Below are 72,089 nucleotides of genomic sequence, written 5' to 3'. Positions count from 1 at the left end.
ACCCCCCCGGGGGACTTAGGTTTAGGCAGCGGGGAAGGGGGTGGTTAGGGTTAGTCACTTAGAGGGGGGATTAGGGTTAGGCACTTGTGGGGGAAGTTAGGGTTAGGCACCCCTAAGGAGGGTTAGGGTTAGGGGGGTTAGGTTAGGTTAGTGGATACTTACCTATCCATGATCTGGATTTCCAGCGCTGTCGGGCTTCCGCTGTGTGGCACTCTGCTTCTGTCGTGCTGCCGCTGACGGGAATCGAACCGCCGGCTATGCGGCTGACGGTATTTCATACCAATTCCATTTCGGGACTGTGCCATTGAGGATTCAGCAGAATTCAATGTAACATCGATAACTGGTTTAATTGTTTACATGTTTAATATTGAAACATTGGATTAAGGACGATTTTGAGCCTGTAGGCCTGATTCTGAGATTTAAGCTAACGTAATCGCAGCTGCAATTTCTTACAAAGTGCTATTGCAAATAATATGCTAATGTCCTCCAAAGGTTACCCCAGCATAGGGACACCCACCGCTGCCTGCTTTCCTCACATCCGTCCAACAACGTGCACCATCGAAAACATCGGGAACATCGATGCAGATCGGTGCAGCCACGCAGCTTGTCAGTCTGACCTGTCTCAAACACTGCGGGCTAGCTTCATTAAAGCTTCTAAAACAGACAAGTGGAGGTGTTGCCCATAGAAACCAATCAGATTCCAGCGAACATTTCTCTATTGCATTCTAGAAAATGATAGACAGATTCCAGAAAATATATCCATATTCAATTTTGGATACTGGAAAAGGATATAAGGACTTGTAATTTGATGTGCTAAAGTGAAACTAGCATTTTTGGAGGTTCGAACGCTTTCTCCATATGTACAGAGCTCCGGAATAGGCAATACTATATATAAATGGCATTGCCTAATGGAAGCCTATGGGCTTCTTTCTGCATTCTTCCCAAGGGGTCGCCTGTCGCAGGACTCCTGGGTCTTAAACGCAGAAGTCCCCTCTTCACAAAGGACAGCTCTTTTCAGAAGCGCTGTCCTTTGCGATTGCATTCACATTTGTACAGTATGTGCATACTGGCGTTATTACAGCCGGTATTCTTGCGCTAAGTGGAGCAATGTATTGCATCAATCATGCGATGCTTAATCCATCCCGCCCTGTGTCTAAGTGAGCTCTGCATGGACTGTTTTCTGAGATTGATTTAAAGGTGGGTACTCCTTTGTACGCAGGCAGCCACTGAGGACTTCATGTCGTTACTTGTGCGCTGATCATATGGTTTATTAAATATAGTGAGTCATTAGCATGTTCTTGCCATATTTGATCCGTGACAGGAGAGATCGCAGGGGTGGTGGCATTTGCGTCCATTTCTAACTGAGGGCCTGATTCAGACCCGCTTGCGAGCGCTATGCGCTCACAAGTGGGTTGATGGTGGCCCAGTGCGCATGCGCACAACGGAGCCGGCTCCGTCGTGTGCATGCGATAGACCGGATAGCGACGGGCAAACCGTCGCTCCGGGTCTTTTACCAAATGGGGCGTGCTGTCGATGTTGAGCGGGCCGGTGGAGCGGCTGCCCAGACAGAGGCGTTCCCATGTGAACGCCTCCGTTTGGGGCCGGCCCCACTGACATCACAAGTGATGTCAGTGGGAGAGATTTTGGCTCTGTTAGAGCCAAAATCTCTCTGGGGCTTGCAGCAACGAGACCCTACCACAAGGGTCTCGTCGCAAGCCCGATGGTCCGATGGTCTTGACCATCGCGACCATCTTCCTGGCCGCTCGCTATAGCTGTGGGTGGTCTACCCACAGCTATGCGAGCGGCTAGGAGGCCGCTCTAGAAAACAAGAAGGCCGGCCCTGATTCAGAGCGAGCGCTCTGTCAGAGCGTCCGGCTCTGAATCAGGCCCTCAGTCCCTCAGTTTGGTTTTCAGCCAAAAATTTTCTAAAAATGAGCTTGCCATTCCAGTCAGAGTTCAGGCCCGGCCTAAGGGCCTGATTCAGAGCCGCTCGCTGTTTGCGAGCACTTGCTCTAAATTAGGGCGGAGATTTTTTTCTTTTCGGCCTCCAGGGCGCTCGCTAAGCTGTGGGTGAACACCCACAGCTTTTGCGAGCGGCCTGGCGATGGTCATGATTAGCGCGACCATCGGGCTTGCGAGGAGACCCTGTGGTAGGGTCTCAGCTCTCGCAAGCCCGAGTGGACTTCCTGCTCTAATAGAGAAGGAAGTCCACTACCGACATCATGAGTGATGTCAGTAGGGCCACCCACAAACGCCAGGCGCTCCTAAGGGGACGCCTGCGTTTGTGCAGCCACCCCCCCTCCCCGCCGACAAAACGGGGCGAGCTGTCAATCAACATCGAACAGTCGCCCCGTCTTTTAGCGAGACCCGCTGCGACGGAGCTGTACGGGTCTCGCGCATGCCCACACCGGAGGTGGCGCATGCGCGGTCGGGGACCATCGACCCGCTCGCGAGCGCTGTGCGGGTCTAAATCAGGCCCAAAGGCAACAGTTTAACAAAGCTTTATCAATCTGACACTTTTATAACTGTCTTTAGGAGAAAGTGAGCAGGTGGTTTGGGCCCAACTTAAAGAGGAAAAAATTCTAAGATCATGAAATGTTTCTGATTGCAGATAGAGCACATTTGTTTCATACAGAGGGGACGTACTGAGGGTTGGTGGCAGTGGCGACTCCAGAGGTAGGGCCGCAGTGGCGTCATGAGGGGGGCTGCACCCGGGTGACACCAAAACGCTGGGTCCTCTGCAGTGACAGGAGCTGGGCGCTGTCGTGTGACATTCTCCTGCAGCACTCAGCCAGGGCCGCCAAGAGCCAAGGCGGGCCCCGGTAATAGGGGGCGTGGCCTAATCTCGGGAGACGTGGCCATGCCCCCTTGCCGAAAAATAAATAAATAAAAAAGATTTGCAGCGCCGCGAAGCGGCGAGGGTGGCGCTCTGAGCCCCCTCAGCCCGGCGCAAAGCCCCGCGCAGTGTGATCGCTCCCCCGCACAGGCATAGGAGACTGCTGACGCTGTGTGCTGGGCTGCTGTGAGGGGGGGGTGGGGTCGGACCCGTGCCCCCGCCGGTCCCTCAGGAAGCGGGTAATCTGTACCCGGTCCCCCCCCCCCCTCTCGGCGCCCCTGCTCTCAGCTCCTGTCATAGAAGAGAAACCAACAGTGCTGACAGCCCAATCTCTGGGGGCAGCCCCGATGTGAAGTCATCGGGATCCCTTACAAGACCGAGACCCTTTATTTTTGGGATAGTCAGAGTGCGCACCAAGCATCATCAAACCCTCTATGGGGCTGCAGCACAAACCAAAATTCAAATAGGGGAGCCACAACAACTGCCACTCCAAACGCCGCCAGACATCACCGACCGGGACTCACTGTCAGTTGGAGAGGCTCCCCTATTTGTATTTTGAACTGCAGCCCCTCTCTGGAGCCACCACTATCATGAATGAAGAACTCAGGGCCTAATTCAGACCCGCTGAGCGCTCGCAAGTGGGTCGATGGTGCCCTAGTGCGCATGCGCACGACGGAGGGAGCTCCGTCGTGCGCATGCGCGAGACCAGCATAGTCACCCACAGCTATGCGAGCGGCCAGGAGGCCGCTCCAATTTTAGGCAGGAGGGCCCTGATTCAGAGCGAGCTCTCTGGTCAGAGCGTCCGGCTCTGAATCAGGCCCTCGGTGCGCATGAACCCTTTGTAGAAATAACTTTTTATTGTAATTCATACAGAGATTTGTTTCATGAATATAGTAGGATGTTGAATTATTGGGCTTCTCATTATGAAAATCACAGTTTTCTTGCAGTTCTGACTCTTCTCTGTACATACTGTAGATCTTGCTGTCTGTGCTGGATTGCGATGTTGCATTATTTTGGGATTATTTACTCCCTATGGTGTGTTACATTGTTCTGTTTCTTTCCTGTGCAAGTATTTTGCAGTTCACCAAGAGATGTTAAGTGAGCGTAATGTAATGTAATTAATAAATAAATATTTCTGCCACTAATTGAGCTGTTTTTTTAATTACAGCATGCTGTATACTAGCCACCCAATGAAAGCACTTCAAAAAAGGTGTAGAGGTCCCATTTTATTCTAGGGATTATTTAACCCTCCCCTGCTCCTAGTATTCCTACACCACACTCACACACAGTTTCCTATCACACACTACATAACCAACAGATGAAAAGGCCCCTACACATTAGCGCCGGATCATCGCGTTCCTGCGATCATGCAACCCGGCACTGCAGGAACGGTGAAATCCAGCTTGTGGATTTCACCGATCCTGCGATGGATCGCGGAACATCATTTACGACCGGCGGATCAGTGTCTCCAATCCAATCGTAGGATCGCACAATCCACTGGCAGGTGTATGGGGGACATGCCAGTATGTAGCTCTATTTCCGCAGAAGACAAGACCTCAGCTGCTGGCTCCTGCTAGTTAGTGGCTAATTAGAGGCTCTGAACGTCAGGTACTGTTTCAGGTGAGGGCTCTCATCAACTGGCTCTAGCTCAGTAACTGGTACAACCCCCACTCCTTTAGCCAGCAGCTTCTAGGAATGGCCATCAGTGGGCTGCCCATTGATGTTCACCACCAATGGTTCCATCTATGATTACCATTGATGGCACAAAACCATCTATGGTGAACCAACAATGATTTGCACCCCTCGATGTCCACTGCTGTTGGGGGGTTTGGCACACCATGGTCCAATCAGTATAAGCGGTGGGGTTTAGCAGCCACCTGGCCTGGAGCTAAACCTTGTGATGTCGGGATCAAAAAATAAAAACATTGAGTCCCAGTCTTGGATATCACCATCGATGGCAAAACCATCTGCCATTAGTAGCTAACCATCAATGGTTCTTAACTATCGATGGACAATGACCATCCCTAATCACTCCTTGTCAGCTCTGGCAATCACTGCAGGCTCTCAGCTGCTCCCAGAAAACGATGACCCCTTGCCACTGGACACCCTCCTGACAGATAAGCCTGTTCTGACTGACTCCTCCTCTTATGTACTCCCTACAGGTGGGAAAATCCCATAGTACAGCTCAGGGCTGGGGCAGGGCACACTAGCGCCCTGTGACAACCCTGCCCCTAAACATGTGATGTCACACGAGGTGGCAGTAGCTCTGGGTGGCTCTACACACTGCAGGGTGCGTACCCGGGGAGACTAAAGGACTCTCTGGGCAGAACTGAAGCACTGCTACTGGCCACACTAGCCAGATCCAAGGGTTGTGGGGCAACAAGAATGCCCCCCCTTCCCCGGCCCTGCTTTGTGGGAGACGGCACCACTTGCACACCCCACCCTACAGCCCTGTTTCAGCTAGTTGGGGGATAAATTATATTTTAGCTGGAGTTATCGTTTCACAGTGCAAGGGTGAGTCTTCTATGTTCATCATCTTTACACACCTTGCACAGATCACCATGTACTGCAGGACCGCTGCTTAGTCCTGAAGATGTGCTCTACAGATATTTATTTAATGACCAGTTTACGGGTAAACAGATACTGCGTGATGTTCTGGGTCATAAATCGGTATTATACTGCCGTACGGTGACAAGTCCAATAACATCCGACAGATCTTTATCACGTGCACTAAGCAGACAGAGGCCTTGCCCAGCAGTACGCCTGTAAAATTTCCCCGTCAGTCTGTTAACACGTATTGCTCTAATCCTCCTCTACTATTGCGCTGGATGACTATTGCCTTTATGGGCATCTGCCAGCAACATCTGTGCGCGATGGGGAAGGCAGCGTAGACCTTGGTGCGGACAGCAGCGTTTTATAATCAATAAAATGACCTGTCTGAGAACGTATCCCCAGAAAGCATGCGGCGGTTCTTCTACGGAAAATGATCTAATGAAAATAGAAAAAATTCTCATACAAATTAACTCGATCCAACCTTTAGCTCGTGTATTAATAAGGGGATCATATTTATCAAGCTCTGAAGCAGTCTTACCTTATTATTGAGTTTTCCATGGGAAGTCCTTATCTTTCATGTATATATTTTAAAGCAGACTGATAACAAAATTGATATAAAACTGATATAAGAGTAACAAAAAATTTGAAATGAATTCAGAATCAAAGCAAAATCAAAATGTAACAGAAAAGAAACTAATAGATTACATTAAATTTTATGTTTATTCATCAACTGATAATCGACTCATCCGTGGCAGAGCTGCACCTTTGTACGCAGTTGCTAAGAATTGCTTAGCCGGCGGTGGGCGTCTAAGTACAACTCCAAGTGGCTGCAACATCGAATATGTTCACACAGCTATTGCGTACAAACTCGCAACTGCGGCGACATTGGCGTCTCAGCCCATTTACCTAATTTCTTATCTTGTGAAGTCAGGCGGGTCTCTCCTCTTTGCTGCTGCGCCAAGTTCGTCCTCTTCTCACCCCAGGCACTCCGAGAATGCAATGGGTGATGATGTCATGTGGCTCGATGTTGTCACACCTTGTACCAGCATTCTGGAAGGGAACAACGAACACCAGTGAACCACACAGTTTGGCAAGATTAGACAGTGCCGCGTGGGTAAGGATTCTGGATTCTAACCTCTATACACTCCTGCCTATACCTTCTAATATCCTGCCTATAAACCTCTAAGGATGACGCTATTTTGCGTACCCAGTCATATAGTAAATAAAGACTCCAGACCTTGAACCTGTGGTTCCAAAGCACAAAGTGATATTTCAAGAAAAAGTACAGTCAGTTACACGCTATGATCTAAGTACAATTTAGCGCAAAGAATTATACAGACCCAAGTACAGTTATACATACGCAGCACTCCGGACAAGATGTAGGCATCAGCAAGAAACCCCCGTCAATCAGCATTCAGCAGGAAGACTAGCAACCCAGGGTCACAGCACACATATTTATACCCCCCCAGAAATAGACAACACAATAGAAAGGCTTGTTGCTGATGCCATTGGTTCTCAAGGAGGACGCATCTGTTACAGAGCATTTAACAGGTTGGTTAAAATGGACACAGAACAGCCTCTAACAGCTTGTTGCCTCCTCTATTTCCCCTGCATGCACAAAAATACATTTTTGTTCTTTATGTCTTTACGGTCCATAAGTTGCGAACGCATGTTCCGATCTTCACACCGTTGATACCGGGAAGCTGTGGATAAAGTGCGGATCAGTATAATATCAAACACGGCTTACTTATCATGTATTAAACCTTAGATAACAAAATAGTCTTTATTTCACAGCATTTGTAATAAATGAATTAAACTTGAATCTTTTACTTTATAGCTATGGAACCTTTTGTGTGAGTGTGCATTCTGTAAGTATTAGGGATATGGGAAAAGATGCTAGTTAGGTTTATCTGATTTGGGGCAGATGTCCACGCATGCAGCTAATAAATAGCGTTCGCATGCAGGATATTGTGCCTTCGCTACTGAGCGTCATATTAGCAGCTCAACTGTGTGCGGTGTCTATGCATGAGATTCTATACACACATATATATATATATATATGTGTACACATACATATATACATAAATGTATATATATATATATACATATATAAACACACACACACACACATATCTCATTCCTTATTTACAGTTTCAAACTGTAATGCAAATGTGTTACCCCCAGCTGTGAAGCCGGGGCCATTCTGTCTGGGTGTGGGACTAAAACCTGTTTAGGATTCAGACAAATTCAATTGTGTAGATCAATGCCTGGGTTATATTACAATTGCCACAACTATACTTGTCTATATACAGGGATTCCCAATTTGTATGTAAAACACTCACAGTATTCTGGTGTATTGTCTATTCTATTTACTTTTCTCAGGGGCTGTTCTTCCAGTTGCCCTTGGTAGATTATCAAAAACATTGCCATCTGTACTTAGCACGTGAGTTGTAACTTAAAATGGCGCTGGTCTCAAAATGGCGTCTTGAAAATCTTGTTTCTAAAATGGAGTCTAGCTGCCATTTGCAAGATGGCGTCGTGCACGCTAATTTTTACGCTGATTCCGTCTCAGCCACTTATCCAGCATCGACAGTCCACCCTTTGATAGCGAACAACATGCTATCACATCCTGATGTTAAAATTAATTTTAGGCATACATACGTATATTACTTAATGTCATTAGGGGATGGCACAATGTGGTTCTTAATCCATCAATAATGTGTCTCTCGGAGGGGACATAAAACTACCATTTTACGCACACGCGGACCTTGGGAGATCATGTGAAAGATGTGGGAATGCACCAATCCTATAAAGGCAGTCTTCAAGAGAAATTGAGACTTTACATTATCTGAGGTGTTTCAAAAGTAACATTTCAATAATACATTCTATGCACGTCTAAATATAATACATTAGATGATGGTATTTCCTAGTTCAGGGTTGTAATGCAGTTCTATATTTACCTCAGTATTCATATTGCCATTACTGACCACCGTCATAATTTCGTTCTTTTGTCTTACTCTATTTTTACATTTTCCACACTTCAACACAATAGGAACATACCAGACACATATGCCAATTATTATGATGACAATCAGTATAAGGATTAAGAATTTGCCTATGCTGGCGATCACTTCCTGGACCCATTCCCCTAGGCCTGAGAACCACTTTGCTGGGTTCAACCATGAGACCCATCCTTCTATTTTCTCCCCTACTTCAGCCACTGAAGCATTATGGTTCTTACGAAACTCCCATTTTAGTTGCAGAATTTCATCCATCTTCCGATCTATCACCTCTTTGGGGTCGCTGGTATCATTGGTGACATAGGTGCAACACTTCACTCCAAATTGGGTGGCCAAAGTTATGCAATACCCTCCAGTAACAGCAGTTAAATAATTTAACACGTCTGTGTTTCACGAGTTCTTTCTTGTATGCTTGCAATTCTCTCCCTGTATTCCTGAATGTGTCATCATACATCTCGGTGATATTATCTATTCATTTAGGAAGTTCCTGAATATATCTAAAATTTTATGTACCCCGAGTGATTCTGGTGGGATCTGGTGCGACTAAAACTTGGAAGCCAGTTGTCTCACTAATTAACTGAGTGGCTTTATGCACGTCACCAGGTATCATATTTCGTTTGCCTCTGTGTTCATACTGCGTGTGAAAATATGGTGATGGTGTGTTTTTATGGATACCAAGCATTTCAACATGTCTGAGGGTCATACCTTCTGGGACTACTCTTCCCAGGTAACACAAACCTTCGGAACTCGGGGAGAGCCACTTATACGCCTTTCTTCCACATACAAAATACACATTATCGGGGAGAACATAAGGAATAGTATGCATCATTATCATTAAGCACATTTCCCTTGCAAACAATCATATCTCAGGGTCTTCCATCTGGTACATGCAAGTCTCTGGTTGTATTATTTTTGCACAATAACCATCTGGTACCTTACCAATAATTTCTTTGGTGGAACTCAATGTATACCGGTATCTAAAATGTTTCCCACTAGATTTAAGTGAACGTAACAGATCATGATTTACAAACTCATTATCAGCCCTCTGTGAAAAGGTCATCGTCTGATTATTCCCTGTCACTTCCCAACTCCCGGGTTTATTGGGGTTGGTTATGTTCAAACACAAAAGTGATCTATCTACTTGGAATTGATAGAGTTTAAAATGAGGTGGTTTGGATGAGAGGAATTTTCCATCCAATGTTTTCCCTTTTTGCAATTCTAAAATTTCCATGATATTCAGTGGAAATGGCACCAACCCTACATTATGCTGTCCCTGTGGCACATGTGAACACACCCAGCAATCAGTTTGATTTAATACTTTGCCTACCATGCTACGATAATCCTCTAAAGGATACCTACCTCAATACAGGTTATATTTAGGCTGGCACCATTGAATACAGTTCTCATCATCTAGGGACCTACAAAGCTCACAAGTACAGGAATCTTCAGATGATAAACCTCCACACCGTCCCCGAGTATCCGGAATTATTGCTCTCTTAACAATAACAGTACTAAGATTGGTCAGACACTCCCCTGATTGGCATTGCACTCCTCCTGGCTCCACTCCATCAGCACTGCCATCAGCTCCCATCTCCTCTATTCGTCCTCCATCACAGAAACTGGGTATCCCCAAACAAACCAAGATGACGGAAACTCTGGAAGAAGAATACAAAAAATGAACACAGCAGCACAATCCCTTGCTGCGACACTGATCTACAGTTTTCTTTTAGCTCATATTTCTCACTGTCACCTTTTTAATCCTCCCGGCACAAGCTCGCAATCGACAGTTCCACGTTATCGGCCTCGTCTCCGCCTTGTATCTCCACCGGTTGGTTAACCTCCCTATAGTGAGTGGAATGGATCCACGTATCTTCACCGGCCACCCTTTTAGGATGTGGTACTTTGTCAACAACGTCAGATACGGACCTTTCCACCGATCAAACAACCTGAGCTAAAAAAAAATCGAATCATAAAAAATTCCCCAAGTTTGACATCATGCCAGTTTGCATCAGATATGTTGGAAAATAACATTTTCAATTTCAGTTGTTCTTACTCATCTTCGTGAGACACTGCACAGTAACCTCATTATCATATTTTCACATGAGACTGCCTGTTAAACAGTATCTCAAAGGGGGACAGGTAGAAAGATGGTCTGGGATGATCTTGATATTAACACCCATCACCTTACACAGGTTATAGAAGACATTACTTGTGAAATGAGTATCCCTCCTATATTCAATTATTCTAGGGATACTGTATTTGTACACAAATTCCTGCAATTTAAATTCTGTTATCAATATCTACTGCTCTAAATATTGCCTGGGCCCCTGGGTTGGACAGTATTCCGAGTAATTGACCTTAGCCTGGCATGGCTGCTGTTTGTCCTTAGCGACCTTGTGTCCTGTGTGTGAGAGATAAAGCACAACAGTTTAATATCATTTAAACAAGAATAAATACAACAATAAATCATCTACATTTTACATTAGAACAGATCCATTGGCAGGTTGAAAAGATTGTAAACAGTCATATAAGGCCTGGGAGAAGATACTGGGGTTGTCTATGAACCCATGGGACACTCGTGTCCATGTGTGGTGTACACCTCCCCCTAGGAGGGAAAAGAAAAATACTGACAGTCAGGGTGTTAGGGCACAGGGAAGAAAGCAGAACAGAGATTGGGTATGAGTTACATCAATTACCATTACCAGTTTTTCCCTAGTACTTCCCGTCAACCTGTCTATCTGCAGACCACAAGTATGACCCGACTCCTAGCGTTGGCTCCCACTCTCCAATAAAGCATTAACGCCCACAATTGGAGCTGGTGCCTGATGGACATTTGCTGGTCTCTGTGCATATCCCTTATGGGGATATCCAGGCACTCCCTGGTTTGGGGGTCCAACCCTCTTTGCCGTGCAGCTTTTACTTATGTGTCCTTGCTGGTTGCAATTAAAACACTTTTGTGGGAAGGATTGTTGTGTGGGTTGAGCAGGAGAGAAAGGTGGTGGGTATGGGTAAGGATATTGAGGAAAAGGATATTGTTGGCGGTATGGAGCTTGTGGGTAGTATGGGACTTGTGGTTGTGTAGGATAAGTGGGATAAGGCTGTGTTTGCTGTGGTGTAGGATTAGTGAGGGCGTATAACTGTTCAGGTGAAAGGATGTGTGTGGGTGCAAGTGTGTCTGCTGACTGTGATATTACCGTCATTCCTTCCAGAGCTTGGATACTGACAGTCATTAGCTTTTTGCTCTGGGTCTCTCTCTTCTTTGACATGTTTTTATCATGTTCTATGGCAGATTCTATGAGGGTATCTAATGTGACTCCCCTCCAGCCAGGCTGTGAGGTCTGAACCCGGGTCTTTAGGTTCTCTTTAAGACCGTCCATGAGTATGGTGACTATCATTCCCCTGTGGTGAATGCTATCTTTAATATCCTCTAACCCAGTGTACTGGGTGATAGCCTGCAGAGCCCGGTCGCAATAATCTTCTGCAGATTCACTCTCCTTTTGCTTTATGATGAAAATTTTGTTCCAGTTAACTACTACTGGAAAATATATACCCAATCGAGTTACAATGCGGGAAATGTTTACTTGGTCTGTTAAGGGAACGTCACCATCCAATACACAATCTGTGATAAATTTTGTCATGTCGATATTGCGTGGTAGACAGGCCCTTAACACCACACGCCAATCCTTATTAGTTGGCTCATGAGAACTACCCAAATTCTTCAAAAATCTTTGACATTTGGCTAGTTCCTTTTTGGGATTGGGGAAATCATTTATAATGGAATTTAGTTCTGCCCTTGTCCAAGGACAATGCATTACTACTTCCCTCGTGGGCACTACACCGTTTGCATCTGCATTCCCATTCGGAACAGTTATTGTCCGAATGGGATGCAGACCGGCAGCGCTGCTACCATTGACCTTGTTACCTGGCTGGGGGTTTAATCTGTTGCTGCTATGTATGGTATTAACAACTTCCTCTACGGGTGCAGAGGGTGTTTGGAGATGGCGGCACCACTCGTGATTGTCGTGATACAGCATCTATCATTTGTACAGCATGGGAAATGGCAGACATTACAATAGGCTCATCATCCACATCATGAACATTTTCTTTATGGTTGCTTAAGAGAGGGTACAAATTGCTTGTTACATTTTTATGGGTTTTTTCGATAACTGTACTTGCACCCCCATCCACATAAGGTGGCGGTGGTGCACGTGAACTGCTGGCAATACCTTCCGCAATGCTACCTTGCCGCACGTGCACACCATTTTACGGCTCGCACGCATTGCAATCCAGCGCCGCGGGTGTATTTTCTGGCAATGCATTCGCGACACTAGTTTGTGTCGCTTGCACATTTTTTAAGCCATGCACCCCTTCATGCTGCCACAATTTTAAACATTCAGAATATTTTACCTTCTTACCTCGAGACCGCATCAGACTGATGTGATCCCAGACATTATTCAATACATCTTTATCAAAGCTACCAATTCTGGGAAACGGTCTAACACTTTTCATCGTTATTTTAAACCATACGTCACAATACCTTATTGCATAAGTACCGTACTTAGTATGCATAATACGACTGGCCGATCCAAGCGGCGCTTCCATTAGCAGCACATCATTGTCTAACATTTCTATTGTTTGCATGGCTCCCATTCTGAGACAACTTCTATGTTTTTCAATAAAAATTTCAACTGGTGAAAGACAATCAAGATACTTTCACTTACCTGTGGACGATTTAAACGGCAGCGCCCACACACCTGTGAAGATTTGAAGAAGGCTACTCCACACACCCGGATAAGATTTAAGAAGGCAACTTCCACACCTATGGAAGTTTAAGTCGGTTACTTCCATGCACCTCTCTACAACAAAGACAACATGTACACCTGCTACTGTGTATAGAATGGTAAGCTGCTTACCGAGCGACTAGCACTTAGCCCTTAAAGGTCATATGGTACCTCTAACTTTAGGGAACAAGTTACCCCTAACAACAAATACTCACTGTTACACACTTTTTTCCTGCGCAGTAAAATACACGTTAACCCAGATATTGATAACAATTGAAAAATGTAAACCTCAACGGCATTGTTTAAACACGTGGCAGCACAACCGGAAGTACGTATATTGTGCGACCAGTCGCATACACAATAATGCGACTACTACACAACCGTATGACAACTTTTAGCTGCGTACACAAAAGTGCGTCTTGACTGTGTGCAAAACTGCGACTCAGCCACGTGCTCAATACTGTGGCACCCCTCTAAACATAAGGTTCTATCAACAAAGGAAAACAAACTTTTTCCTCTCTTGTCCCTGGATTCCAGTCAGCATCCCTGGCTCACACGAAAACGGGTAGCGATTTCTCAGCACAGAGCGGTTGCAGGTAAACCCTGCATGTGGCCACTCCACCCTTTGGTGATATATCGATAACCGTATGTATCGTGTGAGTAGGTAAGTGACTTCACTATGAGCCCCCAACTAAGGATTCTGGATTCTAACCTCTATACACTCCTGCCTATACCTTCTAATATCCTGCCTATACCTTCTAATAATGACGCTATATTGCGTACGTAGTCTTATAGTAAATAAAGACTCCAGACCTTGAACCTGTGGTTCCAAAGTTACACGCTAGGCATCAGCAAGAAACCCCCGTCAATCAGCATTCAGCAAGAAGACTAGCAACCCAGGGTCACAGCACACATATTTATACCCCCCCAGAAATAGACAACACAATAGAAAGGCTTGTTGCTGAAGCCATTGGTTCCCAAGGGGGACGCATCTGTTACAGAGCATTTAACAGGTTGGTTCAAATGGACACAGAACAGCCTCTAACAGCTTGTTGCCTCCTCTATTTCCCCTGCATGCACAAAAATAAATTTTGGTTCTTTATGTCTTTACGGTCCATAAGTTGCGAACGCATGTTCCGATCTTCACACCGTTGATACAGGGAAGCTGTGGATAAAGTGCGGATCAGTATAATATCAAACACGGCTTACTTATCATGTATTAAACCTTAGATACCAAAATAGTCTTTATTTCACAGCATTTGTAATAAATGAATAAAACTTGAATCATTTACTTTATAGCTATGGAACCTTTTGTGTGAGTGTGCATTCTGTAAGTATTAGGGATATGGGAAAAGATGCTAGTTAGGTTTATCTGATTTGGGGCAGATGTGCACGCATGCAGCTAATAAACAGCGTTCGCATGCAGGATATTGTGCATTCGCTACTGAGCGTCATATTAGCAGCTCAACTGCGTAATGTGCGTTGTTCATGCATGAGATTCTATACACACACACACATATATATATATATATATATATATGTGTGCACACATACATATATACATAAATATATATATATATTAGGGATGAGCGGGTTCGGTTCCCTGAGAACCGAACCCACCCGAACTTCGGGGATCCGGGGCGATCCGAGCCCAAGCTCGGATCTCCCTGTCTGCCCCGGATCCCTCTCCCGAGGCAAAACCTCGAGATCTGCTGTCGGATCTCGAGGTTTTGCCTCGAGCGGCCATTTTAAAAAAAATGCCTTTGCCTTTAATGGGCAAAGTGCTGATTGGCTGACAGAGCCGTCTGTCACGGCTCTCAGCCAATCAGCATTATGGTGCTCATTTGCATGTAGCACGGACTCGTGAGATCCGTGCTACATGCATCTGTGTGATTGACAGTGACACAGAGCACAGATGGGTCAGTGAGACCCGTCTGTGCTGCTGTGTATTTCAATGACACAGATGCACGCACGGACCAGGAGATCCGTGCTACTTGCATCTGTGTCATTGACACAGAGCACTAACGGGTCCGTGAGACCCGTCTGTGCTGCTGTGGTAAATAAAAAAAAAAAAAACCTGTGTAAAAAGAGAAAAAAATGGCGTGCCCCCCCCCAAAAAAAAGAGCAACCAGCCCCGGGCATTAGTGACCCAGTGCTGGGTGTGCTTAAATACAGGGGACAAACGACATAGGGGTCCCCTGTACTTAAACACAACCAGCACCGGGCTAGTCAGAACCAGAGCTGGTTGCCAAAATACGGGGGACAAACGACGTAGGGGTCCCCCGTATTCTGCGCAACCAGCTCTGGGCTCTGATCCGGTCCTGGTTCTGGAAATACAGGGGAAAAAAATGAGTAGGGTTCCCCTGTATGTTCCAGAACCAGCACTGGACTTTTTCTAGCGGGGGGCTGATGCCACAGCCAGGGGAGCCCTTTCACCGGGCCCCCCAGCCGCAGCATCAGCCCTGACCGCTAGTCAGCCCAGGCCGGGGATCCCTGGAGAGCTGGGGACCCCCCCAATAAAGGGGTCACCCTCTCCAGGGCACCCCAGGCCCAGGCTGATAGCCCGGGGCTATCCCCGCCACCCCTGGTGGCGGTGGGTGGCGGGTTGATTGTGTGGTGTGGTGTAAATAAAGAATATCAAACATTGTCTTTACAAGTAGAACTGCAAGTCCCAGCAAGCCTGCCCCGCATGCTGGTACTTGGAGAACCACAAGTACCAGCATGCAGGGCATTAAGGGCCCACTAGTACCTGTAGTTCACCTGTAAAAAAATGTTTAAAAAAAACACAGGACACACACACCGTGACAGTATAAGTTTATTAAACATACATACACACACACACACACACACACACATGTACACATACTCACCTATGTAACCCTGTAGCATCGGTCCACTTGTCCGGTAAAGTATCCATAGGGGACCTGTGAAAAAAAACATACTCACCATCTCCTATGCGAGGTTCTGTCCTCTTCGTTCCAAAGTAGGCATCCCCGGACTTGGCAAAAAAAAACAAACGAAAACGCGATCCACGAACTTAGTACCGTTCTATAGAACGGTACTTCCCGAATGAGAGCTTAGCGGCGGGGTATCACCATGGAAACCCCGCTGCTAAGCGTTCATTGGCTGAGAGAGGTCATTTCCCGTCTCTCAGCCAATGAACGGCTCCCTCCATTGTAGTCAATGCTGGGAGCCGCAAGGTTATTAAAGTTTACCCTGCGGTTCCCACCATTGACTACAATGGAGGGAGCCGTTCATTGGCTGAGAGACGGGAGATGACCTCTCTCAGCCAATGAACGCTTAGCAGCGGGGTTTCCATGGTGATACCCCGCCGCTAAGCTCTCATTCGGGAAGTACCGTTCTATAGAACGGTACTAAGTTCGTGGATCGCGTTTTCGTTTTTTTTTTTTTGCCAAGTCCGGGGATGCCTACTTTGGAACGAAGAGGACAGAACCTCGCATAGGAGATGGTGAGTATGTTTTTTTTCACAGGTCCCCTAGGGATACTTTACCGGACAAGTGGACCGATGCTACAGGTTACATAGGTGAGTATGTGTACATGTGTGTGTGTGTATGTATGTTTAATAAACTTATACTGTCACGGTGTGTGTGTCCTGTGTTTTTTTAAACATTTTTTTTACAGGTGAACTACAGGTACTAGTGGGCCCTTAATGCCCTGCATGCTGGTACTTGTGGTTCTCCAAGTACCAGCATGCGGGGCAGGCTAGCTGGGACTTGCAGTTCTACTTGTAAAGACAATGTTTGATATTCTTTATTTACACCACACCACACAATCAACCCGCCACCCACCGCCACCAGGGGTGGCGGGGATAGCCCCGGGCTATCAGCCTGGGCCTGGGGTGCCCTGGAGAGGGTGACCCCTTTATTGGGGGGGTCCCCAGCTCTCCAGGGATCCCCGGCCTGGGCTGACTAGCGGTCAGGGTTGATGCTGCGGCTGGGGGGCCCGGTGAAAGGGCTCCCCTGGCTGTGGCATCAGCCCCCCGCTAGAAAAAGTCCAGTGCTGGTTCTGGAACATACAGGGGAACCCTACTCATTTTTTGTCCCCTATATTTCCAGAACCAGGACCGGATCAGAGCCCAGAGCTGGTTGCGCAGAATACAGGGGACCCCTACGTCGTTTGTCCCCCGTATTTTGGCAACCAGCGCTGGTTCTGACTAGCCCGGTGCTGGTTGTGCTTAAGTACAGGGGACCCCTACGTCATTTGTCCCCTGTATTTAAGCACACCCAGCACTGGGTTACTAATGCCCGGGGCTGGTTGCTCTTTTTTGGGGGGGTGCACGCCATTTTTTTCTTTTTTTACACAGGTTTTTTTTTTTTTTTTTTACCACAGCAGCACAGACGGGTCTCACGGACCTGTCATTGCTCTGTGCCAATCACACAGATGCATGTAGCACAGATCTCCCGGGTTCGTGCTACATGCAAATGGGCACCATAACGCTGATTGGCTTCCTGTCTGCCACTGCAGTGCCACTCCTAGATGGGCCACGTGTTTGTGCCGCCCCCTTGTGTCGCTTAGCATAGTCATCCAGCTTCCTCGGTACAACCTTTTGGCCTAAAAACAATATTGTGAGGTGTGAGGTGTTCAGAATAGAGTGGAAATGAGTGGAAATTAATGTTATTGGGGTTATTAATAGCGTAGGAACAAAAAAAGGCCCATTTATGTGATTTTAGCGTTTTTTTTTTATTTTTTAAGAAAAAATCCAGATCCAAAACACAAAACCCAGAACCCAAAACACGGAAGGGTGGTTTTGGCAAAACCAATCCAGATCCAAAACACGAAGAAAGATCCAGATCCAAAACCAAAACACAAAACACGAAAAGTGTCCGGTGCACACCCCTAATATATATATATATACATATATATATACACACACACACAAACACACATATCTCATTCCTTATTTACAGTTTCAAACTGTAATACAAATGTGTTACCCCCAGCTGTGAAGCCGGGGGCCATTCTGTCTGGGTGTGGGACTAAAACCTGTTTAGGATTCAGACAAATTCAATTGTGTAGATCAATGCCTGGGTTATATTACAATTGCCACAACTATACTTGTCTATATACGGTACAGGGATTCCCAATTTGTATGTAAAACTAAAATGGAGTCTAGCTGCCTTTTGCAAGATGGCATCGCACACGCTAATTTTTACGCTGATTCCGTCTCAGCCACTAATCCAGCTTCGACATGGGTGACTGCGGCCACGCTCTCAGGTTGCAGCGCCCCAGGCGATAGCCCTGCTTGGCCAACCCAAGACCCGCCGCTGGCACTCACAGTGCAGAATATTGTATAACATAGGATGCCAGCTAAATAATCATTGCTGCTTATGCAGGAATAGTACCCATAGAAGTAGCACAGGCAGGACACAAAGGTTCGGTGCCCCCGTGGGCTGTATGTGTGTGTGGGGGGATGCGACAATGACACAATGGTATAAGTGAGGTAGGACACAGCACATGATGAAAGAGGGTCCTGCTCATGAGAGCTTACAATCTAACGTTATTCAGAGGTGGGCGCTATATCGATTATTTCACAAATTGACATTTTATTTTTTCACTGGGCATGCGCCAGAGCCGCAGTTCATGTCCAGCGATGGTGCTGAGCCTCTGCTCTCAGTGCCCTGGATGTCGTTTGGGGTTGGGACGGTGGCCATGACGGGAAGCGTTTGACAAAACAGGAGCATCTCAGCCCCATTGTGTAGGCGTGCCGTGGCCAGTGCTTGTGTCTTCCAATGGCATCGACAGCGGAGTCCTGGCGGTCATTCTGAGAACCGTAGGGTTACTCATATGGCTGATGCCTGCCCGATGGTCACCCAATACTTCATTATCGGATGCATCAGTGGATCAGTCTATTTAGAAAAGACGCCTCATGTGGCATTTACATAATATCGTACAGCCGCTGCGTGCATAGATGCAGCGACTGTGTGATTACGGCCCCTCTCTGAATCCGCCCCTTATATAATGCACACATATTGCCTAATTCAAAGATTTGCACTTATGTAATCGCAGCTGCAAAAATATGCTAATGCCTTCCAAAGATTAGGGACGCCCACTGCGCACAACGGGCAGTCACGCAGCATGTAAGTAAGGTCTGACCAGCCGTAAACACTGCAGCTCTCCTGACACGCAGAGCGGTCGCAATGGGTAATTTATGCAAGCCCATGAAATAGCATTTTAATGATCAGACACGCCTGTATTTTTTTTAACCACTCCCCTGTCACCTCCCCCAAATTCTGACCACCTGTCACTCACTTTGCTCGTGGTCCTTGTGTACGAGTAATCACAATGCAATCGTTGTACATGTGCAGTTCGGCATTCGCACATGTGGAATAGCGAACAATCGCTCGTTCTGCGAAAATATCAGCATTGCGTACATTCCTCAATCAGGTCCATCTTACACAATGCTTTACAGAGAATATCTCACTCATTACCAATTATCCTAACAGTATGTACACCCGGGATACGTTGACTATGGCGGTGGACGGGATCCCGGGTGTCTACATACCGACGCCTGGCATAATGCCGCCAATGATATCCCAAAAGGATCAGGATACCGATATTGGCATCCTGACCCCCACCATCCCGTAGGTAAGAAGATGGATAAGTATGATACTTAGCCTGGGGATGGGGGGTTAGGTTTAGGCACCCCTGGGGGGAGATTAGGGATAGGCACCCCCCGGGGAGGGTTAGGTGGGGCTACGGGGGGGGTAAGGTACCATAGAGGGTAGATTAGGGTTCAGCACCCCTCTGGGGAGGGTTAGGTCTAGGGTGTGGGAAGGGGGGGGTTAGGCACCTCCGGGGGGAGGTTAGGGTTAGGCACCACCAAGGGAGGGTTAGGGGGGAGGGGTGAGAGGGGGAGAGATTTCACTCCTTCGGGGTTCCGGCATTGGGATTTGAATACCCAACCCTGTACACCCATAGGATACCTACACAAATAAAGGGAGAGTATACAAATTCCACACCTATTGTGCTTTGGCCAGGAACTGAATTCATGACCTCAGGGCTGTGAGACAGTATTGCTAACCACTACACCAACCGAGCTGCCCTGTTGATAATAACATGCTTCAGAAACAGTCATTATCTGCCTAATCTTTCCTCTCATTTCATTGATCTGCTCCCCCTGATGTGAAAACTCTTCCGCTGAAATTATTTATGGGTTTCAGACGTGTAGACCCCCGAAGATAGCGAGACAAGAAGGCAGTCACCTCCATCATGGACATATGGTCTGAATTCCTGAGACATCTAGAAGCTGGCTCTGTCAGCCTGGATTATGGAATGGAGAAAATGTAGCCTTTTAACACTCAATAAAGCTTGAATAATTGACAGAAGATGGTGGTTTTAGATGTGTGTGTATTTCTTTATAGGCGTGCGACACTTTCAGTATGCAATAAAAAAAAAAAGAATTTTGATTATTTGGAAACTCAATGCCCAACATTGCTTCACCGAAATGCAGATTTATTCTGACTGACCTAACCTCTTCTGTGCAATCGTAAAGTCCCACACACGCTATACTCCGTGTTGTGCTAGGAGCCTGTGAACTCAAAAAGTTACATTTTCCAAAAATAAAGCATAGAGATAACACTTAGGGGTATAATTACTAAAGTGCAGGTTTTTAGAAGTGGAGTCGTTGCCCATAGCAACCAATCAGATTCTACTTTTACATTTATCTAGCTTCTTCTAGAAGATAATAGCTAGAATCTGATTGGTTGCAGGATAAATTGTTCACCTTTCAAGGACAAGCTATGCACCGCCAGTACATTTACCGTGACATCACTGACAATGCTCCAATGTGCCAATCCGTTGGCAGTTCTATGTTACATAGGATCCCGCAGACCAATCACGCAGACTCTCTATTCCGGAGCTATGCAAAATAGAGGCGCTACTCTCTCAGCAAATGGGTGGGACAGATTTTATTAACTAAGAAGCTGCATGCACACACAGCGATTTTGTTACCAACGATTTTATGAACGATTTTATGAACGATTATCTGTCAGAATTTTTAAAGTGTAATGAACAATTTTTTTGAACTACAAACGATTTTTGCATATTCCCTTAATGAAAATCGTTGAGTTGGTCAGTCTGACTGAACTACAAACTTCAGACTGCAAACTACAAACGTGACCGCGCATGAACGATAATCGTTCATCGTTTTAACTTAGAAAGTGAACGATTTTTTCAATGATTGACCGATAAACGATATCGTTAACGATAATCGTTTAAATAATCGTTGTGTGTGTATGCACCTAATGGAGCATACACACGGTCAGATTTGTTAGATTTGAACGATTGAACGATTTTTGACTGCATTAAAATGAATGGAATCGTCCAAGTCTGACTGCAAACACATCAGATGTCAGATATCGTTATCTGACCATCGGGAACGCGCATCGTTCAAATCGTTCATCTGACAGATCTGACAGATCTGTCAGATATGTCACATTTTCCTTCAGATATGAACAACTGAATGATTTTTAAATTGTTATCGTTCAGATCTGAAGGAAAAATCTGACCGTGTGTATGCACCATTAAGGATAAAACAAGTAAAATCATTACATTATATTAGGGGCCTGTTTACTAATCAAGGCCCTCATTCAGAGCCGTACGCTCTGAGCAGAGCGCACGCTCTGAATGAGGGCCGGGCTCCATTTTCATGGAGCGTCCTCCTGGACGCTCGTATAGCTGTGGGTCACCACCCACAGGCTATACGAGCGTGCTTTGTGATGGCCGCGAAATTGCGAGCCGGAGCCTGCGGTTGAGGTTTTCAACCGCAAGCTCCGCAGTGATTTTGGCTCTATCAGAGCCAAAATCACTCCCAATGACATCACTAGTGATGTCAGTGGGCCGGCTTCTGACGGGAGTCGTTCCCATGGGAACGCCCCCGTCAGGGAGGCACGCCCCCGGCACGCCCACCAAAGGGGGCGTGCTGTCAATCAACATTGACAGCACGTCCCCTTTGATCAGACACAACGAGCGAAGGACTTTCCTTCGCTCGTCGCGTCTGGCGCATGCGCACGACGGAGCTCCCACCGTCATGCGCATGCTCAGTCCATAACATCGACCCACTTGCGAGCGGACAGCCGCTCGCGAGTGGGTCTGAATCAGGCCCCAAGTCAGCAGTTGAAACATGCGGAAAACTGCTATTTCTGCAAGTTTAAGGGCAGAATTTAGGACCTCATTCAGAGTCGGTCGTTGCGCCCGCACGGTCGTACGCCACCGATGTTCGCTATACTGCACATGCGTTAAGTTCGCTATGCGCGTGCGCAAACTAGCCGCTACGATCAGAAATTTCTCTCTCCTTGAACACAGCCAGGTCGGTAGTTTGAGTGACAGATGGAGGCGTTTGTGGGTGGTAACAGGGGAAGGTGCTTGAAAACGGGGGAGTGGAGATCCGAACGCAGGCGTGCCTCATTATGCGAACTGCGTTTTATGGGAGTGCATACGGATTATGGGAGTGCATAATTAACAAAGTAGCTTCATGGCACATGTGACCTGGGAGGTTTTTACACTGACATGAACGTAGAGCTTAAGAGAGGGTATGGTCAACCTTAAACTCTACGACCAGTTCCGATGGTTCCCGATGGTCTCGATTAATCCTTATATGCCCGGAGATGACATGTAATGCGTACGAGAAGGGGGCGTATTTTTTTGTCTTCCGACCGCTTCCTCCCCTTGGTCGGCCAGCTACCAATCCAAACTTAGGGACGCAACTTGCGAGGGAATCATTTGCATATCCGGACCCTTTTTCCGTACGACCGTGCGGCCGCTTCGACCGACTCTGAATGAGGTCCTTAGTGTCGCTGAAGTGCAAAATTACAGAACGCCATGCTGAACAAGATCCGTAAAGCAATAACGTTTGCTCATAAATAAAATGATGGTCCCGATGAGCAAAGTGGCCATTTCCAGTGCTTATTAGATCCATTGCACACACTAGCGGGGCAGTAACAAAGCAACACACTTGTGACATTTCTGTTTTGTGTCAGGCTTAATGTAAGTACTGCAGCTCAGGCTGAAATGACATTCAATTGCAGCACAAGAAAATGTCAAAGCCAGTGGCGGATTTCTCACTAGACACATGAAAGTTGTGCCTAGAGACGCCATCTGCTTATACTATCATGATGTCTATGCTGAGCTGCCCATCATTGCTGCTGGGTGGCGCTGCAGCTCTGCTTAACTGCCCATGACCGCAGAGGCTGAGGGCAGTTGTGAAGGAGAGTGGTGGTGGTGGGGAAAGGGGGGGGGGGGGCAGCCAATAATATTGTTCCTAAGGGTTACCTGGCCCCAACATCCACCTCTGGCCAAAGTTATATTAAGAGCATCGTCTGATAACTGGCAGTAATGTTGTAAAGATGATCAGCTGATGCATATGTGATGTCATAACCATGGCGACAAAGACTAAAAGGGAGCCTAAAACACCCAAAGGGCTGATACACAGCTCCCAACTTTTCAACAGCTGAAGGAGGGACAGCGCACGTGTCCGAAAAAGGGGCGTGGCTTCTAAAAATGGGGTGGAGCCAACTGAAAACTGGGCAGAGCCTCGCGACTTCCCCCCGTTTTCGTCACTATAGGGGGCGTGCCCAGCACTCTCCGAGATGCTGGGCAGCCCCCAAGGCTCTCCCTACGCTAGTGAACAGATGCCGTGCGATGCGCACGGCATCTGTTCACCTTCTGTACACCCGCTGGTTGCTAGGCAGAGCAGCGGGTGTGCTCTCCCCAACTTCCCCCCCACCGCGGGACACTGCGGCCCGCGGGCGGGACAGCGGGACAGTCCCAGAAAAGCTGGAAGCGGGACAGTTGGGAGGTATGCTGATACAGAGATGAACATATGCAAATTTGCAGAGCTTTTGGGGTCTAGTTACTAAGCAGTGTTAGGAGACAGAGTGAAAAGTGATAAGGTGCCAGCCAATCAGCTCCCAACTGTCATTTTTCAAACACAGCCTGTGGGATGACAGTTAGGAGCTGATTGGCTGGTACCTTATCACTTTTCACTCTGTCTCCTTCACTGCTTAGTGAATAGACCCCTATCATTGCTATGCCAACTTAAGTGAGTACCACGTCAGTTGGCATAGCATGTCTGACATAAATTTCCAGTGCAGGTACCCAGAACCCGCAGAGGGCACATGCAGATTTGCGCAGTTGTACCACTCACGCCTGCCTGCTTCTGGATGCATGGAACAGGGTCAGACAGGGGCGTAATAATATAAAGTAGCCCATGTACAGTAAGGACATATCTGCGCACAAATACATGGACACTGGGAAATATATGCAGACAGCGCACACCTGAAAGAGCAGATTTATGTATGAGTGGTCGGTGGGGAGAGCAGGGGGTGTATAAGGACGACGGTCGCAGCATCAGACAACTACTTGTGATTGTTGTCTTTTCAGACGTGCCGCTGAAGGTGATTGATGCTTTCTTTGGGCAAAATTTACTAAGCGGCGGGTTCTAAACAACACCAAAACCGCTGCCTAGTAATTTTAGCCCTAGCCTTGTTCTATTCTATTCTAAAATGTGTTTTGACAGTGGTTTTGCGGAGGTTTTGCAGCAGTTTTGGCCTTAGTGAATCTGCAGATAGCAGAACCGCCGCCAGACCGTCACCAAACCGCCGGGGTTTAGAGCCTTAGTAAATTTTGCCCTTTATCTCTTATATTGTGCCTGTTTCAGGGGAGCCCTCAATTGCAGCCACAACTGCACTGTTATGGCGTGACTGGGATGGGTGACTGAGGGCCAGATGTACTAAGCACTGGAGAGTGATAAACCACCAGCCAATCAGCTCCCAACTGCCATTTTTCAAACACAGGGCCGAATTCAATTTTGCCCCAGCCTACCTGACTTTTTGCCTACATCGTGTGTTTTGGATGCGAAAACTTATCGTACGCGTCCCCACTTTTCACCATATTCAATTACTAACCAGGCGAAAACGGCTAGCGGCGACGTAAAACAGGAGGAAAGTACTATCAGAATAGGGGAAATCAGTCTGAACCCCCCAGAGAGATGCACTAACATTGGGGATCAATGTAGAAGTGTCCCAATAGCCCTAATAAAGCTAGTTGGGGTACTAAAGTTGTTTAAAATCCATGTTATTAGCGTCCTTGTAAATGTGGTGCAGAATGGCATTAAGCAGGATTTTATGGTGAAAATAAGAAGTCCTGGCAAATTTGGGGTACATGAAAATTGGTGCTAGCATGTTTTTGTGTCTCTAAAGTGAAGTTTAAAAAAAACAAAACGTGAAAAACGCACCTGTTCCACCTGCAATCCTAAAAACACCTGACCCATCCTTGCAGACTCCCTAAGAAGGCTATTTCGCTAGTTTTTATGCTTGTCCCCCCACTTTGTACTTTTTCGCCCCCCAAAATGAAAGTACTTTTTTAGGTTGTGTTCTTATGTATTTTTCTGGATTTTTTGACACAGTTGTCCTTTGGGGGGCTGTCCCAAGGGTTCCGAGTGGTTTCCCCAAAATAAAAATGTAGCACTTTTTTTCTCCTGATACAGTATTCTTAGGCGAATCTTTTTTGCCTATTACATTGGATTGACTTTCCGCGTAGGCGAAAACCGTCTGGAATTGAATTTGGAGATAAATTCTGACCACGCAAAAAGGCGCGTTCGTCGATACTTTTCCGAGGAACGTGGCTTTTCGCTTCTAATTGAATACGGCCCACACCCTGTAACATGACAGTTAGGAGCTGATTGGCTGGTGGTTTATCACTCTCCGGTTTATCACTTTTCAGAGCTTAGTACACCTCCCCCCAGTGGCGTAACTATAAATTTTGCTCCCCCATGCCAAAAAAGTTTCAGGCGCCCCCCCCCACCCAAAGATCAAACACACCCAAAGACTACGTTTAAGGTGTGTGGTTACATGATACAGCAACGTGCCTTACACATTATGACACACTAAGTAATGCCACTTATAACAGTGTGCCACCCCGGAATGCCCCATACAACACATTATGCCACACCGGAGTGCCCCTTACAACACATTATGCCACACAGCAATGCCCCTTACACATGCCACACAATAATGCCACTTATAACACATAATGACATACAGTAAAGCGCTTATAACAAATTTATGCCATGCTGTAATGCCCCTATTTCACATTATGCCACACTGTAATGCCACATACAATGCATTATGCCACACAGTAATTCCCCTTACACATTATGCCACACAGTAATGCCCCTAATAGCACATTGTGCACACAGTAATGCCAAATACACATTATGCCAAACAGTAATGCCCATTACATCCCACCCTGACAGATCTACTTCACCAACCCTCCTTTCTGCTCCTGCCAGTCCGTTACCTCAGCTCAAGACAGGTTGCACAGTTTTAATGTCCATGTAGAACCAGATTATTGGGAACATAGTTTATAACCTGTAAACTGTGTGTATCAAGTTAGTGTCCCTTATACAGTGCCCCCTGTAGTTGTGCCCCAAAATGCAATGCCCCCTATACTAGTGCACCTTATGCAATGCCCCCTGTAGTAGTGCCCCTTATGCAATGCCCCCTGTAGTAGTGCCCCTTATGCAATGTCCCCTGTAGTAGTGCCCCTTATGCAATGCCCCCTGTCGTAGTGCCCCTTTTGCAATGCCCCCTGTAGTAGTGCCCCTTATGCAATGCCCCCTGTAGTAGTGCCCATTAAAGTAGTGCCCCCTGTAGTAGTGCCCATCATGCAGGGCCCCCTGTAGTGCCCCTTCTAGTAGTTAGCTGCCTGTAGTTAGCACCCTGTAGTTAGCCGCCTGTAGTTAGCCCCCTGTAGTTAGCCCCCTGTAGTTAGCCCCCTGTAGATATCCACCTGTTGTTAGCCCCCTGTAGTTAGCCGCCTGTAGTTAGCCCCTGTAGTTAGCCGCCTGTTGTTAGCCGCCTGTAGTTGCTCCCCCCCTCCGCGCGCACACACACACACACAAAAGAAAAAAACACAAACACTTACCTTTATCCCCACTCCAGTGCTGCTGCCGTCCATACACCGGCGTCCACTCCTCGGCACTATGGGAGTGACGTCATTATGTCACTCCCATAGTGCTCTGCAGGACCCGGAAGACGGAGCTCACTCCTGAGCTCCGTCCCCGGCGTCCGCTCCTCGGCACTATGGGAGTGACGTCATTACGTCACTCCCATAGTGCCCTGTGGGACCCGGAAAACGGAGGGAGCTCCGTCCTCCGGCTGCCGCCGGGGGTTTGCATAGGAGCCGGGCGCCCGCTGGTAACACACTCAGTGGGTGCCCGGCAGATGGAGAGTGCAGGGGCTGCGATCGCACCCCCTGCACCCTCCGTAGTTACTACTACTACTGCCGTCGCCCCCAAGCTACCCAGCACCTCCAAGCCACCGCGGGGGACTGCGGGGGCAGTAGTTACGCCACTGCCTCCCCCCCTGAGAGCTGCAGGCTGCCCCCAGAGACTTTTTCTGCACAGCCTGCTCCTCCTTAGGGACCGGGAGCCGGGCGCTGCACAGTAACATCACAGGAGGAGCTGGCAATTTGGTGTCACCCCCTCGGAGGGTGACATCCAGTGCGATCCGCACCCCCCCTCAGTGGTGTCACAAGGGGGGTGCGAAGGGTGCGGCCCGCACCCAGGTATCACCCGACGAGGGGTGACACCAAGGTGCAGACTCCCTTTGTGATAGGAGCTGAGTGCTGCACTGTAGCATTAAGTGCAGCACTTTGCTCCTGACATTGTAAGGGAGCCGGCACAGCAACAAGGCACCCCCTGCACCCCCCTGCAGTAGCAAGAACGGGACCACCGGAGTTCGGGATGCGATGCCACGCCCCCATACCACGAGACCATGCCCCCACCCCGCGAGGCGACACCCCTTTTCGGCGGCACGCCGTGCGCACAGCGTCCCTCCCTGCACCAGGTGACACCGCGGGGAGGAACACCACTGCACCCCCTAGTGACACCACTGGGTCACACCGTCAGTGATTGCATCGGCCCTATGGACGCGCAGAATCTTTGTTTGAACCTGGCCACCAGTTTCAGTGCAAGTGCGGAAAGAGGCGCCTTCGCTGACCGCGACATGCAGGCTAGCCAGACGCCCCCCCTTTAACCACCCAGAAAAGCCCACTGAAAATACCTTTGTGCATGTCTTTCGGCGGTACCCATTGGGATGCATGCGCAGTGTGGCTGGGGGCATGAGCATACTGAAAACATTAGCCGCTTGCATGCGCCACCAGCATTAAGCCCTATGCCAGAACCGGAGTAGGGACCACTTCGCCCTGTGCCATCCCTACCCCCAAACACGAGATGTCACATGAGGGGGAAAAGAGAGTGCAGAAAGCCCCAGATGTTCTTGGTGGCTCTACCCACTGCCGGGTGCATGCTCGGAGCTACTGGCCGCAGGGTGGTTATTCCAGGCACTCTGATAGCCAGATGCAGGGGTTTTGGGCAGCGACTGTGTCACCCCCGAGGACGTGTACCCTGGGGAGATGACGCTGCTCACACACCCCTCCTTACAGCCTGGATTATGCCTTTATGAACGTTTTGTTGTTGTTTATTTTAAGTTATTTCTGCTGTTTTAGAGAGTTTAGCTCAGACTTGCCGACATTCAGCTCCCTCCGTCCGGGAGGGAGCTGAATGTCTGCGCACAGCAGGGGGCGTGGCCGGGTAATGATAGAACATTGTGGGCGGGGCCGTGCAATCACGCTTTGTCTCCTCGCCCCCTCTTCACAATGCCGGCATTGTGAAGCAGGGGGCGGGGCTACAATGACGCGATTCAGCGCAATTCGTATCATCGCCCCCCCTCCCGCTGCGGGGTTTTCTATTAGTAGTCGGGGGGGCTGGTCTGCCTTTCTGGGGGGCTGGGAGCGGCACCCGATATTCGGGAGGCTCCTGACCAAATCGGGAGGGTAGGCAAGCTTGGTTTATTTGTAGTTTATTGGTAATGCAAATGTGTTTGTTCCCTGTGCATGGGGTAAGCCAGACACATATGTTACTGTTGATGACCAGAACGTTCAAAAACCAAAATAACCACTGCACCAGTTCTCGTTCTGTTTCTTATTCTAAAGTAGACAGAAAAAAACCCTATTCAAAATAATAAGAGTCCCACATAATTGTATATTGATAATATATTATTCCGGGGGTGCAGCCTCCTGACAACTAATGACGATATTCAAAACCAAAAAGAAGATAGAAGTTGTCTTGTTTGCGGCGCACTTTTTTTTACATGTATCTCTTCTTTAAAAATAATACTTTTATTGGTTGCAAATAAAATATGAATCAAATACAGCGAAATATTATAAACTGACAGATATACAAACGTACATTAGTGTATTTAAAAAAAATGTCTGGCTCTGTGATTATTCCCACTCTTTGTATTAGTCAATATATACTGATATTTATCCTATGGCTTTCTTACAATATTTGCTTTCTCTATAATCAATTCATTTATTCAAGATTTATTTATGTAACAAAAGCAAGTATTTTACACTACAATTATACTAATAAGATTAATTGCCAATGTAGGAGTTTGCGTATATGTTTCAATTACTGTCACCTTCTACAGATTGAGTCTCCCATATCCAAAATGCTTGGGACCAGGGGTATTTTTTTTATAACGGAATATTACGTATTTTGGAATAATTGCATACCATAATGAGATATCTTGGCAATGAGACCCCAAAATACACACAGAATGCATTTATGTTCTATATACACCTTATACACACAGCCTGGAGGTAATTTTATACAATATTTTCAATAATTTTGTGTCTCAAGCAAAGTTTGTGTACATACATGAAATTCTTTTCATTTCATATACACCTTATACACACAGCCCGAAGGTAATTATATACAATACTTTTAATAATTTGTGCCTTAGACAAAGTTTGTGTACATTGAACCATCAGAAAGCAAAGGTTTCATTATCTCAGTCATGCCAAAATAATTCCGTATTTCGGAATATTTGGATATGGGAGACTCAGCCTGTATTGGGAAAACTATATATGTTTAACTGCTGGTGGTGTAAGTATATTACCGGTATTATCTTTAATTCATTGTGACATCATTCTGTATTCCCATTATACAGTCCAGGTTGAATATGCCATTATTGCAACAAGGTTCTTATATTAATAATGATACAGAGTATCACCTTATCGATATCCAAAATACGATTGCTCACTACAATATCATACTCGAAAAGGATTGTGGTTGTTTTGCTAACTTATATATAATATTTAAGCGTTAGCAACACCACTAACAGAATACTATATGAATATTAATAATGGATATATAATAATTATTAAGAACCTTGTTGCAATAATGGCATTTTACTGTATAATGGGAATATAGAATGATATCACAATACATTATACTATACTATAATATACTTACACAACCAGCAGTTAAACATATATAGTTTTCCCAATAGAGGGTGACAAATAATTGAAACATATACGCAAACTCCTACATTGGCAATTAATCTTATTATTATAATTGTAGTGTAAAATACTTGCTTTGTTAAATAAATAAATCTTGAATAAATGAATTGATGATAGAGAAAGCAAATATTGTAAGAAAGCCATAGGAATATAACTGCTGGATAAATATCAGTATATATTGACAAATACAAAGAGTGGGAATAAACACAGAGCCAGACAATTTTTTAAAACACATGGTTTATTAGTATTGTCATCACTAATGTACGTTTGTATATATGTCAGTTTTTAATATTTCGCTGTATTTGACTCATATTTTATTTGCAACCAATAAAAGTAAGAGATTATTTTTTTTAAAAAGTGCGCCACAAACAGGACAACTTCTATCTTCTTTTTGGCTTTGAAGATGACCAGAACGTACGTGGGCGGAAATACACTATTTTCGCATGAGTTTTCTTTTAGTCCATTTTGCACCCATTGTCACCTGTCCTTTTTACCCAATGCCCCCTGTACACTGGAAACGGCAGATATCATGTACTTGTCACTGTATTTACTGAGACTATAAAACCTTATTAGTGGAACCGCAGAGCAGACAATAAAAGTCTACACTCTGCAGACAGCAAACTGTATCTAATTGGCTGTCATAGCGGGAAATCCTCCTGATTAGCTTCTGCCATGTTGCTTTCTGCACGCATTCCCAGACTCCTTTGAAATAATGACCTTAATACTCTTTTCCCCGTCTGGCCCATACAAACTCCAGCCGTGACTCAGTGCCCGTGTCCTGCGTTCCTCAGTCATGGGGTCACTGTATGAATTACTCACCGCACAGCAGCGATTTTCTCCCTTCTGATTATACTGTATTGTTAACGCATTTAACACATTTTGTAGAACAAATTCCCATGTAATCCTTAAAGTATCATTCCGGCTCTGGTGGAAAGTCAGCTTGTCTTGTATGTAGGTGGGATAGTTTTGCCTTATTATGACAAATGGATACTAGCTGACGAATAAAAAAGTTTAAAAAAACCCCGCAATAATAATAATAAAATACTAAGCAGATTGCAGCTTAAGGGCCGTATTCAGTTAGCGGCGAAAAGTCGGATTCCGCAAAAAAAGTAAAAAAGTATTGTGGATGACGTCATTTCACCAGGCAGAAACTTTACGCCGTATTCAATTGCAAAGACTTTTCGCGTACGCGGAAAGTCAATGCAATGTAATTGGGGGAAAAGTTTTGCTTATGAATGGCGGACAGAAAAATGCAGAATTGCGGTTTTGGGGTGCAACATTGCGGAAGCCACTCTGCACCCTTGGGACAGCCCCCCAAAGGATAACTGCGTGAAAAAAAAACTAAAAAAAAAAAAAGAGGAACACCCCAAAAAATGACTTTGAAAATGGTGGCAAAAAAGTACAAAGTGGTGGTACACACATGAAAAGTAGCGAAATAGACTTTTGGGGGGTCTGCAAGTATGGGGGAGGTGTCTTTTTGATTGCAGGTGCTTACTGAAGGTGTGTTTTTAATGTCACTTAAAACATTTTAGCGAATTTAAACCATGCTAGCACCCATTTTCAAGTACCCCAAATTTGACAGGACTACTTACTTTCAGCAAAAAAAAACAGCTTAATGCCATTCTTCACCACTTGTGCATAGACAGTATATAGAGGCAATAGAAAGCACTTAAGTACCCCAAATATCTTCAGGGGGGGGCTAATCGGGGACATCTATACTGATCCCCAATGGTAGTGCATTTTCTGGGGGTGGTTAGGCTGATTTCCCCATCTCTGACAGCAGTTTTCGCCTGTTTGACTTTCGCCAGGACGCGTCCTTCGGAATTGAATACGGCGAATAGTGGGGGGTGCGCACGAAAACTTATCGTGTACAAAACACGCGATGTAGGCGTAAATCCCGGCAGGCGGAAAAGTATTGCGGGTGCAAAACTAATTGTATACGGCCCTAATTGTGCTCAAGCACTTCACCTTCAAGGTTGGACTTTTATATCTCTTATCCTACTCATTGTGTCTTTATGCTAATGCCGCAACCAATGGACTTTGTGCCACTGTATGCTTTAGCATTATGAAGAACCATCGGTCGCACCGTCAGAGATTGAACCAGCCTTATAGAGGTGCAGAATTACCGCAGCTGTAATCAGTGCTGCGCATGCGCTGCTTTTGTGAAGGTAACGTCGCATGCGCACCACTGATTACAGCTGCGGTAAGTTGGAGTAGAGAGGGGAAAAGTATCTATTTCCCGAAAAGCTGTCATCGCAAAAATGACAGCTTTTCGGAATAGATAGTTATGGAGAGGAGGAATGATGAATTCCTCCGGTAATTGGGTAGAACTCCATGCCAGTTCTAAACGTAATTACCTCCATCGATTTTTTTAGTTATGATGAATAGGCCCCCTGGTCTGATACTCAACAATCCATCAGACAGTTCAGGGAGTAGGCAAAAAGTGTTGTCAAAGATAGAGAAGCAAAGTGCTTTCCAGAGTGAGACGTAGACATTTCCTAAAGGATGACTAATCACCTAGCAAAGAATGCTAGGAGTGATGGCCTTTTATGGGCAAAGGGGGGAGCTCCAAGCCGATAAACGTATTCACTAATATACTGTAGCCAATTATTGATCAGTAGACATGGAAAAGGTATTACGGGTCCAAATTGCCGCTTCCTATTCTCATAGGGGGTTAAACAATCAGGGATATATATAGTAAAAGAATAAAAAAAAGGTTGGTTCTGCATTCCCATTTATCAACAAGTATTAAATGCATAAAAATACTGTATGTACCATTTATAGAGGCCTCTTCACCATCTCCATTCTTTTTCTGAGCGTTTTTTGGGGGAGAACTACAAATGCCGTTGTCTGTGTTTTACTAATCTGTATTATAATTTATTATATCCTTGGTGCATATAAATTTTCTGTAGGACGTAAACTATTCTTTCAATTCTGTTTAAAGATTAAAGGGATTGTAGAACTGTGGCAAAACAGCCGCAAAAGATTATATGAATAATTAACAATTAGATTTCAGAAGTTCTCCTTCATTTTTCAGTTTGAGTTACTGTATGTGGGAAGATTTATTGACTATAGTTGCAGAATCGGATTATTAGTGATAGGTATATTTGGGGAGTACTGTCATTTAGGCCTTTTCAATTATTTGTTCAATAAGCAGTGGTGGATTTTACCAGTGCTGCAACCCTCCCATTAAAATCCACCACCCACCTGTGATCCCCCCAGATCCCCTGCAGCAGCAAGTGAATTAGCAGCCCTCCGTGATAAAAGCCAAAGCGGTTCCTATTGGATACAGTTTCTGCTAATCACACCACACGTCAGACAGGTGTTTCATCCCCCTGGGACTGCCAGTCCGGACTGTCATTAGCAGAAAGCACTTCCAATAGGAAGCGCCTCTGCTTTAATTATGGCAACTTTATTCGGCTGCTTGGGGTGTAGGTGGGACTTGGAGGACTGGACACCAACAGTAAAGCTTTTCAATCCCAGGATGCTCAGGTCCTTCCCCCTATACCCCACCCACAGCCTGAAGGCAACATAAGGGGCAATTCAATTGTTGTGGATGCCCCCTGCAGGGTGTCTATATGAATGGATGCCTGATAGAGCAATTCAATTGTTGCTCAGTTCGGACACCTAAAGCCGCAGGGGAGCACATTTCTTCCTGCAGTCTCCTGAGGTGCGAGAAGAAATGTGTGCTTAGTCCATTATTTTGGGCGCCTCTGTAGCAAACCCAGATGGGTATACATCATACTCGCCAACTCTCCCTGATTGTCAGAGAGACTCCCTGAAACATACATGCCTACTCTCTGGGAAGTCGCTGGAGGCTCCCGATTTTTTGGGTAACCCCCCGCACCCCTGGAAGAGTAGGCATTTTTTCCTGCATTCTGCCCACTTCCTAGTGAAGTGGGGAGAATTTCCGCGGCAATCGCGGGTCCACGTGTAGGGGGCTTAAAGACGTGATTCTTCATGAATCGCATAATTTAGTCCCACCTCCTATTTAAATTTGCGCCAATCATGGCAATTTACCGTGAAGAAATGGGGCTTAAAGGTGCGACCCGTCAGGCCCCGCCCCTGTCGCAACCCACCTGCTTCTCCTCCCCGGGAGGAGAAAAGAAAAAGGAGGCAAGGATGCCCTGAAATAGCAGCAATCTCCCTGACTCCCTGAAGAGCCCAGCAATCTCCCTGATTGCACCTTACCCCCATTAGGTAGCTGTTATATACTTGGGAAAAAAGAAACCAGAGCTATATACATTCAAATGGTATAATCAGTGCCATTTCCCTGCATTAGTTCTAAGACACAATGATCCCTATAGTTACATGCATTGTCATATAAGGCTTATCTTGGCCACTTATATGGAACCACTTGTGCAAGCCCTGAAAAGTACAGTATCTGTGCATTGTAACCAACAAGTAGATCTGACTGAAAAACAACTGCAACATTTACAATATATATATATATATATATATATATATATATATATATATATATATATTACTAAAAAGGGTGTATTAACTTTGTGGTAAATGAATGATTAAACTAATATGTGTACCACTTTAAGATGGAAATCAAGAGTATAAAACACATACAGTAGGTCTTTCTGGAAACCCCCCACATCCGTCTACACTTTCTCCCAGGTATCGAGTCTAGTACCTCGATAATGATGGTTACTAGAGGAGAGGGAGAAAGATATACACGCCCTAGGCCCGTATTCAATTAGAGGCGAAAAGCCGCAATCGGCAAAAAAATATTCGCCGATGCGCGGTTTTCGCCTGTTTCCGAAGTATTGCTCCATTCAATTCCAGGACGTTTCCTCCTAGGCGGAACCTCCATAGGCAAAAACAGGTAAGAAAAATTTCTCCAGCAAAAGGCAGGAGAAAAGAAGTGCAAAATCCATATTTTGGGGTTCAAATGTTGGGACTTTGGACACCCCCCCCCCTAATGACTAATTACTGTAGGCCAAAAAAAATTCTTCATTCACCACAAAAAAGTCCTGTAATTTTTGGGGCGAAAATTTAAAAAGTGTTGGAAAATAGGTGTAAAGTACTGGGACAGGTATTATGGGGGCTGTTAGGATGGGAAAGGTATTATGGGGGGCTGTTAGGAGGTGTTTTAGGATTACAGGGGCTGCAGCAGGTGTATTTTTTTTTTTTTAAATCTGCACTTTATAGAGGCCAAAATATGCTAGTACCTATTTTAATTTACCCCCAATTTAATTACAGCAATTATTTGCCCCCCCAAAAAATGCTTTCCATAATTTTTCCACACGTATGCATGTAATAGCCCTTTGACTCAATTTAAGTACCCTAATTACTTTTATTAGAGTTATTAATACACTTCTATTTTGATTCCACGGGTGAGTTAGGTTTTATTGGGGGTACAGGCTGATTTCCCCCCAAAAAAATTACCTTTTCGCCAGTTCCGCTATTCACTGCATTCGCCAATATGAGTTTTCGCCTGATTTGCAATTGAATAGGACGAAAAGCGGGTGCGCGCATTGAGTAAGCAGGCGAAAACTTTGCCTCAAAACACACGAATGAGGCGAAAACATTGCGCTTTTCGGCGATCTCTGCTTTTCGCTGCTAATGGTATCGGCCCCTTAGTGTTTTAACTTTTATGTAGTCGGTAGAAAAAATGAAATGTTCTGCGTACCGCAATCAGATGATGTATGTGCACGACTTCTCTCTGCCGGTCATCGAGTCTCCCAACACTTTTTCGTCTCACAATTAATTTGATTTAATTACTCAATATATTATAGCCATGGGGGTACAAAGAATACAGGTAATGCCAAAAGGCAAATACTGCATGTAAGAAGTTTATACCCCGTTTTTATTGTTTATCTTTGTTTATTAGATTTTTTTAATATAATTTACCCATTTGCCCTGTGTGGAGTGTGTTAATAAAAGTGCAAATAAATACTTTATGACGGCATTACCTGTATTCTTTGTACCCACATGGACTTGATAGCTCTATTGAACATTTGTACAAATCTCTTAGCTGTTGTTGGCTAGATGGTGTTGAGCTGATGTAAAATATTTATTTGCCTTTGACCTGCATTTACTTTCGGGATTCCGCGGAACTGAATTCTGTCACGGTGTCACTGTATACCAGCCCAGGCAGGACCATTTCTTGCAAATACGGTTCTCAGAACAGCAAATGTATTTGAATTCACCTTAATTACCTCTGAACAATTGGAATGAGCATCCACTACAATAAGAAACATACAATCCAATTGGCCCGATTCAGCAATGATCGCTTTTGCGTATGCAGCTGCGAATCCTTACGGAACGTCGTTGCGAATGTATGCTGACATAGAGGCACCCACTGCTGCTTTCTCACATCCGCACTACGTCGCACTCTTGTGTATACATCAGTACCATCGACGCACATCGGCCCCTCACGCACAATTTACGCCAGCTCTTACCAGCTGCAGAAACTGCAAGTCTCATCGCACGCAGTGAGTACTCAAGTGGCGTTGGCAATCGCAGTGGCTAATTTATACACGCCCGTAAAACGGCGTTCAAACGGTTTCTCCGACCACTCACCTGTCACCACCCCCAAACGCTGACTGCCTGTCACTCACTCTGCGATGGCTTCCTCTGTGCGTCTGTAATCGCAGCGCGACCGCAGAGCATGCGCAGTGATGCTTTTACGCCGATCTGCGTCCGTAGTTGCTTCTGCAAACGCTGCTGGATTAAGCCCCATGAATGGACCAGCAAAGTCAATATGTACCAGCTGCCATGAAGATGATGCCATTCCCAGGGATGTAATGGGGCTTTGGGCGGATTGTTCACATCCTTGATTCAATTGGCCATTGGTTCTTGGCCACCACACGTAGCTTCTAGCAAGACTCTTCATATTCACCAAATTTACCAGAATCCTGTTTCACAGTTTTGGTGGTATCACCACTCTGGACCCCACATTAGAGTTCCTTGACAGACTGAATGTTGATCTCTCCTGTCCCAAATCCATAATATCGAGCATTGCCATGCAGATTCCAATCCTTTAAACTCAATGTCATATGAATGTGCACCCAGGAACCCAGGAACAATGACCAACACTGAAGACAAGCAGCAGCCATGGAGGGAATTCCCCTTTTGAGAGATGACAATTGATACCAATGGTTGATGATCATTTATCATTGTGAACTTGTGTCCAAACAAATGTTGATGAAATGTCTTTGTTCCCTATACTAGACCTAAGGCCTCTTGATACATTTGAGCATAATATCTCTTTACTACTGTTAAGGATTGTTAAGCAAATGCTAATAGTTTCTGGCTTTCATATCTCATTTGCTGTGACTACACTACATCAATGCCATATGGTGAGGCATCACACGCCAGTTTGATGGGCACTATTGGATCAAAATGGGCGAGTACTTTATCAGTCTTTTCGCTTCTGAGAATGCTCTTTCCACTTCCAATGTGTGTCTTCCTGTAGTAGGGCATTTAGTGGGTGACATACTGTCAGGACCATAACTAGGGGTGTGCTAGGAGTGCTGCTGCCCCAGAGTGTGGGCTGTACTGCAGTTCACTCATGGCTAGCAGGGCGCCTGTAACGGCACCCTACAATCATAGGACCTCATTCAGACCCGGTCGCAAGTGCTGAGCGCTCGCAACCGGGTCGATGTTCAGGCCCTGCGCACGCGCAGCGCCCGCACTGCGCTTGCACAAGCCCCGAAGCAAGAGTGAAATTCTCTTGCTCCAGAGCTCACTATAAAAGGGGCGGCTGTCGATGTTGATCAACAGTTCGACCTGTTTTGTAGGCGTGGCGGGGGGGTGGTTTCACAAACGGAGGCGTTCCTTAAGGAACGCCTGCCGTTTTGTGGGTGGCCACACTAACATCAGCAGTGATGTCAGTGGGGAGCTTCCTGCTCGATCAGAGCTGGAAGCTCCCTGGGGCTTGCGGTTGCCGAGACCCAACCTTAGGGTCTCATCGCAAGCCCCGATGGTCGCGATGGTCTTGTCAGGTCTTGACCATCGCGACCATCAACCTGGTTGGTCGCTAAAGCTGTGGGTTACCAGGAGGCCGCACTTGAAAATTCAAACACCCGCCCTCATTCAGAGCGAGCGCTCGCTTCTTGCGACTGCCTCTGAATGAGTCAGATAGACTCTCATTGGTTGCTCCATCGTCCACAGAGGGAGCCGGCTGGAGCTCAATCATGAGCTCCGTCTTCCAGCTCCCTCCGCAGCGGGTGATGGGAGACACATCATGACGTCTCTCCCATCCCATAGTGCAGAGCGAGAGCGGGCCCGGAGGAGTGGACAGCAGTGGTCGTCGGCAGGAGCGAGGATCAGGTAATTTTATTTTTTTTCCTGTGTTTTTTTATTCAGGCATAACACGGGGAAGGGGGGAGTGTGGCTAATAGGGGGAACAGTATAGGAAATGGACGCTACTGGGGGCACATTATGAGGGGGATAGATGCTACTGGGGGCACTGTATTGTGGGGGACACTACTGGGGGCACATTGGGGGGGATGGCCTCTACTGGGGGCACTGTATAGGGGGAACTATTACTGGGGGCACTGTATAGGAGGACTACTACTGGGGGCACTGTATAGGGGGAACTATTACTGAGGCACTGTATAGGGGGAACTATTACTGGGGGCACTGTATAGGGGGACTACTACTTGGGCACTGTATAGGGTGAACTATTACTGGGGCACTGTATAGGGGGAATTATTACAGGGGGCACTGTATAGGGGGACTACTACTGGGGGCACTGTATAGGGGGACTACTACTGGGGGCACTGTATAGGGGGACTACTACTGGGGGCACTGTATAGGGGGACTACTACTGGGGGCACTGTATAGGGGGAACTATTACTGGGGGCACTGTATAAGGGGACTATTACTGGGGGCACTGTATAGGGGGACTACTACTGGGGGCACTGTATAGGGGGACTACTACTGGGGGCACTGTATAGGGGGGACTACTACTGGGGGCACTGTATAGGAGGACTACTACTGGGGGCACTGTATAGGAGGAACTATTACTGGGGGCACTGTATAGGGGAACTATTACTGGGGGTACTGTATAGGGGGACCATTACTGGGGGCACTGTATAGGGGGAACTATTACTGGGGGCACTGTATAGGGGAACTATTACTTGGGGCACTGTATAGGAGGACTAGTACTGGGGGCACTGTATAGGGGGAACTATTACTGGGGGCACTGTATAGGGGGACACTACTGGGGGCACTGTATAGGGGGAACTATTACTGGGGGCACTGTATAGGGGGACTACTACTGGGGGCACTGTATAGTGGGACTACTACTGGGGGCACTGTATAGGGGGGACTACTACTGGGGGCACTGTATAGGGGGGACTACTACTTGGGGCACTGTTTAGGGGGACTACTACTGGGGGCACTGTATAGGGGGACTACTACTGGGGGCACTGTATAGGGGGACTACTACTGGGGGCCCTGTATAGGGGGACTACTACTGGGGGCACTGTATAGGGGGACAACTACTGGGGGCACTGTATAGGGGGACTACTACTGGGGGCACTGTATAGGGGGACTACTACTGGGGGCACTGTATAGGGGGACTACTACTGGGGGCACTGTATAGGGGGGACTACTACTGGGGGCACTGTATAGGGGGACTACTACTGGGGGCACTGTATAGGGGGACTACTACTGGGGGCACTGTATAGGGGGAACTATTGCTGGGGGCACTGTATAGGGGGAACTATTACTGGGGCACTGTATAGGGGGACTATTACTGGGGGCACTGTATAGGGGGAACTATTACTGGGGGCACTGTATAGGGGGACTATTACTGGGGGCACTGTATAGGGGGAACTATTACTGGGGACACTGTATAGGGGGACTACTACTGGGGGCACTGTATAGGGGGACTACTACTGGGGGCACTGTATAGGGGGACTACTACTGGGGGCACTGTATAGGGGGAACTATTACTGGGGGCACTGTATAGGGGGAACTATTACTGGGGGCACTGTATAGGGGGACTATTACTGGGGGCACTGTATAGGGGGACTACTACTGGGGGCACTGTATAGGGGGACTACTACTGGGGGCACTGTATAGGAGGACTACTACTGGGGGCACTGTATAGGGGGAACTATTACTGGGGGCACTGTATAAGGGGACTACTACTGGGGGTACTGTATAGGGGGACTACTACTGGGGGCACTGTATATGGGGAACTATTACTGGGGGCACTGTATAGGGGGACTACTACTGGGGGCACTGTATAGGGGGACTACTACTGGGGGCACTGTATAGGGGGACTACTACTGGGGGCACTGTATAGGGGGACTACTACTGGGGGCACTGTATAGGGGGAACTATTACTGGGCGCACTGTATAGGGGGAACTATTACTGGGGGCACTGTATAGGGGGACTATTACTGGGGGCACTGTATAGGGGACTACTACTGGGGGCACTGTATAGGGGGACTACTACTGGGGGCACTGTATAGGGGGACTACTACTGGGGGCACTGTATAGGGGGGACTACTACTGGGGGCACTGTATAGGAGGACTACTACTGGGGGCACTGTATAGGAGGAACTATTACTGGGGGCACTGTATAGGGGGAACTATTACTGGGGGCACTGTATAGGGGGACTATTACTGGGTGCACTGTATAGGGAGAACTATTACTGGGGGCACTGTATAGGGTGACTACTACTGGGGGCACTGTATAGGGGGACTACTACTGGGGGCACTGTATAGGGGGGACTACTACTGGGGGCACTGTATAGGGGGACTACTACTGGGGGCACTGTATAGGGGGACTACTACTGGGGGCACTGTATAGGGGGAACTATTGCTGGGGGCACTGTATAGGGGGAACTATTACTGGGGCACTGTATAGGGGGACTGTTACAGGGGGCACAGTATAGGGGGAACTATTACTGGGGGCACTGTATAGGGGGAACTATTACTGGGGGCACTGTATAGGGGGACTATTACTGGGGGCACTGTATAGGGGGAACTATTACTGGGGGCACTGTATAGGGGGACTACTACTGGGGGCACTGTATAGGGGGACTACTACTGGGGGCACTGTATAGGGGGGACTACTACTGGGGGCACTGTATAGGGGGACTACTACTGGGGGCACTGTATAGGGGGAACTATTACTGGGGTCACTGTATAGGGGGACTATTACTGGGGGCACTGTATAGGGGGACTACTACTGGGGGCACTGTATAGGGGGACTACTACTGGGGGCACTGTATAGGGGGACTACTACTGGGGGCACTGTATAGGGGGGACTACTACTGGGGGCACTGTATAGGGGGGACTACTACTGGGGGCACTGTATAGGGGGACTACTACTGGGGGCACTATATAGGGGGAACTATTACTGGGGGCACTGTATAGGGGGACTATTACTGGGGGCACTGTATAGGGGGACTACTACTGGGGGCACTGCATATGGGGGACTATTACTGGGGACACTTACTGAAATTATGGGGGGAGGGGGGCACCAGTCCATTACCTTGCCAGGGGTGCTCAGATCCCTAGATACACCCCTGCACCAGCCCATTTACTTTTCCCGACTGTTACATTTTGCCAGTCTATACGCAGAGCATTACCAGTATTTTGTTTGATGGAATCGTTGCAAACAGGCGCTTGCTATCACTTGCATTTATCGCTGACAGAGCAGAGCCTGTAGCTAACTGTATGTGTACAGTAATTCCTGGCACTTCCATGCTGACACAAATCTCTTGGTGCTGTTCTGCTGTGTGCACCACTAGGCAGCTTAGACGTTTCCGTGTCCCATTAGTATCTGTAGCGTGTGACTCATGGTCGGCTATCTGATTCACCTGGGGTGCTGCTTGTTTCTCCCGTGGTCTTTTGACACTTGAGGATGCTCGGGTGTTTCCCCCGACCGACACACACTTTTGGGGAGACGCACTTAGCCTTGGAGTGAGATAAAACGGAGAGTGATAAAGTACCAACCAATCAGCTCCTGTCATGTTATAGACTGCGTTTTGAAGAATGACAGTTTTAAGCTGATGGGTTGGTACGTTATCTCTCTCCACTTTATCACTTGCAAGGCTTAGTAAATCTCCCCCTTTGTCTTTAAGCCAGCAATGACTGACATCATGTGAGACCTTCCCATGGCAATAACAGGACTGTTTCTGATTCCAATAGATTGGATGTATAGTGAATTTTAGTCCCTTTTGTTGCAATTCTGATGCATCCCTGGTTGCAGCCTCCATGGAAATAGCTAAAGACAACGCAGTGGTGAATGTTATGCTGCAAACAAAGATACTTCCTGTACCCTACCTATAATCATGACCAATGGCGGCTCCAGGGGTGGGGCTACAATACAGTCCAAAATTCAAATAGGGGAGTCACACCAACTGCCAGTGAGTCCCATCCATCTATGTTTGGCAGTCTTTGAAATGGCAGTTGGTGTGGCTCCTCTATTTGAATTTTGGACTGTACTGTAGCCTCATCTCTGGAGCCGCCACTGATCATTACCATCATATCTTACACAAGACGCTGCAAAAACTCTCATTCATGCACTCATTATCTCCCGCATTGATTATTGCAATAATCTCCTTACTGGTCTTCCCCAATGCAGACTCTCACCATTACAAGCCATTCTGAATGCAGCTGCGAGGCTGATCTTTCTCCTTCCATCTGCTGCTCCACTCTGTCAGTCCTTCCATTGGTTACCTGTAAAAAAAAACAATATAAGATACATCTACTCACACATAACCAAAGTGCACCAACATACAGATGTGTCCTCACTCGTCTTTTGTTGCAGTCGCGCCAAACAGCCCCTCTTGTTGCGCCATGGTTCCGTGAGCCTCTACTATCCCTGGACGTATTTTTTGCACTTTTTTTTTGTCTAAGTCGCAATGTGATGCAACTATGTCACACCAGGAGACTGTGCCGATTTCATATGCAACATTTGGATATCTATGTGCGACTGAGTCTCTCAATCAGCATGCGAAGTGCTACAATCACAGTTTCCTGGTGTGTACTAGTCACATCGCAGATCACTCACGCCAGGCACATCGTACTTCATAGTGTGATGCCCCATAAAGATGCCCCCTTCTCAGACAGCCCCTATGTATGTTTTTAATAAACTTAAAAACAGTACATTGATGCCAGTGGGGAGAACTGTAGCCGGCTTCAGGAGCTGGCGTTCGGTTAGTGCGACTGGATCCCGTGCGCCAGTTAGCAGGGACTCGCGGCAGTTGAACATCCAGGCACCCAACAGGAGGGGATAAGAGGGGACTCACTGGCCGTTGGACTGTACTGTATTATAGTGTGAAATTTGCTTACTAATCTCTGTTCAAAGGAATTCTGCAAGTGTGAAGCCTTCCTGTACAATAAAAAGCATTGTATTATTTATTGTGTCACTTTGCTGCGTTGGGATTGGGAACCACCTGCCTTCCAGCTGTGAACGTAGAAAACCCAGAAGATAACAGGTACATCTCAGACCACCCCCACCACACTAAAGTGTCACAATTAAAATTGGTGTCCTATCCAAGAACGGGATCGAAGCAGATCTTACTCAAGCAACAAGATGTCGGAAGCCCCAGCCTTCTACAGCAGCTCAAAGCCAAGGAGATGGACCCAGCCAAGGGATTTTGCACACAACGAATGCTTCACCAATCATAATGCCATAATATTTCGGAGCCCTGTAGCTGCTGACGTACTACGGGAAAACACGCACGCTGGGTGCGAGCACCTTCAAGAGCCGAGAGAGACTTGGCAGCAGTTACTGACAGACAGGAGAGCTGTGCAGGGTAACGCCTGTCAGCAACTGATGCAGATCAGGAGCTGCCTGGGAGCTGATCGACAGGAGAGGTGCAGGAAACCCCCTCTTTGCTAACTACTTGTCCAAAATACCACTACCCTCACAGCCTTCATTAGTGCAGAGAGAGAGAGATTGAGAGTATCTACTGTACCTCCACTGACACAACTCCGCAATGTAACACTGTTCAGCTTTTACTCAGCTCAGACTGCAGGTACTGTGATACATTGGGCTCTATTTACTACAATCCGCATATTGAATGCGGATTGTAGTGTGATATTACCGAGTGAATTCGCATTGCGAATTCAGGCAATATCACAGGGATTTACTATAAATCCTTTGCAGGGACAGAGCTTGCGATAAAGCTCTGTCCCTGCGGATCCCATCCACACTCTAGTCGCGGTATTTTCGCGCCGACCGACCACCGCTACTACCCCCCCACCGACGCTAAGCCCCGCCCCCCGGCGCTAAGCCCTGCCCCCGCAATAGCGGACCCCCCGCGGGAAATGCGATCTGCTTTACTAAAAATAAGTGATACTGGGGGTTGGAGTAGAATTTTACTAATTCTACTCCAATTGCCCTGTAATAACTACAGGTGAAACTAAAATAATGTGAAAAGGGTGTGAAAACACCCTTTTTCACTTTATTTTAGTAAAAATAATGTTAATAAATAGAGCCCATTGTATTAATGGAGGATTCACATGTTAATAGATTCCTACATTAAAGGTCAGGATCCTACTGATAAATGTAAGCTATCTCTTGTGTGCACTGATGAAAGTTTGGCTAAGGAAGAGTCAGGGTATTGCTTGTGGGAAGAAGGTTATTTAGGGTATTTATGACTAACAGTCGAACTTATTAGTTACATTTTAATAAGTAACTCCGGTAAACTCATTTTTAGTTTAGGATAGTGCAGATATATCCAATTTCAAGTATTTCCACTATGATAGACATAATAATATTACTATATCGGTTATCAGTTGAATACTGTATTATGGCATGATATTTGCTTACTAATCTTTGGCCCTGATTCAGAGCCGTTCGCAAAAAGCGAGCGCTCGCTCTGAATCAGGGCGGCTGCTTTTTTTTTTTAACTGGCCTCCTGGCCACTCGCAAGGCTGTGGTTGACCACCCACAGCTTTTGCGAGCGGCCAGGTGATGGTCGCGATGATCGTCGGGCTTGCGGCAAAACCCTTGTGGTAGGGTCTCGTTCCCGCAAGCCCCAGCGAGCTTTCTGCTCTAATAGAGCAGGAAGATCACTACTGACATCACTCGTGATGTCAGTAGGGCCGCCCCCAAACGGCAGGTGTTCCTTCGGGAACACCTCCATTTGGCCAGCCGCCCCCCCTCCCCACCTACAAAACGGGGCGAGCTGTCGATCAACATCGATAGCCGCCCCATTTGTAGCGAGCCCAGGAGCGAGTGAATTTCTTACTAGCTCTGGGGTTTGCGCATGCCGCACGTGCGCAGTGCCCCACCATCAACCCGCTTGCGAGCGCATAGCTGAATCTGGCCCTTTGTTCAAAGGAATTCTGCAAGTGTGAAGCCTTCCTGTACAATATAAAGCATTGTATTAGTTACTGTGTCACTTTGCTGAGTTGGGATTGGGAACCACCTGCCTCTCGGCTGTGAGTGGAGAAAGCCCAGAGGATAACGAATATGTCTCAGACAGCCCCCACCACACTAGAGTGTCACCATATCATATATTGAGGCTAGGATGAGCAAGGACAAATCTGTACGCCCCTTTAATTATCTCAAAAAATTTCCCAGCTCACCCCCCGCCCGCTCGGCACAAGATCTGTGACTCTGCTCCCAGTCACGGTTACAGGACTATTTTTGTGGAATGTCCTCTCTCTCACAATAAGACAATAAGACTTTCCTCTACCCCATAAAACTTAAAGTGTTAACTGAAAACTCAGACAGATTATCATATCCCAAAGCCACCCACATAACCTTCATAAGCTATATCACAATTCCCTCTATACAGTCCACACATAGGTCCACAATGCAGTATGCTGGGTCTATATACGTTTTAGGGGCTCATTTATCAACGAGTTTTATAATATGCAACAAGTGTTAATACCCGTTGCTTTTGATAATGGTGCTCCAGCCAATCAGCTCCCAACTATCATCTGTTTGAAAAATGACAGTTGGGAGCTGATTGATAAATGAGGCCCCGGGGGGTATTTATCCAACCCGGGAGAGAGATAAAACTGTAAAAAAATAAATGACCAACCAATCAGCTCCTATCATTTTATAAACACTGCCCGCAAAATATAATCAGAAGCTGATTGGTTAGTACTTTATTGCTCACAATTTTATCTCTCTCCCAGCTTTGATACATACCACCCCCCTAATAAATCTGTCATTTTTCACAAACCAAAAAGTACAGTAAAAAAAAATTGCAGTTTTTTTAAATCTCTAATCACGTCCCTGCTGTGCGCGTGTATTTAAAGTAGGGGTGTGCACCGGCCACTTTTCGTGTTTTGTGTTTTGGTTTTGGATCTGGATCTTTCTTCGTGTTTTGGATCTGGATTGGTTTTGCCAAAACCACCCTTCCGTGTTTTGGGTTCTGGGTTTTGTGTTTTGGATCTGTATTTTTTTTTAAAAAAGCATAAAAACAGCTAAAATCACAGAATTTGTTGGTTTCTCTGCTCCTATGCTATTATTAACCTCAATAACCTTAATTTCCACTCATTTCCAGTCTATTCTGAACACCTCACACCTCACAATAGTGTTTTCATGTCCAAAAGGTTGCACCGAGGTAGCTGGATGACTATGCTAAGCGACACGAGTGGGCGGCACAAACACGTGACCCATCTAGGAGTGACACTGCAGTGGCAGACAGGATGGCAGTTAGAAAAACTAGGCCCCAAACTGTACATAATGCAAAGAAAAAAAAGAAGTGCAAGATGGAATTGTCCTTGGGCCCTCCCACCCACCCTTATGTTGTATAAACAGGACATGCACACTTTAACAAATCAATCATTTCAGCGCCAGGGTCTGCCACACAACTGTGGCTGAAATGATTGGTTCGTTTGGGCCCCCACAAAACAAGCTGGCAATTAATGTGTCCCTGCACAAACTGGCTCTACGGAGGCAAGATGTCATCCTCATCCTCCTCATCCACCGATTCCTCACCCTCTTCAGTGTGTACATCCTCATCCTCACAGAGTATTAATTCGTCCCTGCTGGAACCACAGGTCCCTCTGTACGTTCTGGAGGCTGGTCTCCCTGGAAGAGTTGATAATTCATTTTATGAACATCATCTTCTCCACATTTTGTGGAAGCAACCTCCTACGCCTTTCGCTGACAAGGTTCCCGGCTGCACTAAACACTCTTTCGGAGTACACACTGGAGGGGGGGCAACTCAGGTAAAATAGAGCCAGTTTGTACAGGGACCTCCAAATTGCTTCTTTTTCCTGCCAGTACAGGTACGGACTGTCTGACATGCCTACTTGGATGCTGTCACCGATGTAATCCTTTAACAGACAGACGCACACTTGTCGCTGCTGCTTTGAGGATTCAAGTGCGGCTACAGCCCACACAATTCACAAAGACAGAAAAAAAAAAAGAATATTTTTATTGTTTGTGGAGCACACTTTGAGGGTTACACCACCCTTTAACAGACAGACGCACGCTTGTCGCTGCTGCTTTGAGGATGCAAGTGCGGCTACAGCCCACACAATTCACAAAGACAGAAAAAAAAGAATATTTTTATTGTTTGTGGAGCACACTTTGAGGGTTACACCACCCTTTAACAGACAGACGCACGCTTGTCGCTGCTGCTTTAAGGATGCAGGTGCGGCTACATCGCACACAAGTCACAAACACATTAAAAAAATTGTTTTTTATTTTTTGGAGCACTTTGAGAGTTACACCACCCTTTAACAGACAGACGCACGCTTGTCGCTGCTGCTTTAAGGATGCAGGTGCGGCTACAGCCCACACATTTCACAAAGACCAAAAAAAAAAGAACAATATTTTAATTGTTTGTGTAGCACACTTTGAGGGTGTCACCACCCTTTAACAGACAGACGCACGCTTGTCGCTGCTGCTTTGAGGATGCAAGTGTGGCTACATCGCACACAAGTCACAAACACATTAAAAAAATAGTTTTTTATTTTTTGGAACACTTTGAGAGTTACACCACCCTTTAACAGACAGACGCACGCTTGTCGCTGCTGCTTTAAGGATGCAGGTGCGGCTACAGCCCACACATTTCACAAAGACCAAAAAAAAAAGAACAATATTTTAATTGTTTGTGTAGCACACTTTGAGGGTGTCACCACCCTTTAACAGACAGACACACGCTTGTCGCTGCTGCTTTAAGGATGCAGGTGCGGCTACAGCCCACACATTTCACAAAGACCAAAAAAAAAAGAACAATATTTTAATTGTTTGTGTAGCACACTTTGAGGGTGTCACCACCCTTTAACAGACAGACGCACGCTTGTCGCTGCTGCTTTAAGGATGCAGGTGCGGCTACAGCCCACACAATTCACAAAGACAGAAAAAAGAACAATATTTTAATTGTTTGTGTAGCACACTTTGAGGGTGTCACCACCCTTTAACAGACAGACGCACGCATGTCGCTGCTGCTTTAAGGATGCAGGTGCGGCTACAGCCCACACAATTCACAAAGACAGAAAAAAGAACAATATTTTAATTGTTTGTGTAGCACACTTTGAGGGTGTCACCACCGTTTAACAGACAGACGCACGCTTGTCGCTGCTGCTTTAAGGATGCAGGTGCGGCTACAGCCCACACAATTCACAAAGACAGAAAAAAAAAGAACAATATTTTAATTGTTTGTGTAGCACACTTTGAGGGTGTCACCACCCTTTAACAGACAGACGCACGCTTGTCGCTGCTGCTTTGAGGATGCAGGTGGAATCTAGACGGGATTTGGAACCGAGGACACACTACCTCCATCAATTGTCTAAATCCCACTGCACTAATGTCGGATACCGGACGCACGTCTAACACCAACATAGCAGTCAAGGCCTCAGTTATACGTTTTGCTTCAGGATGACTGCTGTCTTACTTCATCCTCATCGCTAGGGACTGTTGGAGGGTCAATTGTTTAGTAAAAGTAGTGATGTTCCTACTTCCTCTCTGGGATGATGAACAACTCCCAGCAGCAGCAACAGCACTAGGAGGAAGAGGTTCTTGATCTTTCCCTATTTTATTTTTATCGGAGAAAGTTTGGTCCTCCATTTATGTTATATTGATATATATACGTGCGGCTAAAGCGCACACAAACACAGAAAATATTATTTTATTTTTGCTGGAGAGTAGTGCACTTTGTGGGTTACACCACCCTTTAAGAAATGAGCCAGCCGGCTCTTTACTTATGGGACACAGGCGCACGCTTGGCGCTGCTCCTTTGTTGATGCACGTGCAGCCACAGTGCACACAATTCACAAACACAGAAAATAATTTTTTTTTTGGTTTGGACTGGAGTGTACTTTCGGGGGTTACAGCACCCTTAACGGTCAAGCCAGCCGGCCCTTTACTTATGACACAGGCGCACGCTTGGCACTACTTTGTTGATGCACGTGCGGCTACTGCGCACACAATTCACAAACACAGAAAATAATTTTTTTTTTGGTTTGGACTGGAGTGTACTTTCGGGGGTTACAGCACCCTTTAACGGTCAAGCCAGCCGGCCCTTTACTTATGACACAGGCGCACGCTTGGCACTACTTTGTTGATGCACGTGCGGCTACTGCGCACACAATTCACAAACACAGAAAATAATTTTTTTTTGGTTTGGACTGGAGTGTACTTTCGGGGGTTACAGCACCCTTAACGGTCAAGCCAGCCGGCCCTTTACTTATGACACAGGCGCACGCTTGGCACTACTTTGTTGATGCACGTGCGGCTACTGCGCACACAATTCACAAACACAGAAAATAATTTTTTTTTGGTTTGGACTGGAGTGTACTTTCGGGGGTTACAGCACCCTTTAACGGTCAAGCCAGCCGGCCCTTTACTTATGACACAGGCGCACGCTTGGCACTACTTTGTTGATGCACGTGCGGCTACTGCGCACACAATTCACAAACACAGAAAATAATTTTTTTTTGGTTTGGACTGGAGTGTACTTTCGGGGGTTACAGCACCCTTTAACGGTCAAGCCAGCCGGCCCTTTACTTATGACACAGGCGCACGCTTGGCACTACTTTGTTGATGCACGTGCGGCTACTGCGCACACAATTCACAAACACAGAAAATAATTTTTTTTTGGTTTGGACTGGAGTGTACTTTCGGGGGTTACAGCACCCTTTAACGGTCAAGCCAGCCGGCCCTTTACTTATGACACAGGCGCACGCTTGGCACTACTTTGTTGATGCACGTGCGGCTACTGCGCACACAATTCACAAACACAGAAAATAATTTTTTTTTTGGTTTGGACTGGAGTGTACTTTGGGGGTTACAGCACCCTTTAACGGTCAAGCCAGCCGGCCCTTTACTTATGACACAGGCGCACGCTTGGCACTACTTTGTTGATGCACGTGCGGCTACTGCGCACACAATTCACAAACACAGAAAATATATTATTTTTTTAGCACTTGGGGGGAGCACCCCTGATGGACAGAGCACCCCCTGGACAACACTGCAGCACTCCTTTAGGACTGGGACACTGCACAGGACTTTGGAGTGGACACAGCCCCTATGGAGAACTGACTGCACAACACAGTCCAGCCAGCCCCTATGGACTTTGAAGTAGTGGACACAGCCCCTATTAACAACAGCAGCACAGCACAACACAGCCAGCCCCTATGGACTTTGAAGTAGTGGACAACAGCAGCACTACACTACACTACACTACACAGCCCTAACTCCCACCCTCCCTCTTCACTGTCCACAGCCGAGTGAGAAAATGGCGCCGACGTGGGTACCTTATATAGGATCCAAAACCCGCGAGACTCGGAAGGCGGGATGATGACGTTTTGCCTCGATTTCAGATCCGAGTCAGGCGGGAAAAGTCGAGCCTGATTCGGATCGGACTCGGATCGGGGGGGCTCGGGGGGGTTCGGATTTCAGAAATCCGAACCCGCTCACCCCTAATTTAAAGGCTTATGCTATTCTCCATATTTTGTCTACTTGCCAAAGTGAAAATTAGAATTATCAAGGTCCATCCAAGTAACATACAATGAGAGAGAACAGTGCCAAAACGCGGGAGAAGACGGCACCATTTCAAATCTCATGTCTACTTTTAATTGTATTTGAAGTTTTCATTGCAGATTCCACTGATTGTAAATTGAACTGGAATTACACCTGTGCCTCGTTATTTAGTTAAACTTTTTCCACAGTGAAATAAAATCCTTTTCTTTTTTGGTAATACATATTTTTGGCCCCATTAAAGACAATTAGCTGCGTAGCTGGGACCCCACCCAGCTTTTTTTTCTTTGTTTTAAAGACCAGGATGCTCTACGGTTTATATTGTTTGAATGAACAAATAAACTTTCTTTCATATTCTTTACCTTTAACGCTGCAGAAATGAGATCAGATTGTGCCATTGTCTCATAAACACATGAAATAACAAATACGAGGGGATAAAAAAAAGATAGAAATTCCTTCACATGTAACTTTGGCTGTTACAGATGGTTTAGGGTTGTATCCCAGACATGCCGGTGAGATACTCTGCACAGTAATTAGAAGCAGACATCAGGGACCTTACCCAGCTCACTGGAAACCTCATCTTTGTAATCTTTATTACCAAATAAGAGTTTATGAAGCAATTAAAGTGTATATGCCGTGTCAGGCAACAGATCTGTGAGAAATAAAGGTTTGTTATTGCATTCTCTACTACATTACTTTTTCCATCCCTTTTGGTCTTTTTCTGGCTCACTTTTTTGGGAAAAGCCCTTTTCCTGCAATTGATTAATTTCTACATAGTTGAGCATAGTTTCCACAATCCTGTGCAAAAACAATGTAACGTTACAGTGTGTAAGCTGTGTCCGTCTCCCCGCACAGCCCAGGGTGAACGTACTGAGAGGCCAGGACAAGACTACGCTCTGCGCCTATAGAATTACAAATAAATAAGATTAACATTTGCTAACATGAGATAAGTATTCCAGGTAAGGATCTGGGAACATAGGGACTGATTACTGGGAATCAGCGCATGCGCAGAACCCATTCTGCGAGTGTGCACAATGGGTCCTGCGTAGTCGCACGCAGCCCCTTCTGTGCCTATGTCTGATTGACAGACAGAGGCATTTAAGGGGCGTCGAGGGGGGGGGTAGGCTGACGATCCCAGGAATGTTTTCAGGGACACAGTGTCTTGACCTTGCAAGCCGGCCAGCGTGAGTAAGAGCTGACCAACGATGGTCGTGATGGTGATCCCAGCCTGCGACCTCTGACGCGGTGCTGGGATCGCAAATGCAGCAGGGGGTGTCATACAGGGGTTGTCATACAAGGGGTGTCATACAGAGGGTGTCATACAGGAGTTGTCATACAGGGGGTGTCATACAGAGGGTGTCATACAGGGGGTATCATAAAAGGGGTGTCATACAGAGGGTGTCATACAGAGGGTGTCATACAGGAGTTGTCATACAGGGGGTGTCATACAGAGGGTGTCATACAGGGGGTATCATAAAAGGGGTTGTCATACAAAGGGTGTCATACAAAGGGTGTCATACAGGGGGTGTCATACAGAGGGTGTCATACAGGGGGTATCATACAGGAGATGTCATACAGGGGGTGTCATACAGGGGGTGTCATACAGGGGGTATCATACAAGGGATGTCATACAGGGGATGTCATACAGGGGGTGTCATACAGTGGGTGTCATACAGGGGGTGTCATACAGGGGGTGTCATATAGGGGTTGCTATACAAAGGGTGTCATACAGGGGGTATCATACAGGGGGTGTCATACAGGGGGTATCATACAGAGGGTGTCATACAGGGGGTGTCATACACCTCCTGCTCCATTTACATAATAGCAAGAAGCAGCTTTGCAATTGCGATCCTTGCTGAAACACCCCATAGATCATTGCTTGGACAAGCTGTAGAACTACAAGTCTCAGCATACAGGAGTGTTGATAACAGTGGGTACTGCAGTGGCTAAGATCTAGTGACATATGGTTACATATTGTGTCTGCACTTGTGTCTCCGGTAAACCATCAGATTTGCTATGATGTGTCTGAACACTTGTGGGGAGTGAGGCAGATTTGCGCTACAGTATCACTTATGTCCTTCAAATGTCCAATGTAACATTTAATGTAACTGTTACTAATCCTCCCCCTCCGCAGACTGTCCCCAGTTGTTGTTCCACACTTCTACCAGATCCATTTTCTTCCACAGGTAACAGTCAAAGTCCATACTATAGGAAGATGTTGGGGGTCTCCAGTTGACCAGAAACCCTCTCCCCTTCCCCCTGGCCCAGCCAGCATATATATTCCAGTGTATAAGGAGACCAATGTGTACATATATATATCCAGAGATGTTGCTAGTTTATTCTACCACTCCCAAAGACTCCAGTGCTCCACAGATCATGGGGATTTGGATTGTGGAATGTTGCCCACCTTTAGCTCTGGTGCTAGCCTTACTGTCACATATAACAGGTTACTGTGATCACTGGTCCTGTATATAGCTGATGTATTAAATACACTGCACTATGTATGGCTGGTCCTACTGCCTCATTTAACAGGTTACTGTGATCACTGGTCCTGTATATGTCTGATATATTACATACACCGCACTATGTATGGCTGGTCCTACTGCCACATATAACAGGTTACTGTGATCACAGGTCCAGTATATATCTGATGTATTACATACACTGCACTATGTATGGCTGGTCCTACTGCCACATATAACAGGTTACTGTGATCACTGGTCCTGTATATGTCTGATGTATTACATACACTGCACTATGTTTGGCTGGTCCTACTGCCTCATATAATGGGTTACTGTGATCACTGGTCCTGTATATGTCTGATGTATTACATACACTGCACTATGTAAGGCTGGTCCTACTGCCACATGTAACATGTTACTGTGATCACTGGTCCTGTATATGACTGATGTATTACATACACTGCACTATGTATGGCTGGTCCTAATGCCGCATATAACAGGTTACTGTGATCACTGGTCCTGTATATGTCTGATGTATTACATATACTGCACTATGTATGGCTGGTCCTACTGCCGCATATAACATGTTACTGTGATCACTGGTCCTGTATATGACTGATGTATTACATACACTGCACTATGTATGGCTGGTCCTACTTCCGCATATAACAGATTACTGTGATCACTGGCCCTGTATATATCTGATGTATTACATACACTGCACTATGTATGGCTGGTCCGACTGCCGCATATAACAGGTTACTGTGATCACTGGTCCTGTATATATCTGATGTATTACATACACTGCACTATGTACGGCTGGTCCTACTGCCGCATATAACATGTTACTGTGATCACTGGTCCTGTATATGTCTGATGTATTACATACACTGCACTATGTACGGCTGGTCCTACTGCCGCATATAACGGGTTACTGTGATCACTGGCCCTGTATATGTCTGATGTATTACATACACTGCACTATGTATGGCTGGTCCTACTTCCGCATATAACAGATTACTGTGATCACTGGCCCTGTATATATCTGATGTATTACATACACTACACTATGTATGGCTGGTCCTACTGCCGCATAAAACTGGTTACTGTGATCACTGGTCCTGTATATGTCTGATGTATTACATACACTGCACTATGTATGGCTGGTCCTACTGCCGCATATAACAGGTTACTGTGATCACTGGTCCTGTATATATCTGATGTATTACATACACTGCACTATGTATGGCTGGTCCTACTGCCGCATATAACATGTTACTGTGATCACTGGCCCTGTATATATCTGATGTATTACATACACTGCACTATGTATGGCTGGTCCTACTGCCACATATAACAGGTTACTGTGATCACTGGTCCTGTATATGTCTGATGTATTACATACACTGCACTATGTATAGCTGGTACTACTGCCGCATATAACATGTTACTGTGATCACTAGTCCTGTATATGTCTGATGTATTACATACACTGCACTATGTATGGCTGGTCCTACTGCCACATATAACAGGTTACTGTGATCACTGGTCCTGTATATGTCTGATGTATTACATACACTGCACTATGTATGGCTGGTCCTACTGCCGCATATAACAGGTTACTGTGATCACTGGTCCTGTATATATCTGATGTATTACATACACTGCACTATGTATGGCTGGTCCTACTGCCACATATAACGAGTTAGTTTGATCACTGGTCCTGTATATGTCTGATGTATTATATAAACTGCACTATGTATGGCTGGTCCTACTGCCGCACATAACAGGTTACTGTGATCACTGGCCCTGTATATATCTGATGTATTACATTCACTGCACTATGTTTGGCTGGTCCTACTTCCTCATATAACAGGTTACTGTGAACACTGGTCCTGTATATGTCTGATGTATTACATAGACTGCCCTATGTATGGCTGGTCCTACTGCCGCATATAACAGGTTACTGTGATCACTGGCCCTGTATATATCTGATGTATTACATACACTGCACTATGTATGGCAGGTCCAACTTCCACATATAACAGGTTACTGTGATCACTGGTCCTGTATATATCTGATGTATTACATACACTGCAATATGTATGGCTGGTCCTACTGTCACATATAACAGGTTACTGTGATCACTGGTCCTGTATATATCTGATGTATTACATACACTGCACTATGTATGGCTGGTCCTACTGCCTCATATAACAGGTTACTGTGATCAATGGTCCTGTATATGTCTGATGTATTACATACACTGCACTATGTATGGCTGGTCCTACTGTCACATATAACATGTTACTGTGATCACTGGTCCTGTATATGTCTGATGTATTACATACACTGCAATATGTATGGCTGGTCCTACTGCCTCATATAACATGTTACTGTGATCACTGGTCCTGTATGTATCTGATGTATTACATACACTGCACTATGTATGGCTGGTTCTACTGCCGCATTTAACGGGTTACTGTGATCACTGGTCCTGTATATGTCTGATGTGTTACATACACTGCACTATGTATGTCTGGTCCTACTGTCACATATAACATGTTACTGTGATCACTGGTCCTGTATATGTCTGATGTATTACATACACTGCACTATGTATGGCTGGTCCTACTGCCACATATAACGGGTTACTGTGATCACTGGTCCTGTATATGTCTGATGTATTACATACACTGCACTATGTATGGCTGGTCCTACTGCCGCATATAACAGGTTACTGTGATCACTGGCCCTGTATATGTCTGATATATTACATACACTGCACTATGTATGGCTGGTCCTACTGCCGCATATAATGGGTTACTGTGATCACTGGTCTTGTATATGTCTGATGTATTACATACACTGCACTATGTATGGCTGGTCCTACTGCCGCATATAATGGGTTACTGTGATCACTGGTCTTGTATATGTCTGATGTATTACATACACTGCACTATGTATGGCTGGTGCTACTGCCTCATATAACAGGTTACTGTGATCACTGGCCCTGTATATGTCTGATGTATTACCTACACTGCACTATGTATGGCTGGTCCTACTGCCGCATATAATGGGTTACTGTGATCACTGGTCCTGTATATGTCTGATGTATTACATACACTGCACTATGTATGGCTGGTACTACTGCCGCATATAACATGTTACTGTGATCACTGGTCCTGTATATGTCTGATGTATTACATACACTGCACTATGTATGGCTGGTCCTACTGCCTCATATAACGGGTTACTGTGATCACTGGTCCTGTATATGTCTGATGTATTATATACACTGCACTATGTATGGCTGGTCCTACTGCCTCATATAACATGTTACTGTGATCACTGGTCCTGTATATGTCTGATGTATTACATACACTGCACTATGTATGGCTGGTCCTACTGCCACATATATCGGGTTACTGTGATCACTGGTCCTGTATATGTCTGATGTATTACATACACTGCACTATGTATGGTTGGTCCTACTGCCGCATATAACGTGTTACTGTGATCAATGGTCCTGTATATGTCTGATGTATTACATACACTGCACTATGTATGGTTGGTCCTACTGCCGCATATAACGTGTTACTGTGATCAATGGTCCTGTATATGTCTGATGTATTACATACACTGCACTATGTATGGCTGGTTCTACTGCCACATACAACAGGTTACTGTGATCATTGGCCCTGTATATGTCTGATGTATTACATACACTGCACTATGTATGGCTGGTCCTACTGCCACATATATCGGGTTACTGTGATCACTGGTCCTGTATATGTCTGATGTATTACATACACTGCACTATGTATGGCTGGTCCTATAGCCACATATAACAGGTTACTGTGATCACTGGCCCTGTATATGTCTGATATATTACATACACTGCACTATGTATGGCTGGTCCTACTGCCACATATAACAGGTTACTGTGATCACTGGCCCTCTATATATCTGATGTATTACATACACTGCACTATGTATGGCTGGTCCTACTGCCGCATATAACGTGTTACTGTGATCACTGGTCCTGTATATGTCTGATGTATTACATACACTGCACTATGTATGGCTGGTCCTACTGCCACATATAACAGGTTACTGTGATCACTGGTCCTGTATATGTCTGATGTATTACATACACTGCAATATGTATGGCTGGTCCTACTGCCTCATATAACATGTTACTGTGATCACTGGTCCTGTATGTATCTGATGTATTACATACACTGCACTATGTATGGCTGGTTCTACTGCCGCATTTAACTGGTTACTGTGATCACTGGTCCTGTATATGTCTGATGTGTTACATACACTGCACTATGTATGTCTGGTCCTACTGTCACATATAACATGTTACTGTGATCACTGGTCCTGTATATGTCTGATGTATTACATACACTGCACTATGTATGGCTGGTCCTACTGCCACATATAACGGGTTACTGTGATCACTGGTCCTGTATATGTCTGATGTATTACATACACTGCACTATGTATGGCTGGTCCTACTGCCGCATATAACAGGTTACTGTGATCACTGGCCCTGTATATGTCTGATATATTACATACACTGCACTATGTATGGCTGGTCCTACTGCCGCATATAATGGGTTACTGTGATCACTGGTCTTGTATATGTCTGATGTATTACATACACTGCACTATGTATGGCTGGTCCTACTGCCGCATATAATGGGTTACTGTGATCACTGGTCTTGTATATGTCTGATGTATTACATACACTGCACTATGTATGGCTGGTGCTACTGCCTCATATAACAGGTTACTGTGATCACTGGCCCTGTATATGTCTGATGTATTACCTACACTGCACTATGTATGGCTGGTCCTACTGCCGCATATAATGGGTTACTGTGATCACTGGTCCTGTATATGTCTGATGTATTACATACACTGCACTATGTATGGCTGGTACTACTGCCGCATATAACATGTTACTGTGATCACTGGTCCTGTATATGTCTGATGTATTACATACACTGCACTATGTATGGCTGGTCCTACTGCCTCATATAACGGGTTACTGTGATCACTGGTCCTGTATATGTCTGATGTATTATATACACTGCACTATGTATGGCTGGTCCTACTGCCTCATATAACATGTTACTGTGATCACTGGTCCTGTATATGTCTGATGTATTACATACACTGCACTATGTATGGCTGGTCCTACTGCCACATATATCGGGTTACTGTGATCACTGGTCCTGTATATGTCTGATGTATTACATACACTGCACTATGTATGGTTGGTCCTACTGCCGCATATAACGTGTTACTGTGATCAATGGTCCTGTATATGTCTGATGTATTACATACACTGCACTATGTATGGTTGGTCCTACTGCCGCATATAACGTGTTACTGTGATCAATGGTCCTGTATATGTCTGATGTATTACATACACTGCACTATGTATGGCTGGTTCTACTGCCACATACAACAGGTTACTGTGATCATTGGCCCTGTATATGTCTGATGTATTACATACACTGCACTATGTATGGCTGGTCCTACTGCCACATATATCGGGTTACTGTGATCACTGGTCCTGTATATGTCTGATGTATTACATACACTGCACTATGTATGGCTGGTCCTATAGCCACATATAACAGGTTACTGTGATCACTGGCCCTGTATATGTCTGATATATTACATACACTGCACTATGTATGGCTGGTCCTACTGCCACATATAACAGGTTACTGTGATCACTGGCCCTCTATATATCTGATGTATTACATACACTGCACTATGTATGGCTGGTCCTACTGCCGCATATAACGTGTTACTGTGATCACTGGTCCTGTATATGTCTGATGTATTACATACACTGCACTATGTATGGCTGGTCCTACTGCCACATATAACAGGTTACTGTGATCACTGGTCCTGTATATGTCTGATGTATTACATACACTGCACTATGTATGGTTGGTCCTACTGCCGCATATAACGTGTTACTGTGATCAATGGTCCTGTATATGTCTGATGTATTACATACACTGCACTATGTATGGCTGGTCCTACTGCCGCATATAACAGGTTACTGTGATCATTGGCCCTGTATATGTCTGATGTATTACATACACTGCACTATGTATGGCTGGTCCTACTGCCGCATATAACAGGTTACTGTGATCACTGGCCCTGTATATGTCTGATGTATTATATACACTGCACTATGTATGGCTGGTCCTACTGCCGCATATAACGGGTTACTGTGATCACTGGCCCTGTATATGTCTGATGTATTACATACACTGCACTATGTATGGCTGGTCCTACTGCCACATATAACGGGTTACTGTGATCACTGGCCCTGTATATGTCTGATGTAATACATACACTGCACTATGTATGGCTGGTCCTACTACCGCATGTAACGGGTTACTGTGATCACTGGCCCTGTATATGTCTGATGTATTACATACACTGCACTATATATGGCTGGTCCTACTGCCACATATAACGGGTTACTGTGATCACTGACCCTGTATATGTCTGATGTATTACATACACTGCACTATGTATGGCTGGTCCTCCTGCCACATATAACGGGTTACTGTGATCACTGGTCCTGTATATGTCTGATGTATTACATACACTGCACTATATATGGCTGGTCCTACTGCCACATATAACGGGTTACTGTGATCACTGACCCTGTATATGTCTGATGTATTACATACACTGCACTATATATGGCTGGTCCTCCTGCCACATATAACGGGTTACTGTGATCACTGGTCCTGTATATGTCTGATGTATTACATACACTGCACTATGTATGGCTGCTGCTACTGCCACATATATCGGGTTACTGTGATCACTGGTCCTGTATATGTCTGATGTATTACATACACTGTACTATGTATGGCTGGTCCTACTGCCACATGTAACATGTTACTGTGATCACTGGTCCTGTATATATCTGATGTATTACATACACTGCACTATGTATGGCTGGACATACTGCCGCATATAACAGGTTACTGTGATCACTGGTCCTGTATATGTCTGATGTATTACATACACTGCACTATGTATGGCTGGTCCTACTGTCACATATATCGTGTTACTGTGATCACTGGCCCTGTATATGTCTGATGTATTACATACATTGCACTATGTATGGCTGGTCCTACTGCCTCATATAACAGGTTACTGTGATCACTGGCCCTGTATATGTCTGATGTATTACATACACTACACTATGTATGGCTGGTCCTACTTCCGTATATAACAGATTACTGTGATCACTGGTCCTGTATATATCTGATGTATTACATACACTGCACTATGTATGGCTGGTCATACTGCCGCATATAACGGGTTACTGTGATCACTGGTCCAGTATATGTCTGATGTATTACATATACTGCACTATGTATGGCTGGTCCTACTGCCGCATATAACAGGTTACTGTGATTAATGGTCCTGTATATGTCTGATGTATTACATACACTGCACTATGTATGGCTGGTCCTACTGCCGCATATAACAGGTTACTGTGATCACTGGTCCTGTATTTATCTGATGTATTACATACACTGCACTATGTATGGCTGGTCCTACTGCCGCATATAACAGGTTACTGTGATCACTGGTCCTGTATATATCTGATGTATTACATACACTGCACTATGTATGGCTGGTCCTACTGCCACATATAACGAGTTAGTTTGATCACTGGTCCTGTATATGTCTGATGTATTACATACACTGCACTATGTATGGATGGTGCTACTGTCGCATATAACAGGTTACTGTGATCACTGGTCCTGTATATGTCTGATGTATTACATACACTGCAATATGTATGGCTGGTCCTACTGCCTCATATAACATGTTACTGTGATCACTGGTCCTGTATGTATCTGATGTATTACATACACTGCACTATGTATGGCTGGTCCTACTGCCGCATATAACATGTTACTGTGATCACTGGCCCAGTATATGTCTGATGTATTACATACACTGCACTATGTATGGCTGGTACTACTGCCGCATATAACAGGTTACTGTGATTACTGGACCTGTATATGTCTGATGTATTACATACACTGCACTATGTATGGCTGGTCCTACTGCCTCATATAACATGTTACTGTGATCACTGGCCCTGTATATGTCTGATGTATTACATACACTGCACTATGTATGGCTGGTACTACTGCCGCATATAACAGGTTACTGTGATCACTGGTCCTGTATATATCTGATGTATTACATACACTGCACTATGTATAGCTGGTCCTACTGCCTCATATAACGGGTTACTGTGATCACTGGTCCTGTATATGTCTGATGTATTACATACACTGCACTATGTATGGCTGGTCCTACTGCCGCATATAACGTGTTACTGTGATCACTGGTCCTGTATATGTCTGATGTATTACATACACTGCACTATGTACGGCTGATCCTACTGCCGCATATAACAGGTTACTGTGATCACTGGTCCTGTATATGTCTGATGTATTACATACACTGCACTATGTATGGCTGGTCCTACTGCTGCATATAACAGGTTACTGTGATCATTGGCCCAGTATATGTCTGATGTATTACATACACTGCACTATGTATGGCTGTACCTACTGCCACATATAACAGGTTACTGTGATCACTGGCCCTGTATATGTCTGATGTATTACATACACTGCACTATGTATGGCTGGTCCTACTGCCACATATAACAGGTTACTGTGATCACTGGTCCTGTATATATCTGATGTATTACATACACTGCACTATGTATGGCTGGTCCTACTGCCACATATAACAGGTTACTGTGATCACTGGTCCTGTATATGACTGATGTATTACATACACTGCACTATGTATGGCTGGTCCTACTGCCACATATAACGGGTTACTGTGATCACTGGCCCTGTATATGTCTGATGTATTACATACACTGCACTATGTATGGCTGGTCCTACTGCCACATATAACGGGTTACTGTGATCACTGGTCCTGTATATATCTGATGTATTACATACACTGCTCTTTGTATGGCTGGTCCTACTGCCGTTTATAAAGTATTACTGTGATCACTGACCCTGTATATAGCTGATGTATTAAATACACTGCACTATGTATGGCTGGTCCTACTGCCGTTTATAAAGTATTACTGTGATTACTGGTCCTGTATATAGCTGATGTATTAAATACACTGCACTATGTATGGCTGGTCCTACTGCCACATATAACGGGTTACTGTGATCACTGGTCCTGTATATGTCTGATGTATTACATACACTGCAATATGTATGGCTGGTCCTACTGCCGCATATAACAGATTACTGTGATCACTGGCCCTGTATATATCTGATGTATTACTTGGTAACAGTCAAAGTCCATACTATAGGCAGATGTAAGGGGTCTCCAGTTGCCCAGAAACCCTCTCCCCTTCCCCCTGGCCCAGCCAGCATATAGAATCCAGCGTATAAGGAGGCCAATGTGTACATATATATATCCAGAGAGGTTGCTAGTTTATTCTACCACTCCCAAAGACTCCAGTGCTCCACAGAGCATGGGGATTTGGATTGTGGAATGTTGCCCACCTTTAGCTCTGGTGCTAGCCTTACTGTCACATATAACAGGTTACTGTGATCACTGGTCCTGTATATGTCTGATATATTACATACACCGCACTATGTATGGCTGGTCCTACTGCCACATATAACAGGTTACTGTGATCACAGGTCCAGTATATATCTGATGTATTACATACACTGCACTATGTATGGCTGGTCCTACTGCCACATATAACAGGTTACTGTGATCACTGGTCCTGTATATGTCTGATGTATTACATACACTGCACTATGTTTGGCTGGTCCTACTGCCTCATATAATGGGTTACTGTGATCACTGGTCCTGTATATGTCTGATGTATTACATACACTGCACTATGTAAGGCTGGTCCTACTGCCACATATAACATGTTACTGTGATCACTGGTCCTGTATATGACTGATGTATTACATACACTGCACTATGTATGGCTGGTCCTACTGCCACATATAACAGGTTACTGTGATCACTGGTCCTGTATATGTCTGATGTATTACATATACTGCACTATGTATGGCTGGTCCTACTGCCGCATAAAACTGGTTACTGTGATCACTGGTCCTGTATATGTCTGATGTATTACATACACTGCACTATGTATGGCTGGTCCTACTGCCGCATATAACAGGTTACTGTGATCACTGGTCCTGTATATATCTGATGTATTACATACACTGCACTATGTATGGCTGGTCCTACTGCCGCATATAACATGTTACTGTGATCACTGGCCCTGTATATATCTGATGTATTACATACACTGCACTATGTATGGCTGGTCCTACTGCCACATATAACAGGTTACTGTGATCACTGGTCCTGTATATGTCTGATGTATTACATACACTGCACTATGTATAGCTGGTACTACTGCCGCATATAACATGTTACTGTGATCACTAGTCCTGTATATGTCTGATGTATTACATACACTGCACTATGTATGGCTGGTCCTACTGCCACATATAACAGGTTACTGTGATCACTGGTCCTGTATATGTCTGATGTATTACATACACTGCACTATGTATGGCTGGTCCTACTGCCGCATATAACAGGTTACTGTGATCACTGGTCCTGTATATATCTGATGTATTACATACACTGCACTATGTATGGCTGGTCCTACTGCCACATATAACGAGTTAGTTTGATCACTGGTCCTGTATATGTCTGATGTATTATATAAACTGCACTTTGTATGGCTGGTCCTACTGCCTCATATAACAGGTTACTGTGAACACTGGTCCTGTATATGTCTGATGTATTACATAGACTGCCCTATGTATGGCTGGTCCTACTGCCGCATATAACAGGTTACTGTGATCACTGGCCCTGTATATATCTGATGTATTACATACACTGCACTATGTATGGCAGGTCCAACTTCCACATATAACAGGTTACTGTGATCACTGGTCCTGTATATATCTGATGTATTACATACACTGCAATATGTATGGCTGGTCCTACTGTCACATATAACAGGTTACTGTGATCACTGGTCCTGTATATGTCTGATGTATTACATACACTGCAATATGTATGGCTGGTCCTACTGCCTCATATAACAGGTTACTGTGATCAATGGTCCTGTATATGTCTGATGTATTACATACACTGCACTATGTATGGCTGGTCCTACTGTCACATATAACATGTTACTGTGATCACTGGTCCTGTATATGTCTGATGTATTACATACACTGCAATATGTATGGCTGGTCCTACTGCCTCATATAACATGTTACTGTGATCACTGGTCCTGTATGTATCTGATGTATTACATACACTGCACTATGTATGGCTGGTTCTACTGCCGCATTTAACGGGTTACTGTGATCACTGGTCCTGTATATGTCTGATGTGTTACATACACTGCACTATGTATGTCTGGTCCTACTGTCACATATAACATGTTACTGTGATCACTGGTCCTGTATATGTCTGATGTATTACATACACTGCACTATGTATGGCTGGTCCTACTGCCACATATAACGGGTTACTGTGATCACTGGTCCTGTATATGTCTGATGTATTACATACACTGCACTATGTATGGCTGGTCCTACTGCCGCATATAACAGGTTACTGTGATCACTGGCCCTGTATATGTCTGATATATTACATACACTGCACTATGTATGGCTGGTCCTACTGCCGCATATAATGGGTTACTGTGATCACTGGTCTTGTATATGTCTGATGTATTACATACACTGCACTATGTATGGCTGGTCCTACTGCCGCATATAATGGGTTACTGTGATCACTGGTCTTGTATATGTCTGATGTATTACATACACTGCACTATGTATGGCTGGTGCTACTGCCTCATATAACAGGTTACTGTGATCACTGGCCCTGTATATGTCTGATGTATTACCTACACTGCACTATGTATGGCTGGTCCTACTGCCGCATATAATGGGTTACTGTGATCACTGGTCCTGTATATGTCTGATGTATTACATACACTGCACTATGTATGGCTGGTACTACTGCCGCATATAACATGTTACTGTGATCACTGGTCCTGTATATGTCTGATGTATTACATACACTGCACTATGTATGGCTGGTCCTACTGCCTCATATAACGGGTTACTGTGATCACTGGTCCTGTATATGTCTGATGTATTATATACACTGCACTATGTATGGCTGGTCCTACTGCCTCATATAACAGGTTACTGTGATCACTGGTCCTGTATATGTCTGATGTATTACATACACTGCACTATGTATGGCTGGTCCTACTGTCACATATATCGGGTTACTGTGATCACTGGTCCTGTATATGTCTGATTTATTACATACACTGCACTATGTATGGTTGGTCCTACTGCCGCATATAACGTGTTACTGTGATCAATGGTCCTGTATATGTCTGATGTATTACATACACTGCACTATGTATGGTTGGTCCTACTGCCGCATATAACGTGTTACTGTGATCAATGGTCCTGTATATGTCTGATGTATTACATACACTGCACTATGTATGGCTGGTTCTACTGCCACATACAACAGGTTACTGTGATCATTGGCCCTGTATATGTCTGATGTATTACATACACTGCACTATGTATGGCTGGTCCTACTGCCACATATATCGGGTTACTGTGATCACTGGTCCTGTATATATCTGATGTATTACATACACTGCACTATGTATGGCTGGTCCTACTGCCACATATAACAGGTTACTGTGATCACTGGTCCTGTATATGACTGATGTATTACATACACTGCACTATGTATGGCTGGTCCTACTGCCACATATAACGGGTTACTGTGATCACTGGCCCTGTATATGTCTGATGTATTACATACACTGCTCTTTGTATGGCTGGTCCTACTGCCGTTTATAAAGTATTACTGTGATCACTGACCCTGTATATAGCTGATGTATTAAATACACTGCACTATGTATGGCTTGTCCTACTGCCGTTTATAAAGTATTACTGTGATTACTGGTCCTGTATATAGCTGATGTATTAAATACACTGCACTATGTATGGCTGGTCCTACTGCCTCATTTAACAGGTTACTGTGATCAAGGGTCCTGTATATATCTGATGTATTACATACACTGCACTATGTATGGCTGGTCCTACTGCCACATATAACGGGTTACTGTGATCACTGGTCCTGTATATGTCTGATGTATTACATACACTGCAATATGTATGGCTGGTCCTACTGCCGCATATAACAGATTACTGTGATCACTGGCCCTGTATATATCTGATGTATTACTTGGTAACAGTCAAAGTCCATACTATAGGCAGATGTAAGGGGTCTCCAGTTGCCCAGAAACCCTCTCCCCTTCCCCCTGGCCCAGCCAGCATATAGAATCCAGCGTATAAGGAGGCCAATGTGTACATATATATATCCAGAGAGGTTCCTAGTTTATTCTACCACTCCCAAAGACTCCAGTGCTCCACAGAGCATGGGGATTTGGATTGTGGAATGTTGCCCACCTTTAGCTCTGGTGCTAGCCTTACTGTCACATATAACAGGTTACTGTGATCACTGGTCCTGTATATGTCTGATATATTACATACACCGCACTATGTATGGCTGGTCCTACTGCCACATATAACAGGTTACTGTGATCACAGGTCCAGTATATATCTGATGTATTACATACACTGCACTATGTATGGCTGGTCCTACTGCCACATATAACAGGTTACTGTGATCACTGGTCCTGTATATGTCTGATGTATTACATACACTGCACTATGTTTGGCTGGTCCTACTGCCTCATATAATGGGTTACTGTGATCACTGGTCCTGTATATGTCTGATGTATTACATACACTGCACTATGTAAGGCTGGTCCTACTGCCACATATAACATGTTACTGTGATCACTGGTCCTGTATATGACTGATGTATTACATACACTGCACTATGTATGGCTGGTCCTACTGCCACATATAACAGGTTACTGTGATCACTGGTCCTGTATATGTCTGATGTATTACATACACTGCACTATGTAAGGCTGGTCCTACTGCCACATATAACATGTTACTGTGATCACTGGTCCTGTATATGACTGATGTATTACATACACTGCACTATGTATGGCTGGTCCTACTGCCACATATAACATGTTACTGTGATCACTGGTCCTGTATATGACTGATGTATTACATATACTGCACTATGTATGGCTGGTCCTACTGCCACATATAACAGGTTACTGTGATCACTGGTCCTGTATATGTCTGATGTATTACATACACTGCACTATGTATAGCTGGTACTACTGCCGCATATAACATGTTACTGTGATCACTAGTCCTGTATATGTCTGATGTATTACATACACTGCACTATGTATGGCTGGTCCTACTGCCACATATAACAGGTTACTGTGATCACTGGTCCTGTATATGTCTGATGTATTACATACACTGCACTATGTATGGCTGGTCCTACTGCCGCATATAACAGGTTACTGTGATCACTGGTCCTGTATATATCTGATGTATTACATACACTGCACTATGTATGGCTGGTCCTACTGCCACATAGAACGAGTTAGTTTGATCACTGGTCCTGTATATATCTGATGTATTACATACACTGCACTATGTATGGCTGGTTCTACTGCCACATACAACAGGTTACTGTGATCATTGGCCCTGTATATGTCTGATGTATTACATACACTGCACTATGTATGGCTGGTCCTACTGCCACATATATCGGGTTACTGTGATCACTGGTCCTGTATATGTCTGATGTATTACATACACTGCACTATGTATGGCTGGTCCTATAGCCACATATAACAGGTTACTGTGATCACTGGCCCTGTATATGTCTGATATATTACATACACTGCACTATGTATGGCTGGTCCTACTGCCACATATAACAGGTTACTGTGATCACTGGCCCTCTATATATCTGATGTATTACATACACTGCACTATGTATGGCTGGTCCTACTGCCGCATATAACGTGTTACTGTGATCACTGGTCCTGTATATGTCTGATGTATTACATACACTGCACTATGTATGGCTGGTCCTACTGCCACATATAACAGGTTACTGTGATCACTGGTCCTGTATATGTCTGATGTATTACATACACTGCACTATGTATGGTTGGTCCTACTGCCGCATATAACGTGTTACTGTGATCAATGGTCCTGTATATGTCTGATGTATTACATACACTGCACTATGTATGGCTGGTCCTACTGCCGCATATAACAGGTTACTGTGATCATTGGCCCTGTATATGTCTGATGTATTACATACACTGCACTATGTATGGCTGGTCCTACTGCCGCATATAACAGGTTACTGTGATCACTGGCCCTGTATATGTCTGATGTATTATATACACTGCACTATGTATGGCTGGTCCTACTGCCGCATATAACGGGTTACTGTGATCACTGGCCCTGTATATGTCTGATGTATTACATACACTGCACTATGTATGGCTGGTCCTACTGCCACATATAACGGGTTACTGTGATCACTGGCCCTGTATATGTCTGATGTAATACATACACTGCACTATGTATGGCTGGTCCTACTACCGCATGTAACGGGTTACTGTGATCACTGGCCCTGTATATGTCTGATGTATTACATACACTGCACTATATATGGCTGGTCCTACTGCCACATATAACGGGTTACTGTGATCACTGACCCTGTATATGTCTGATGTATTACATACACTGCACTATGTATGGCTGGTCCTCCTGCCACATATAACGGGTTACTGTGATCACTGGTCCTGTATATGTCTGATGTATTACATACACTGCACTATATATGGCTGGTCCTACTGCCACATATAACGGGTTACTGTGATCACTGACCCTGTATATGTCTGATGTATTACATACACTGCACTATATATGGCTGGTCCTCCTGCCACATATAACGGGTTACTGTGATCACTGGTCCTGTATATGTCTGATGTATTACATACACTGCACTATGTATGGCTGCTGCTACTGCCACATATTTCGGGTTACTGTGATCACTGGTCCTGTATATGTCTGATGTATTACATACACTGTACTATGTATGGCTGGTCCTACTGCCACATGTAACATGTTACTGTGATCACTGGTCCTGTATATATCTGATGTATTACATACACTGCACTATGTATGGCTGGACATACTGCCGCATATAACAGGTTACTGTGATCACTGGTCCTGTATATGTCTGATGTATTACATACACTGCACTATGTATGGCTGGTCCTACTGTCACATATATCGTGTTACTGTGATCACTGGCCCTTTATATGTCTGATGTATTACATACACTGCACTATGTATGGCTGGTCCTACTGCCGCATATAACAGGTTACTGTGATCACTGGCCCTGTATATGTCTGATGTATTATATACACTGCACTATGTATGGCTGGTCCTACTGCCGCATATAACGGGTTACTGTGATCACTGGCCCTGTATATGTCTGATGTATTACATACACTGCACTATGTATGGCTGGTCCTACTGCCACATATAACGGGTTACTGTGATCACTGGCCCTGTATATGTCTGATGTAATACATACACTGCACTATGTATGGCTGGTCCTACTACCGCATGTAACGGGTTACTGTGATCACTGGCCCTGTATATGTCTGATGTATTACATACACTGCACTATATATGGCTGGTCCTACTGCCACATATAACGGGTTACTGTGATCACTGACCCTGTATATGTCTGATGTATTACATACACTGCACTATGTATGGCTGGTCCTCCTGCCACATATAACGGGTTACTGTGATCACTGGTCCTGTATATGTCTGATGTATTACATACACTGCACTATATATGGCTGGTCCTACTGCCACATATAACGGGTTACTGTGATCACTGACCCTGTATATGTCTGATGTATTACATACACTGCACTATATATGGCTGGTCCTCCTGCCACATATAACGGGTTACTGTGATCACTGGTCCTGTATATGTCTGATGTATTACATACACTGCACTATGTATGGCTGGTGCTACTGCCACATATATCGGGTTACTGTGATCACTGGTCCTGTATATGTCTGATGTATTACATACACTGTACTATGTATGGCTGGTCCTACTGCCACATGTAACATGTTACTGTGATCACTGGTCCTGTATATATCTGATGTATTACATACACTGCACTATGTATGGCTGGACATACTGCCGCATATAACAGGTTACTGTGATCACTGGTCCTGTATATGTCTGATGTATTACATACACTGCACTATGTATGGCTGGTCCTACTGTCACATATATCGTGTTACTGTGATCACTGGCCCTGTATATGTCTGATGTATTACATACATTGCACTATGTATGGCTGGTCCTACTGCCTCATATAACAGGTTACTGTGATCACTGGCCCTGTATATGTCTGATGTATTACATACACTACACTATGTATGGCTGGTCCTACTTCCGTATATAACAGATTACTGTGATCACTGGTCCTGTATATATCTGATGTATTACATACACTGCACTATGTATGGCTGGTCATACTGCCGCATATAACGGGTTACTGTGATCACTGGTCCAGTATATGTCTGATGTATTACATATACTGCACTATGTATGGCTGGTCCTACTGCCGCATATAACAGGTTACTGTGATTAATGGTCCTGTATATGTCTGATGTATTACATACACTGCACTATGTATGGCTGGTCCTACTGCCGCATATAACAGGTTACTGTGATCACTGGTCCTGTATTTATCTGATGTATTACATACACTGCACTATGTATGGCTGGTCCTACTGCCGCATATAACAGGTTACTGTGATCACTGGTCCTGTATATATCTGATGTATTACATACACTGCACTATGTATGGCTGGTCCTACTGCCACATATAACGAGTTAGTTTGATCACTGGTCCTGTATATGTCTGATGTATTACATACACTGCACTATGTATGGATGGTGCTACTGTCGCATATAACAGGTTACTGTGATCACTGGTCCTGTATATGTCTGATG

Source organism: Taudactylus pleione, unplaced genomic scaffold, assembly GCF_031769625.1.
Source record: "Taudactylus pleione unplaced genomic scaffold, aTauple2 ptg001301l, whole genome shotgun sequence".
NCBI lineage: Eukaryota > Metazoa > Chordata > Amphibia > Anura > Myobatrachidae > Taudactylus > Taudactylus pleione.
The sequence above is the reverse complement of the archived record's forward strand: the minus strand, read 5'-3'. Positions refer to the sequence as shown.